Raw genomic sequence first — 72,089 nt, 5'->3', positions numbered from 1 at the left:
CATTCTCCATAGCATCCTCCGACCATTTACTGTACGTCTTGCAGTGGTTTAACTTGCCAAAATGCAAAACCTCCAATTTGAAAACCCCCCATGACAATCCACTAACTCATCCCATCAAGCCAATGTTATATTCAATTTGCTAGACCATCTTGAACTAATGGGTCCTTGTCAAAGGCCTTATTGAGTTTCAGATAGACAACATCCACTGCCCTGCTCTCATTAATCCGCTCTCTGTCTGTAATGAGCTCATGTGATTGTCAAACTGCTTGCCCTAAGACATTCACTGTAGGTCTTCTGCTGGGTCTGTTGAAGATATTCCACAGTTCAGATGAGAAAAAATTTTGACATGACACTAGTAAGAGCTCAGCAATCAATGTCCAAACCAGTGTGGGATTTGGCGGGAATTGATTTTTATAGGAGAGCTGGTTTTAAGCAAATGCAATCTTTCCTTTATTAGATCCTTCAACTGTGAGTGCAGTGGAATCTCTAGATATTTACCTCAGCTTCTCCCCACATCCTGATTGTTACACACAAGTGTGCATACATACAAAATTATACTTTTTGGATATTTGCAGTAATTTATATTTTTTATTGTTTTTAATACTTTTCACTGACTTGGTAAAGCAGCCAATCTAATTGAAGATCCAACTTTCACTGACATATTCTCTTCCTCTCACCTCCTATCGGGCAGAAATTACAAAAGTCTGAAAGCATGTACTACAAACTTCAAGGACAGCTTCTTTCTCACTGTTGTGAAACTATTGGATGGTCTCCTAGTATCATAAAATGAGCTCTTGATCTTGTAATGTACCTGGGCTTGCTCCTTACAAGAACATTCTTTCTTTTTATTTATTTAAAGATTTGGCCCGGAATAGGCCATTCTGGCCCTTCAAGCCATGCTGCCCCATTAACCCTCGACAAAGCTGATAATTTTAACATAATCACAGGACTATTAACAGGGACCAATTAACATGGTTTTGGACTGTGGGAGGAAACTGGAGCAGCCGGGGAAAGCCTATGCATTCTACGTGGAAGAAGTACAGACCCCTAACAGACAGCATTAGAACTGAGATGAGGAGGAATTTCTTTAGCCAGATGGTGGTGAATCTGTGGAATTTATTACCACAGATGGCTGTTGAGGCCGAGTCATCGGGTTTATTTAAAGCTGAGTTTGATTGGTCTTTGAGTAGTGAGGGCATTAAAGGTTACAGGGAAAAGGCAAGAGAATAAGATTGAGAGGGATAATAAATCAGCCAAGATGGAATGGCAGAGCAGTCGATATAGGTCGAATGGCCTAATTCTCCTATGTCTTATGATCTCATTGTGTTATGATCATCACCAGCTTTAGGATTTCCTGAGCAGCCCAATTAACATTGTGACTACTGAAACTGAGTTTCAGGTTGCTGGTTAAAGTACCTTCCTCACCTTCAGAAATGAGAAGGGAACCCATTCCTTCTATACTGATATGAACAAGGCTGCTGTATTTCGTGATTGTGACAAAGATAATATACCTTCGAAACCTGTGCGAAAAACTAAAGGAATGCATGTCATAGGCAAGGGGATGGGCTGGTGTTTAATTAGTTTGTCAACAAGGTTTACTCACTTCTGCGCTGAACTCAGTCTGTGGCCTGCAATTAATGTGCTGCAGTGATGACTCACTTTGTGGCTATGGACTAACTTCAGCAAATTTCATGAACTTGTCCAAAAGTATTTTAAAGGTGAATTTATTCCCACCCCCTAGTACTTCTTCTGGCAGCCTTTTCACATACACACTGCTCTGTGTGGAAAACACTGCCCCTCCAGGCCCTCAAAGACTTTCCACCCTCACCGTCAGTCTTGGCTCTCTAGTTTTCGACTCCCCAAAGTTGGGATAAAGACTGTGATTATCCAGCATATCTTTGCCCCTCTTAATTTTTAAACCTCAGCTGTGTTCACTTCAGGGAAAACTGTCCCAGCCTATCCAAAACCCAGACCGTCCAGTTTCAGAAGCATCTTTGTGAATGCTTTCTGTACCTTCTCTAATTAATCACATTCTTCCTCTGGAACTGCACAGAGTAGTCGAGATGAGGTCTTGTCAATGTCCTTTATAGTTGTAACATGCCATCCCAGCTCTACTTAATGCCCCATCCAATGAAGGCAACTGGTCATATTCCTTGTTCAGCAGTTTGTCCACCTGTGTTGCCACATTCAGGGACCTGTGTAGTTGCAAACCTGGTTCTCTGCTGTGTACGTTTTGTCCTTGTTCCACTTCCCAAAATTCATTACTTCACACTGCCTGAGTTCCATACATCAGTCATTCCATTAGCCACTTTCCAAGTTCAATATTCAAAGTAAACTAATTATGAAATTATGTGTACCATAAACAAACTACATATAATTTTTTCTTGACTGCTATTTTATATGAGCCTTCTGCTATGTTTCACCGTTGTTACTGTATTTTTCGTCCTTGTCCAGGAATATCGCTGTTACATTTGGCAGTATCCATATATGGTTGAATGACAATTAAACTTGAAATTCAACTTGAATAGATGGCTCTGGTGAGAAGAGAGGGAGATGGATCAAATGCAGGCAGACGGGTTGGGCTCATGTGGGGGAATCTGGCTAGCACAGAGTAATGGGGCTGAACACCAGTTCTCTTTCGAGATCCCTTCAGCCTATTCTGTATCCAACCAACTAGCTTACCATGTGATCTCACAATACAAATCTGTCTGCTATGTGAGATGTTTTCAAAGGCCTTGCTAAACTCCATGTGCTACATGCTACTGCTCCTGCCCTCATCAGTCCGTTTCTTCATCCCTTCAAAAAAAAACCTTGTCAATTTCTTGAGAGTAGATTTCCCATGCACAAAATCACGTTGACTATCCACAACCAGATCATGCCTTTGCAAATTCAGGTAGACCCTGTCTCAGAGAACTACCTCTGGTAATTTATCCACTACCGATCTTGTGCTCACCTGCCTGGAATAGGACTGGATCAGTAATCTATTGACTCAGAATTGTTGAAACACACTGAGACATCACTGGGCAGTGATAATGATGACTCCAATCAAATAAAAATCATTACTTGTGAAGAGCCGTGATCTTGTGATGAGGGACGATGCGGTAGCATTTTTCAGACAATGTGGAATTCAATTACACCAATTGAGGGTGTGGTAGATTCCTTAGAACACACTGACAGCTTTAAATAAAACATCTCTTTTTATTATTATTGCTTTCTTTATCATTTGCTTTTTCTGTGCTGCTTCAGATCCGGAGGAACAATGGTTTTGTTCTCCTTTATATTTGTATAGAGGAAATGACATGAAGCAATCTTGAATCTGCTTGTGTAAATTTGAATTTTACCTGTCCATTTTCAGAAGAATTTCTCCCTCAGTTTTGGGTGCTTTATGGGCAGAAAACAAAGTAAGAGGAGTTGTGGGAAGAGCGATCACAATCGATTGTCACAATGACCAAAGTACCGTTCACACACAAAGTATTTGTGCCGCATGTGGGGTCGCCAATGCACATCATTAGTGAATACAAATGGGACAAATGAGCAGTATGGAAGAATAACAATCAGAGATAACACATCCCAGGGAATATTTACTGTTACTATGGAGAATCTTGTCTCTCAAGATACAGGAGTTTACAGATGTGGAATTGCAACATCTGGCAATCATCCAGTGTTTGACGTGTATCTACAAGTATCTGACGGTAGGTTTCTCCTTGATTACCTTTATGTGTCCAGTGAAATGTCTGATCCATATTTGCTCGAGGAAGTGTCAGAGAAGCATGGATATCCTGAGGCTCCTCAGCAGTGCAGAGCCCTGTGGGGAGTGGGCAAGGTTTGGGAACCCCACATGTTGTCCGTCCCACTGACTGGCCAACAATTTCCAGTGGAAAGGCTCAGTACATTTTCCTGCCTCTGAACTGTATGAAATGCCACCCTGATTTCCGGTTCTCTGGCCCCGAGCATCTTATTTTCACTATGCATGTACATTCCCTACATACCTCTATCCTCCACCAGAAAGGCTTCAAAGGTCTCTGCTGCTTTCTGGACACCAGAGCCAACCAGTTCCCCTCCATCACCACTCTCCTCCATCTTGCGGAACTTATCGTCACTCTCAATAATTTCTCCTTTGGCTCCTCCCACTTCCTTCAAACAATAGCTATGGGTACTTGCATGGGTCGCAGCTATGCCTGCCTTTTTGTTGGCTGCATGGATCAATCTACGTTCCAAGTCTATACTGGTGTCTCTCCCTCACGTTTCCAATGCTACGTTGATGACTGCATTGGTGCTGCTTCCTGCACCCATGCCGATCTAATTGACTACATCAACTTTGACTCCAAATTTCCAGGTCCTTTTCCAGCACCTCCCTTCCCTTCCTCAAATTGTCTGTCTCTATCTCAGGAGACAGTTTATCTCTGAAGATTGCTACAAACCCCAATGACTCTTGCAGCTACTTGGACTATACCTCTTCCCACCCTGTTACTTGTAAAAATACCAAACCCCTTCCCTCAATTTCTCTTTCTGTACTGCATCTGCTCTCACGATGAGGCTTTTCACTCCAGGAGGATAGAGATGTCCTCCTTCTTGAAAGAAAGGGGCTTCCCTTTCTCCACTATCAACACTGCCCTCAACTACATCTCTTCAATTTCACACACGTCTGCCCTCACCCTATCTTCCCACCACCCCATCAGTGTTAGGGTTCCTCCTGTTGTCTCCTACCACCCCGTTAAGCTGCAACTCCATCACATATTTCTCTGAAACTTCTGCCATCTCCAATGGGATCCCGTCACCAGGCACATCTTTCCTTTCCCCTCACTTTCTGCTTTCTACAGGGATCACTTCCTGCACAACACCCATGTCCATTCACACCTCCCCACAGACTCCCTCCTGACATTTATCCTTGCAAGCGGACAACTGCTACATCTGCCCCTACATCTCCTCCCTCACTACCATTTAGGGTCCAAAACAGTCCTTCCAGGCGAGGCGACACTTCACCTGTGAGTCTGTTGGGGTCATCTATTGTATCCGGTACTCCCGGTGTGGCCTCTTGTATATCAGTGAGACCCAAAGTAGAATGGAAGACAACTTTGCCGAGCATATACACTCCATCCACCAGAAAAAGCGGGACCTTGCAGTGTCCACCCATTTTAGTTCCACTTCCCAATCCCATCCCAACCTGTCAGTCTCTGGCTTCTTCTATTGCTGTGATGAGGCCACACTCAGGTTGTAGGAGCAACACTTTTTGTTCCGTTTGTGTAGCCTCCAGCCTGATGGCATGAACATTGATTTCTCGAATTTCCAGTAATGTTCCTCCCCCCCCCTTTCTCTATTGCCCATTCCCATTTCCCTCTCTCACATTATCTTCTTGCCTGCCCATCACTTCCCTCGGGGTGCTCCTCCCCCTTTTTCTTTCTCAATGGCCTTCTGTCCTTCCCTATTCGATTCTGCTTTCTCCAGCCCTGTATCTCTTTCACCAATCAACTTCCCAACTCCTTCCTTTACCTCTCCCCTCCCTGTCACTTTATGCTTCCCCCTACTGGTTTTACCTATCACCCTGCGTTTCTCCCTCCCCTCCTCCCACCCTCAGACTCTGAGTCCTCATCTTCCTGTTCTGCTGAAAAACCTTGGCCCAAAATGTCGACTGTACTCTTTTCTGTAGGTGCTCCCTGGCCTGCTGAGTTCCTCCAGTAATTTCTGTGTGTTACAGGGAGTCGCCACAATCATTGTAGCTAAAGAGCTTGTCTCACAAGTTTCCATTAAACTATCACCTTCAAACAACGCTTGCATTATTTTTTTTCAAACACCAGTGGTGACTGTCTCCTTGTAGCTGTGAGAGATTGTACCCTGATTTTCACGCTGACACATCACATCCTCACTGTCATTGCTGCTGTTCTGATCTGGACTCCTGCTGTGTTTTGGAATAGTGGCAGACGCGGGGTTCAGGCATCTGGGATTGATGTGGAGTTCAGATGCCCACATATTGATTTCAATATGTTGACTGATTCTTTCCCACAGAACCAGTGTCTGTTCCTGTGCTTCGATATCTGTCTTCTGCAAATATCGTGTGTGTTGGGGGCTCCGTGTCAGTGTCCTGTGAGTCTGTCCAGGGATCCCTTCCCATTCAGTACACATGGCATGAAAATATCTCATCTGTGGATTCAAAAGTCTCTGAAAACAGTCAACTGGATCTACGTTGTCAATCCTTCAAACACCAACACTATCAATATTACTGCACTGCCTCCAATACTCATGGAGCAAAGTCTAGTGAAATAGTGAACGTGTCCATCGACAACAGAGGAGACAACTGCAGCTTTGTGATTCAGTTCACTGGCACTGGTAAGTGGTGGAGGGTGCGAATCATTAGGGAGATTGATTGAGTATCATGTACCGTCTTCAAGATTCAAGATTGCTTAATATCATTTCCAATATGCAAATATAAGGAGAACAAACTAATTGTTACTCTAGATCTAATGCACCCATAAAAAATAACAATAAGGTACAGAACACAATCGTTAATAAACATGATACATATAAATACATAAAATTGTTTATATACATTGGTTGTATGTAAGTAAATTGCTGCTAGGCACAATAGTGTATCTACCTGAGGTGCCTGACATGAAATGATAAAGTAGTGGTGGTGGGGGTTGTGGAGGGGTGGGTTAGTGGGTGGGAGTGTTCATCTGTTATGTTCTTTAAGCTGCATTGTGACAAATCTTGCAGGGAACGGCATGCCCTGTTCGGTAGCTGAGAAGTGAGTCCCTCACCAGAGAGTTTCCTGCCTGCAGCCTGCTCTTGCTGTGCATGGTGGCTTTGCGTCTAAATTGCTGACATTTCTAGTTGCTGACTGAGATTTTCTCATCTTTGAGAACCAGCAAATACCCAAACTCACACCTTCTGGATTTATAAACAGTTTCCAGTAGTTTGTTTCGTGGCAAATAGAGAGAATTATACAGGCTAAAGAAGCAATGGAAGTCACATGCAATAGGTGTAAGGACTGAACTCAAGAAACCAAGCAGGCTGTTTGGTGTCTCAAGACTACTCCACTATTCAATATCATCTTGGCTGATCTGTACTAGGCTTTCTTAGCTCTTCTGCATCATTTTCCTACAGTTCGCCATTTCCTGATCTTTATCAAAAAATATCTACGGTACTTTCTGTTTAAAGATCCCCACTGATCCAGCCTCCACCACCATCCAGGTGTAGGATTCTAAGGATTGTGAATTTAAATCCAATTTTAAATTACCTGATCCTTATCTTGTTACAGTGCCTCTTCATTTGAGATATTCTAATAATAGAAATTGGTTTTCTTACAGAAGGCAGAGGGTTGCAATAGATATTCTGCCAGGAGATGGTGACCACTGGTATTACACAATTACCTCACAACTCTTGATCTCAATCCTCTGATTAATGAAGGCCTGTCCTTTACAGGGACGTCCATATTGTGAGTATTTCTGGGCCTTTTATCTAAAATAAGATGTGTTGGCATTGGAGATAGTTCAAAGGAGGTTCACAAGAACGATTCCGGGAATGAAAAGATTATCATATGAATAGCAATTGAAGGCTCAGGACCTGTACTCACTGGAATTTAGAAGAATGAGGGGAGATCTGATTGAAGCTGATCGAATGGTGAAAGGCCTTTATACAGTGGATGTGAAGAGGATGTTTGCATTGGTGGGAAAGTCAAAACCCAGAGGGCACAGAGTCAAAAGAGAGTGATGTCCATTTGGAACAGAGATGAGGAGGAAACTCTTTAGCCAGAGGGAGGTGAGACAGGAATTTGTTGCCACAGGTGGTGGTGAAGGTCAGATCACCAGATACCTTTATGGCTGTGGTTGATAAGTTCTTGATTAGTCAGGACATGAAAGGTAATGGGGAGAAGGCAGGAAAACGAGGTTGAAAGGGAAATGGATCAGCTGTGCTGAAATGGTGGAGTAGACTCAATGGGACTAGCTCATGCTGGTTAGTGTGGATGAATTGAGCTGAAGGGCTAGTTCCCATACTGTATAACTCTATGATGTTCAATGACATTTGTCATCCCACTATTAAAACAGGAACAGAAGAGATTCTGTAGATGCTGGAGAACAAGAACAACATATACAAAATGCTGGAAGAACTCATCAGGCCAGGCAGCATCTATGCAAAGAAGTATACAGTCAATTTTTCATGCAAAGATCCTTCATCAGAAAGGTCTTGGTCTGAAATGTCGACTGTTTATTCTTTCCATAGATGCAGCCTGAACTGCTGAGTTCCTCCAGCATCTTGCATTATACAAGTTGTTTTTTCATTGAGAACAGAAGCATTATCCTGTTGTATCAACAACTGTACTTGGTCCAATATCTCCACATACACTCAGTGCAGAGATGTGTATGTCTTTCCGGTGGGTGTTGTGGCCCCAACAACAGATCTCCCAGAGCTGGCAGATGTCAATTGCCTGGCTGGAACTTCCACTTCTGTCTGCTTAGGATTATGGTTTGCAAACCCTCCAACTCAAGCCTCGTAATTTCCCCAGCAACAGGTGTTCAAATATGCACAAGAAACAGAAATTACTCACCTCCCTGTAACCAATCAGCCTTTTACTCAAACCATGAGTTTCCACCTGCCAATCATGTACTCTTGCTTGACTGCACTGGGTAAACATGCGAGACTGAATTTTCTTTCCTTGCCTCAACAGGACGTGAATATTCATGTGAAACATTTACAACAGTATCAACTGCAAGGTAAGTCACTTGATCCAGTCCTGCTTAAATGTACAATGTTCTCATTGCTGGTGCTATGATTGCCTCCCCCCCCGCCATATGAGAGATAATTCAGGGGAAATTTATAATTTCATTTACTTGTACTGAATGCCTGTGAGAATATTGTTTTCATTTTCACAACCAGTAGTACAACCAACGCTCGACAACATGTTTTAATCCCAGGAGTTCAAGATAAACTAATCTCTCCAAATATTCTGCAATAACTTTTGACATGAAAGTTGATATATGTTTTTACCTTGTAAGTAGATTATTGAAATGGATAATGGAAAAACACATTAAATTACATCTGCCATGAATTTGCCCACTCACCCAACCTATCCAAGTCACTCTGCATCCTCTTAGCATCCTCCTCACAGCTAACACTGCCACCCAGCTTCGTGTCATCTGCAAACTTGGAGATGCTGCATTTAATTCCCTCATCCAAGTCATTAATATATATTGTAAACAACTGGGGTTCCAGCACTGAGCCTTGCGGTACGCCACTAGTCACCCCCTGCCATTCTGAAAAGGTCCCGTTTATTCCCACTCTTTGCTTCCTGTCTGCTAACCAATTCTCCATCCACATCAATACCTTACCCCCAATACCGTGTGCTTTAAGTTTGCACACTAATCTCCTGTGTGGGACCTTGTCAAAAGCCTTTTGAAAATCCAAATATACCACATCCACTGGTTCTCCCCTATCCACTCTACTAGTTACATCCTCAAAAAATTCTATGAGATTCGTCAGACATGATTTTCCTTTCACAAATCCATGCTGACTTTGTCCGATCATTTCACCACTTTCCAAATGTGCTGTTATCACATCTTTGATAACTGACTCCAGCAGTTTCCCCACCACCGACGTTAGGCTAACCGTTCTATAATTCCCCGGTTTCTCTCTCCCTCCTTTTTTAAAAAGTGGGGTTACATTAGCCACCCTCCAACTCTCAGGAACTAGTCCAGAATCTAACGAGTTTTGAAAAATTATCACTAATGCATCCACTATTTCTTGGGCTACTTCCTTAAGCACTATAGGATGCAGACCATCTGGCCCTGGGGATTTATCTGCCTACAATCCCTTCAATTTACCTAACACCACTTCCCTAGTAACATGTATTTCGCTCAGTTCCTCCATCTCACTGGACCCTCTGTCCCCTACTATTTCTGGAAGATTATTTATGTCCTCCTTAGTGAAGACAGAACCGAAGTAATTATTCAATTGGTCTGCCATGTCCTTGCTCCCCATAATCAATTCACCTGTTTCTGTCTGTAGGGAACCTACATTTGTCTTTACCAGTCTTTTCCTTTTTACATATCTATAAAAGCTTTTACAGTCCGTTTTTATGTTCCCTGCCAGTTTTCTCTCATAATCTTTTTTCCCCTTCCTAATTAAGCCCTTTGTCCTCCTCTGCTGAACTCTGAATTTCTCCCAGTCCTCAGGTGAGCCACTTTCTCTGGCTAATTTGTATGCTTCTTCTTTGGAATTGATACTATCCCTAATTTCTCTTGTCAGCCATGGGTGCACTACCTTCCTTGATTTATTCTTTTGCCAAACTGGGATGAACAATTGTTGTAGTTCATCCATGCAACCTTTAAATGCTTGCCATTGCATATCCACCGTCAATCCTTTAAGTGTCATTTGCCAGTCTAACTTAGCTAATTCACGTCTCATACCTTCAAAGTTACCCCTCTTTAAGTTCAGAACCTTTGTTCTGTTGTGGTCATTCTGTTCATTCTGTTGTGGTTATTAATCTATAGATTTACTGAGTATGCCCACAAGAAATTGAATCTCAGAGTTGTATATGATGACAGATATGTATTTTGGTAATAAATCCACTTTGAACTTTAAGCTTCAGGGTTCAGATAATGCTGTTGTGTAACAGGTTCATCTGGTCCCAGAGTCGTACAACACAGACAAAGACCATGTGGATTTCCATTGCACATCCATCTACAGTATACTGCAAATGCCTTAGGCACCTTCGATTCTTATTTAGTTTCAGGTGGTATCATCTCCAGAGTCCTGATCACAACACCGAGGCTGTCTGTGATTGCTTGGAGAAGCAGAAGCCAAGGTCTGAAAAAGAAATGTGGCAAGTTCTCCAAGACACTTGGAACAACCTAGCAGATGATTTTCTTATAAAACTGCATGACAGGGTACCCGAAAGAATTGAAGTAGTTTTAAAGGCAAAGTGTGGTGACACCCAACTTTGATTTGATTTAGTTTATTGCTGCTTAATGCACATTATAATATTTTTAAATATTTAAATATTTTTCATTTCATTACTTTTGAAAGCATCGTCACTTTACAGAATTCTTTTAAATGCACCTGTATTTTGCACAGTAATGTATCTAAACCCTATCTTCCAGAACAAGGTCCAAAGCCTACCATGGAGATGTGACTTGAGATCTCATTCAGACACTCCACAAACATTGACTGTGACACTTTTTCCACCACTCTCTGGGTGAAAACAATCGCTTCAAATCTAAATCCATGTCATCTAGTTTCATTCACCTCTGAGAATGGAGAAGTTTGCTGTCACCTTTCCAACCTGTACATCTCATGTCCCTGGTGAAAAGGATTTTGAAGAATTACAGAGGATCTTGATGAGCTGAGTTTTTGGGCTGAGGAATAGCAAATGGAGTTTAATTCAGAATTGTGCAAAGTCTTGCATTTTCAAAAGACAAATCAAGTAAGTCTTTCGAAGTGATTGGTTGGGCCCTGGGAAGTGTTAAAGAACAATGGGATCTTGGAATTCAGGTACATGGTTCCTTGAAAGTGGAGTCACTATAGTGAAGAAGGTTTCTGGTATTAGTCAGAGTAGAGAATCTGGTACTCTGTTACAAAAGGGAATTGTTATTCAACTGGATGTAGTGCAGAAAAGATTTCAAAGCTCGAAGTAAATTTATTATCAAGGTAAATTTATTATACAACCCTGAGATTCATTTTCTAGCGGATCTACTGTAATTCCAACAACCATAATAGTATCAGTGAATGACTGCATTGCAAGATGTTGCCATTGCCTCGAGAAAATATGGTTTTATTCCAACTGATGATGTTTTTCTCCCTTTCATTCAGTCAACATTATTTACTCCTCCAGCTCTGCTTATTTACCTCACCCCACTCCACTAATGTTACAGAGGAAACAGGAGGTAAATATTTCAAACACAAAGCCATCTCGTTTCTGTATCTCATCAGTTCTGTTACTCTTCCCCTTTACGCAGTTTCATGATATGGAAGGTTGGTTGTTGGCTGCTCTTCGCTTTCCTGATCTGCACTATTTCGGTCACGTGGTTCACAAGGGAAACCAAGGTAGGCTTATGGAAAACAATAGAATTTGCACTCAAATATATTGATCATTTGAGGATGGTCAATCCAAAGCTATTTGCAGATGATATTGACAAGATGTTGACATACTATGTGTGCAGAATGCTTGATGTGAATATATTGGAGTCCAAGCTCCAGATACAACTCTAAATCAGAGTTCCCAGTGTTGATGAGTCTGATGATTTGACCATTTCCTTTTGCAGAGACGCGATGAATCAGATCCTCCCAGACTGGTCTATAAGGTAAAGTGAAGGCTTCTGGATCACACAGATTCTGCTGGAATTTCACACCAAGATGAAATAGTCATACTTTTTCAGAATATAGACAAATTTAACATCTGTGAATTAACCTCTCTTGTCATTCATTAACAACTTCATGAAGGTGAAAAAATAATGTTACCATACGTAAGGACTTTGACTTTTTTTAGCATTCCATTTCCAACATGTCACCTTCACAGATCTCAACTGTATGGCACCTTTTCACAATGTTTTCTTTTCATTGTGCAAGCAACGATTTTTAACCCTGTCATGGCTGTGAACTGCTTAAGACCAGTTTACTCTATTAAATGCTGTTCTATGGACTCAAATGCCTGAGGTTGTTGTTGTATGTTTCAATAATTAATAAACAATCAGCTAATATTCTTATTAACAAATTGTTGATGCTAATAACTAATTTATCCTCTTGGCTTAGTTGAGAATGAAAATTCAAACATGGTGAACAGATCACATTCAGGTTCCTGGATTTTCTTGATGGAATCAAGACCATAGGGCCATAAACACAGGAGCAGGGTAAGGCCATTTGGCCCGTAAAGTTTGCTTCGGCATTCTATCATAGCTGATATATTATCCCAGTAAACTCTATTCTCCTGCCTTCTCCCTGTAAGCTTTAATGCCCTCACTAATGAATATACCCAATGACTTGGTCTCCACAGCCATCTGTAATAATGAATTCCACAGATTCACCACCTCTGATGAAGGATATTCCTCCTTATTTCTGTTCTGAAGGGATGTCCGTCCATTCTGAGACTGCCCTTTTGTCCTTGGCTCCCCTACTAGTGGAAGCTGTATTTAGTATTTCAGTTCTATATGAGTCATCTTGTGTGTTTGTGTGTGTGTGAAAATAATAAATTATGGGTTACATGTGAGCTAGAATGAAGATATATTTAATTTACATGATACATACATGCCTCACTTGAAGTGAAGAATGAAGTGAAGAATATTCCCCGACTCCCGTATTTCCTTTTGAATTAGTTTGATGTTTTGAAGTTACAAAACATACATTGGCGATGACGTATCTTTAAAATGAATGTTAGGTAGCTGTCAACCTGTTGAAACGCAGAGAAATATTTGAACTAAAAAAAAACACTGCAAGTTAAAAAAATCGTAGCCCAGCACATAGAAAGATGGTCAAGTTTAATTAAAAAACAGCACAGCACATGTTCTTCTGAAGGGAGAACACGATCAAGTATTAAAAAAGTCAGATATCAGAAGAATTCATCCATTCATAAAGAGTGAGTACTGGGCGATAATCATCATTTAAAACAGCAGACACAGATGGCTACATCAGAAAGATTGGCTTGTCTGATTCCATAGCAGATAATTGGAATGTGTATCGTCGTTGTTAGGTCGCATCTGGAATTTCCATTTGGCGGAAAATTTCCCTCCACGCCGCTCAGACATATTGGGAAATCATGTACGTGGCAGGGGAATATGTATACTGAACTAATTCAACACTAGCTTGAAGAAAATGTAATAGACATCAAGAAATGAGTGCAAATTTTTCCAAGTACTTTGCCTTTAAAGGCATATAGTTTGCTTCAAAGTTTGACTGCTCCAAACAAACCAGCAGAAATTAGCTTTGCTAATATTCTCAAGAACATTTAGAAACAATGCCACTGTTTGTTGCAGAAAGCTTTAGGTTTCATAAGCAAAATCTAAAAGAAGGGGAGCCCACTTCAGTGTTCATGGCTGAATTGAAGAGATTGCCTGACCATTGTCACCTCAACAATAGGCTTAAAGATGTACTGAGAGATTATTTATTTTGTGGAATCTTTCAAGAAAGCATTCACAAATGATTCCTAACTGTAGCACAACTTACATTCAAGAGAGCAGGTAAAATTGCTGTTTCAATGGAAACCACACACAGAGATACAATTAAATTGCAATCAGGAATGAAAGTGAGTGTAGACAAATTACATTGTCCAAACATAAACTGGCCTGGCTGAACAAATTGTGTTACCATTGTGTCAGGGGCTCATGTTCACCAAACAAATTGTCATAGTCCGGTCCGTAAAGTCCGTGTTCCGCTTCACGGTCCGGTCCATGGTTCCTCGTTCCAGGGTTTCTGATATTCCCCAGTTTCTGTTTGGGTCACATGTTTCTCGTTTTGGGGCTGAGACATAAATACTTCTACAAACCAGGAATTCCCTGCTGGACTGTCCTGCTCCCCTCCCTGTTGTTTCCCCCTTGCCTGACTCTCTGCCTGGATACCTTGCCTGACTCTCTGCCTGCTCACTTCAAGACCAAGACCCCAAACCTCAACACCAGCACCCCAAGCCTGTCTCCAAGCCTCAAGACCAAGACTCCAAGCCTGTCTCCAAGCCTCAAGACCAAGACCCCAAGCCTGTCTCCAAGCCTCAAGACCCAAAGCCTGTCTCCAAGCCTCAAGACCAAGACCCCTAGCCTGTCTCCAAGCCTCCAGCCTCAAGACCCCTAGCCTGTCTCCAAGCCTCAAGCCTCAAGACCCCAACCTCCAGTCCTGCAGTCATGTCATGTCCATGCCTGGTTCTGGGGCCTGAGTCCGAGACAAAACCCAGGTTTTGGGTCCTTGTCCAGTCTCTGGCTTGGGATCCAAGCCCTAGTCTGCGTTCTTGTCCCTGCTCCTTGTCTGTATCCTGTCACGTCCCTACTCTAGTCAAGTCCTGTTCCTTGTACTTCAGTGTCTGTTTCTTGTATTTGGGTCCATTCCCAGCACCCCATTGTGACACAAATACAGGTTTAAAGCTGAAACTTGCAGAAAGTGCAACAAAGTAGGACACATACAAAGAACTTGCCAGCCAGACAAAAATAAATGCATGGTACTAGGAAGCAAAAAAGCTAAAAAGTCAACTTGCAGTTTCGAAAAAGCACTAAGGGTGGCTAATGTAACCCCACTTTTTAAAAAAAAAGGGAGAGAAAAACCAGGGAATTATAGACCAGTTAGGCTAACGTCGGTGGTGGGGAAACTGCTGGAGTCAGTTATCAAAGATGTGATAACAGCACATTTGGAAAGTGGTGAAATCATCGGACAAAGTCAGCATGGATTTGTGAAAGGAAAATCATGTCTGACGAATCTCAGAATTTTTTGAGGATGTAACTAGTAGAGTGGATAGGGGAGAACCAGTGGATGTGGTATATTTGGATTTTCAAAAGGCTTTTGACAAGGTCCCACACAGATTAGTGTGCAAACTTAAAGCACATGGTATTGGGGGTAAGGTATTGATGTGGATAGAGAATTGGTTAGCAGACAGGAAGCAAAGAGTGGGAATAAACGGGACCTTTTCAGAATGGCAGGCGGTGACTAGTGGGGTACTGCAAGGCTCAGTGCTGGGACCCCAGTTGTTTACAATATATATTAATGACTTGGATGAGGGAATTAAATGCAGCATCTCCAAGTTTGCGGATGACACGAAGCTGAGCGGCAGTGTTAGCTGTGAGGAGGGGAGGATGCTAAGAGGATGCAGGGTGACTTGGATAGGTTGGGTGAGTGGGCAAATTCATGGCAGATTCAATTTAATGTGGATAAATGTGAAGTTATCCACTTTGGTGGCAAAAATAGGAAAACAGATTATTATCTGAATGGTGGCCGATTAGGAAAAGGGGAGGTGCAACGAGACCTGGGTGTCATTATACACCAGTCATTGAAAGTGGGCATGCAGGTACAGCAGGCGGTGAAAAAGGCGAATGGTATGCTGGCATTTATAGGGAGAGGATGGAGCAGGGAGGTACAACTGCAGTTGTACAAGGCCTTGGTGAGACCACACCTGGAGTATTGTGTGCAGTTTTGGTCCCCTAATCTGAGGAAAGACATCCTTGCCATAGAGGGAGTACAAAGAAGGTTCACCAGATTGATCCCTGGGATGGCAGGACTTTCATATGAAGAAAGACTGGATGAACTGGGCTTGTACTCGTTGGAATTTAGAAGATTGAGGGGGGATCTGATTGAAACGTATAAAATCCTAAAGGGATTGGACAGGCTAGATGCAAGAAGATTGTTCCCGATGCTGGGGAAGTCCAGAACGAGGGGTCACAGTTTGAGGATAAAGGGGAAGCCTTTTAGGACTGAGATTAGGAAAAACTTCTTCACACAGAGAGTGGTGAATCTGTGGAATTCTCTGCCACAGGAAACAGTTGAGGCCAGTTCATTGGCTATATTTAAGAGGGAGTTAGATATGGCCCTTGTGGCTACGGGGGTCAGGGGGTATGGAGGGAAGTCTGGGGCGGGGTTCTGAGTTGGATGATCAGCCATGATCATAATAAATGGCAGTGCAGGCTCGAAGGGCCGAATGGCCTACTCCTGCACCTATTTTCTATGTTTCAAATCTGCATGCTGTAGATGAAAAATCTGATTATGATGAGAGTGACACAGGACTGTGTAGCCTTGAGCTTTACTGTATGAAAATTAACAACAAACAAGCAATGTGGCTTACACCAGGAGTAAACGACAAATTAGTAAAATGGAATTAGGCACTAGTTCAGCTGTTTCAGTCATCCCACAAAATGAGTTTAAACAGCATTTGAAAGATACCAAAGTGAAGCCTGCAAATATTCAACTGAGAACTTATACTGGTAAAAGGATAACTCCTGTGGGAATGACATGCAGAACTGTGAGCCACATTGAGCTTGTATGTGGTAAAAACAGAAGGACCAGCATTGTGGGGACTTCATTTGCTGAGACAACTGCTACTCGATTGGAGATCCATCCACCAATTGCATGCCACATCCCTTGCAATGAAGCCGACTGAAACCAAATTAAGAAAGGTACTAGATAATGCCACAACTGCCTCTTTGACATACATCATAAACCATTGCCTAACTGAGAACAAACATGTGTTGGTTCCAACTTCTATACCTCTGATTGGAAAGCATATTCCTGTAAGGAAGGGCCACGCTGCTCAGAGGAAGAGTGAAAATGATGAAAGCACTAGTTGGACTACAACAGTTTTTATAGGCAACATGTCTGAGAAAGCTTCTGATAAGTTAATCAGTCAGATACTTGTGAAATGTGGCTTGGTTTTAAGCTGGAGGAGAGTTTAAGGATCTTCAGGAAAGTTGCAAGCATTTGGCTTTTGTGCCTGTAAAGAACTGAAACCTACTCTGTGTGTTTTATGGTTGTTGCAGGAATGTCAAGTAGGAGAAAAAATTGCTTGTAAAAGTAGATGCAAAGACCAAAGACCAAAGACCAGATCGATGAAAGGAAGGCCAAAAAGAAATAGAGTCAAAGGAGAGACAAAAACAGAGGATTTGCCACAGGTTGTGGATGAGGAAACCTAGAGGGCAGATCAGGTTGTAAACATAGAAACATAGAAACATAGAAAATAGGTGCAGGAGTAGGCCATTCGGCCCTTCGATCCTGCACCGCCATTTATTATGCTCATGGCTGATCATCCAACTCAGAACCCCGCCCCAGACTTCCCTCCATACCCCCTGACCCCCGTAGCCACAAGGGCCATATCTAACTCCCTCTTAAATATAGCCAATGAACTGGCCTCAACTGTTTCCTGTGGCAGAGAATTCCACAGATTCACCACTCTCTGTGTGAAGAAGTTTTTCCTAATCTCGGTCCTAAAACGCTTCCCCTCTATCCTCAAACTGTGGCCCCTCGTTCTGGACTTCTCCAACATCGGGAACAATCTTCCTGCATCTAGCCTGTCCAATCCCTTTAGGATCTTATACGTTTCAATCAGATCCCCCCTCAATCTTCTAAATTCCAACGAGTACAAGCCCAGTTCATCCAGTCTTTCTTCATATGAAAGTCCTGCCATCCCAGGAATCAATCTGGTGAACCTTCTTTGTACTCCCTCTATGGCAAGGATGTCTTTCCTCAGATTAGGGGACCAAAACTGCACACAATACTCCAGGTGGGGTCTCACCAAGGCCTTGTACAACTGCAGTAGTACCTCCCTGCTCCTGTACTTGAATCCTCTCGCTATAAATGCCAGCATACCATTCGCCTTTTTCACCGCCTGCTGTACCTGCATGCCCACTTTCAATGACTGGTGTATAATGACACCCAGGTCTCGTTGCACCTCCCCTTTTCCTAATCGGCCACCATTCAGATAATAATCTGTTTTCCTATTTTTGCCACCAAAGTGGATAACTTCACATTTATCCACATTAAATTGAATCTGCCATGAATTTGCCCACTCACCCAACCTGTCCAAGTCACCCTGCATCCTCTTAGCATCCTCCTCACAGCTAACACTGCCCCCCAGCTTCGTGTCATCCGCAAACTTGGAGATGCTGCATTTAATTCCCTCATCCAAGTCATTAATATATATTGTAAACAACTGGGGTCCCAGCACTGAGCCTTGCAGTACCCCACTAGTCACCGCCTGCCATTCTGAAAGGGTCCCGTTTATTCCCACTCTTTGCTTCCTGTCTGCTAACCAACTCTCCACCCACACCAATACCTTACCCCCAATACCATGTGCTTTAAGTTTGCACACTAATCTCCTGTGTGGGACCTTGTCAAAAGCCTCCTGAAAATCCAAATATACCACATCCACAGGTTCTCCCCTTTCCACTCTACTAGTTACATCCTCAAAAAATTCTATGAGATTCGTCAGACATGATTTTCCTTTCACAAATCCATGCTGACTTTGTCCGATCATTTCACCACTTTCCAAATGTGCTGTTATCACATCCTTGATAACTGACTCCAGCAGTTTCCCCACCACCGACGTTAGGCTAACCGGTCTATGATTCCCCGGTTTCTCTCTCCCTCCTTTTTTAAAAAGTGGAGTTACATTAGCCACCCTCCAATCCTCAGGAACTAGTCCAGAATCTAACTAGTTTTGAAAAATTATCACTAATGCATCCACTATTTCTTGGGCTACTTCCTTAAGCACTCTGGGATGCAGACCATCTGGCCCTGGGGATTTATCTGCCTTCAATCCCTTCAATTTACCTAACACCACTTCCCTACTAACATGTATTTCGCTCAGTTCCTCCATCTCACTGGACCCTCTGTCCCCTACTATTTCTGGAAGATTATTCATGTCCTCCTTAGTGAAGACAGAACCAAAGTAATTATTCAGTTGGTCTGCCATGTCCTTGCTCCCCATAATCAATTCACCTGTTTCTGTCTGCAGGGGACCTACATTTGTCTTTACCAGTCTTTTCCTTTTTACATATCTATAAAAGCTTTTACAGTCCGTTTTTATGTTCCCTGCCAGTTTTCTCTCATAATCTTTTTTCCCCTTCCTAATTAAACCCTTTGTCCTCCTCTGCTGAACTCTGAATTTCTCCCAGTCCTCAGGTGAGCCACTTTCTCTGGCTAATTTGTATGCTTCTTCTTTGGAATTGATACTATTCCTAATTTCTCTTGTCAGCCATGGGTGCACTACCTTCCTTGATTTATTCTTTTGCCAAACTGGGATGAACAATTGTTGTAGTTCATCCATGCAACCTTTAAATGCTTGCCATTGCATATCCACCGTCAATCCTTTAAGTGTCATTTGCCAGTCTATCTTAGCTAATTCACGTCTCATACCTTCAAAGTTACCCCTCTTTAAGTTCAGAACCTTTGTTTCTGAATTAACTATGTCACTCTCCATCTTAATGAAGAATTCCACCATATTATGGTCACTCTTACCCAAGGGGCCTCTCACGACAAGATTGCTAATTAACCCTTCCTCATTGCTCAAAACCCAGTCCAGAATAGCCTGCTCTCTAGTTGGTTCCTCAACATGTTGGTTCAAAAGACCATCCCGCATACATTCCAAGAAATCCTCTTCCTCAGCACCTTTACCAATTTGGTTCACCCAATCTACATGTAGATTGAAGTCACCCATTATAACTGCTGTTCCTTTATTGCACACATTTCTAATTTCCTGTTTAATACCATCTCCGACCTCACTACTACTGTTAGGTGGCCTGTACACAACTCCCACCAGTGTCATCTGTCCCTTAGTGTTACGCAGCTCTACCCATATCGATTCCTCATCTTCCCGGCTTATGTCCTTCCTTTCTATTGCGTTAATCTCTTCTTTAACCAGCAACGCCACCCCACCTCCCCTTCCTTCATGTCTATCCCTCCTGAATATTGAATATCCCTGAACGTTGAGCTCCCATCCCTGGTCACCCTGGAGCCATGTCTCTGTGATCCCAACTATATCATAATCATTAATAACAATCTGCACTTTCAATTCATCCACTTTATTACGAATGCTCCTTGCATTGACACACAAAGCCTTCAGGCGCTCTTTTACAACTCTCTTAGCCCTTATACAATTATGCTGAAAAGTGGCCCTTTTTAATGCTTGCCCTGGATTTGTCGGCCTGCCACTTTTACTTTTCTCCATAGTACTTTTTGCTTCTACCCTCACCTTACACCCCTCTGTCTCTCTGCACTGGTTCCCATCCCCCTGTTGTGAACTAACCTCCTCACGCCTAGCCTCTTTAATTTGATTCCCACCCCCCAACCATTCTAGTTTAAAGTCACCTCAGTAGCCCCCGCTAATCTCCCTGCCAGGATATTGGTCCCCCTAGGATTCAAGTGCAACCCGTCCTTTTGTAAAGGGAGCAATAGAAGGATTAATAAGAGAATACTCCAGTGAACTAAATGCATGAACTAGAAGAAGAAATGGGAAAGAGAAGAAAGATGTCCATCGCAGTCAGAACCACTTCCTGCAGTCTCAGGGTCAACAGCTCTTACAACCCACTGTGGAGGAGGCCCCAGAACCTAAGATGGTTTCACAGCTACAAGTCTCATCTGTTAAGCAGAGTGATCCTCTGTTTCAGGAAGGATGATATGCCACGAGTATGAAATCCTTCATATAGTATACTGTATATATAGAGAGATGCATTTTCTATTCAGATGGAATTTATACTTAAGTTGCAAGGAGTGTTGTGTATTTAATATTTCAGTAGTATTCGAGTAATATTGTAAATATTGTTTGATTAAGTATTCTTGTTTGTTTAAGTAATTAAATATGGTTCATAAGTAAATGAAATGAATTGATATGTCATGACACCAACATGGTGAAAGTGTGGAATTCTCTGCCACAGGAAACAGTTGAGGCCAGTTCATTGGCTATATTTAAGAGGGAGTTAGATATGGCCCTTGTGGCTACGGGGGTCAGGGGGTGTGGAGGGAAGGCTGGGGCGGGGTTCTGAGTTGGATGATCAGCCATGATCATAATAAATGGCAGTGCAGTCTCGAAGGGCCGAATGGCCTACTCCTGCACCTATTTTCTATGTTTCTACGTGATACATGTGCACCTCACTTAAAGTAGAAACACAGTCTAAGATTCTCATTTCCCAGCTCTGTTGTTTGCTTTGAATTCGTTCACTGTTTTGAAGCTGCAAATCATAACAGGAACTTTTCATTAAATCCAGTTTCAGGTCAGGGATTTCTCATCAGATCTGAGTTAAAAATGGAAGAGTGTTAGTTTAAAGAATTGATCTGGTAGGAGGAGTAATGTTAAGATAAAAGAGGATACAGTTATACTTTATACTTTATTGTCGCCAAACAATTGATACTAGAATGTACAATCATCACAGCGATATTTGATTCTGCAGTTCCCGCTCCCTGGATTACAAATATGAAATATTAAACATATTAAAAATAGTAAAAAAAAGTATTAAAATTAAATTATAAATCATAAATAGAAAATAGAAAAATGGAAAGTAAGGGAGTGCAAAAAAAACTGAGAGGCAGGTCCAGATATTTGGAGGGTATGGCCCAGATCCGGGTCAGGATCCGTTCGGCAGTCTTATCACAGTTGGAAAGAAGCTGTTCCCAACTCTGGCCGTATGGGTCTTCAAGCTCCTGAGCCTTCTCCCGGAGGGAAGAGGTACGAAAAGTGTGTTGGCTGGGTGGGTCGTGTCCTTGATCATCCTGGCAGCACTGCTCCGACAGCGTGTGGTGTAAAGTGACTCCAAGGACGGAAGATTGGTTTGTGTGATGTGCTGCGCCGTGTTCACGATCTTCTGCAGCTTCTTTCGGTCTTGGACAGGACAACTGGACAGGACAAGCTCATTCCCAAGTTATAATCACTTGACTTAATGTCACTTGTACACACAAATGAACCTCTGTAATGTTACTTAATTCAAATTTCCAATGTACATTACCGTGCAAAATTCTTAGGCATCCCAAGATAGCATAGCCTTCACCGAGTCCTGATCTCAACATTATCCAGGTTACCTGGGATTACCTGGAAAGTCAGAAGCAAACGAGACAGCCCAAGTCTGCAGAACAGTGGCAAGTTCTCCAAGTTGCTTGGAAAAAGCAGCTGATTTTCTTATAAAACTGCACAACTGTGTGCCTAAGGGAATGGATGCCGTTCTAAAGGCAAAGAGTGGTCACACCAAATATCGATTTTATTTAGCTTTTTTCTGTTTACTGCACTTTATAGTAAATATCTGATATTCGGTAACTTGACATTTCATTATTTTTGGAAGCCTCTTCGCTTTATAAAATATTTTTACATATGCCTACAACTTCTGCACAGTACTGTATATACATATGTTTGCACCTGACATGTAGATTGTCAGTGTTGTGGGTGGTACAGAAGGTTGTCATAAGTTACAAACAGACAACGACAGGATGCAATGCTGGGTGGAGAAGTGGTAGATAGAGTTTAACACTGAAAAATATGTTGTGATACACTTTGGGTAATTGAACTTTAAGCCAGATTACAAGGTTCATGGCAGGATTCTTAACAGTGAGGAGTTACAGAGGGACATTGGGATCAAATGTGTAGATCCTTTAAAGTTGTTGAGCAAGTTGAAACGGTGTTAAAGATGGTGAATGAGGTGCTTGACTTCACCGGTTGAGGGGATCAAGTTCAAGAGCCGTAAAGTAATGTCGCAGCTCTCGAAAACTCTGGTTTGATCACTCTTGGAGCGTTGTGGAGAATAGATTGAGTGGATAGCCAGCACCCCCTCCTCATGGTGACAATGACCAATATCAGAGGAGATCCATTTAAGGTGAGTGGAAGAATGTTTAGCAGAGATGTAAGAAGTAAGTTTTTTGTTATACAGAGAGTGGTGGGTCCCTGGAACGCACTGCAGGCATGGGGGTAGAGGCTGATACAATAGGGACATTTAGAGACTCCTAGATGGGCTTACACATGTATGTACGAAACAGAGTCTCATGGGCTATGCATTTGGGAAGTATTTGATTGATCATGGAGTATAGATCAGCACAATACTGTGGGCCGAACTGTTTTATGTTCTATGTTATAACAAAACTGGTTTACTTTCTCTCCACTTTTCAAAATTACTGTTTTTCCTCAGTTTTATTTGCAGTTGATCCTTTCGTTACAATACCATGAAGGTATGGGTAACACATTGAGTGATATTTCTGTGTTTTCTGATTTATCGGCAATATTTACTTTCTGGCCTCTGTAAACACAGACCCATTCGTTACTCAGGGGTAGTCTGTATGGAGATTGGTTAATACTGATTTGATCAATTGATAGGCAAAGCCCAGCCCAGCACACCAACGAGCATATCTACAGCGATGTATTGCCATGAGAAAGCAGAATCCATCATCAAGGACGTCCATCATACAAACATGTTCTCTTCTCACTGGCAAGGACACAGAGAAGCCTTAGGCCCAAAGCCCACAGATTCAGGAACACTTCAGCTAACAGGCTCCTGAACCAGAGTGGTTTACTTTGGTCACTTAACAGCAAAGATCACTGAACACAGCCTATAGACTCACTTTCAAGGACTCTACAATTTTATGTTCTCAGTATTAATTAATTTCTTATTTATTGTGTTTGCACAGATTGGCTTCCTTTGCATGTTTGTCGTTTATCAGTTTTTGTGTGTAGTTTTTCATTGATTCTATTGTTTTTCTTTGTTCTCCAATGAAAGGTTGCAAGAAAATGAATCTCTGGGTAGTATATAGTGATTTATATGTATTTTGAAAATAAATTTGCTTTGGATTTTTTGAGCTGTGATAAAGTGCGTGATTACTTACCCATCAGAACACATTTTGTAGAAATGGAGTGAGAAAGAGACTCAAGCATAAAGCTCTCCAGTCATTGCACAAATGTACCAAAGGACCAGCAGTAGAAATAAAAGCTGGGTGCTGATTAAAATGAGTCAGTTGCTGATTATTGGAGTTTGCATTGGTCATCAGGGTGTGAATCTGCAAATAGATGGTGTAAGTTTTCTCAGAACTAACACGTGACTGTAACCCATTAATGTACATACATAGAATAGAACATCCTGAAAATCGAACAAAGGGTGAACTTCATTATTGTAATTATAACCAGAGTAGTTTTTTTGCTGAAATATATGCACTTCAATAATAAACTCAATTTGAGTTTTGAACTTTAAAATGCCTCACTGACAAGGAGCAATACAGCACAATATCCGTCACCTCCGATGCAAGGATGTGAAGCAAAAACACCAAATAACACCAATAACACCAGAGTCTGTTTGGAGCTCATGACCTCCTCAGGATAGGGTTAGCTAATGAGGGTTGATTATCTGCAGGTAATTCCACATGCAGTGGTCCCACTTGTAAACCTGGACCTGTTAAACCTGAGCTCGTTAATAGTCTGAATGAAGGAACTTGTTTATTTTTTTTCTGCTGCAAAACAACACAGTTTACATCAGAAGACAGAGAAAACAAAGCTGATTTTGATTCTGAAATGGACACTTCCCTGTCCCAGGCTGTCTCAAGCAGTTCTCAAAGGATATTGTTAGAACTTCTGTGTTGTTTACTTCTCTTACAAAACAGAATTTAGGGAAGAACTAATAAATGCCTTCTGTAAACAAGCTTCTCCTTCCCAATGGGAATCATCAAATATTCCTGTTTAGGACTGCTATAGTTAATTTCATGACATACGGTATGCCGGTGATGTTAAACCTGATTCTGATTCTGATTCTGTGTTTATTCTCCAATATGTGTGACATGTGGGAATTCTAATCCCTTGGACTGAAGCTCTCCTCAGACTTCATCTGCCCCAGGGGATCGCACAGCATGAATCTGGATAGATCACAGTTCAACTAACATAGAAAGAAGTGCAGAAGGTAAGATAGGGATGTCTTCTTCTTGGACAAATGTGACCTGTACATTAACTGTGCCCCATGAATCTATGAGAAAAAGAAACTACAGGAGCTGTCTACATATGCAGACTATTTCCTTTCAAAATGGAGTTGATTTGGTTTAAGAGATCCGACGTGGATTTTACCCGCTGTGAATGGGTAATTCCATTCAGTGGGTTTTCCCCTCATATTGGACTGAAGCAAAGTGAAATCCCATCAGGGCTCTTGAAATTGCACCGACAACTGGAATAGAATTCAGAAGGGTAAGCTTTTAAGGTTCCTTCGAAGATCGGCCATGGCCTTTAGAGAGGAGAGAGAATGAAGTGAGGTACTGTCTGCTGAGTTTGCATGAAAAACCCTTCCACGTCACACCTATTTCCTATTTTTATTCTTTCTCAGCAGCAAGTTCTATAAAACACGTCTGATTGAATTATCATCAAGGCAGATCCAGAATGATGCACAAATCTTGGAGTCCATAATTCCCCAAACTTTGGAATCGAGGGAGACGGTAAAGTAGGTGGTAAAGAGAGCTTATGGCATTGGGCCAGCATTAATCACTCAAGAATTTATGTTACAAATGTATAAAAATACAGTTAGAACACACTTGGGGATTGCAGAAGAGGTTCACCAGTTTGTTGCCTGTATAAGAAGACCATAAAACCAAAAGACATATATATCCAGAGAGCCGTGCCTGTCATGGCTCAGCACTGCCCTCTACCTGGTCGGAAGGCACACCACATGCCAGTCAACATTTCACCCCTCCCAACTAATCAATGCACACTTAACCATTGGCCACCTTAATTGGATTAACCCATCTAGTACCAAGCCGTTGGCCCCCCAGTGAATCACCTGGGCTGGACCCTCCAGCCCCCTGACCTATAAAGGGTGCTACATGTGCTTGGCCAGCTCTCTTTTTTGCCATCCTCGAGGGACCACCCTGCTTCACTCCAGGCTGAAGACTACAGAACAGCGCTGGAGACACGTGGTGAGCTGTGCATTGAATAGGGTTTTGGGAGCGTACTGCCAACCCAACTTTTCCCATGCTTGACTATCCTAAGCGTGTTTGTGCGAATATTTTAGCCACTTGTGTTGTCCTCAAGCTCTTCTCCCCTTGTAAATAAACTCCTTATTGTTAAAACTGTGTGTCCAGAATCCTTGCCTTTGAGACCCAAAGAATCTGTCTCATTTCCATCACAACAACATAGGAGAAGAATTAGGCTATCCTTCCCATTGGGTCTATTCCACCATTTCATCATTCAAAAGTTCAAAGTGCAATGTACATTTATTTTCAACTCTTAAAATCCATCTCTTTATAGGTAGCCACAAAACAAAGAAGCCCAAAGTAGCCCATCAATAAAAGATCAAAAATCTCCTGATGTGCAGAGACAGAGAGAAATGTGCAAACAATAAAAGTAAGCAAATAGTATTTAGAATGAAAGTACGTCCTCAGACTCGAAGCCTGGAGCAGCCTGAGCAGGCTATAGAATCAGCCTGAATTTAGAGCACGGCATGGTAAATGTCGTGGAGCCTGTAAACACGAAGCCCACAACTTCCTACTCACAATCACAAAAACACTCAACATGTGCTCTTTCTCTTTCCACCATGAGCACTTCTCCCAATGACTCAACACACCTGACTTTTTTAATCAAGCAAAATATAAAAGTTCTGGAGGAACCCAGGGAGACAGGTGTGTTCTACATAGGCAGAGTGGTCAGCATTTCAGATTAATCCTCTGCTTCAGGACAAATCCAAATCTTTATTTTTGCTTCAAGTTAAAATATCTGCTATTGCTTGTGGCTGAGAAGTTCAGATATAGGAGCATAATTAGGCCATTTGGCTCATTGAGCCTGCTCCACCAATTCATCATGGAAACTCCAGTTTTGCTCTTAGCCTCAATCTCCTGCTTTTCTCCCCATATCTCTTCATGCTCTGACCAATGAAGAAGCTATCAATCTTTGCCTTAATTATACATGAAGACTCACCCTCCACAGCTGCATGTGGCAAATATTCCAGAGGTTCACCGATCTCCAACTTTGAAATTCATCCTCATCTCCATTCTGAATTGACACACCCCTATTCTGAGGCTATGTTGTCTAGTCTTAGGCTCTCCCACCAAAGGAAGCATCCTTTCCACATCCACTCTATCAAGGCCTCTCAGCATGTGATAGGTTTCAATTAGGTCTCCACTCATTCTTCTGAATTCTATTGAATACAGCCTAGAGCCATCAAATGCTCTTCATATGAAATGCCATTCAATCCTGGAATCATTTTCGTGAAATTCCTTTGAACCCTCTCCAGTTTCAGCACATCCTTTTCAAGATGAGGAGCTGCTCGTAATACTCCAAATGAGGCCTCACCAGTATTTTATGAAGTCTCAACATTACATCCTTGCTTTTATATTCTAACATCATATTTGCCTTCCTTACCACAGACTCAACCTGCAAAATAACCTTGAGGGAATCCTGCACAAGAACTCTCAAGTCCCTTTGTGCCTCAGTTTTTGGTATCTTCTCTCCATTTAGAAAGTAGTTCATCCTTTCATTTCTTCTACTAAAGTGTATGACCAAACACTTCCCGACACTGTATTCCATCAGCCATTTCTTTGCCCATTCTCAGATACTTAAAGAAGGTGTATGATGTGCTAAACTTCACTAGTTGATGTGATTGAGTTCAAGAGCCACAAGGAAATATTGCAGCTCTGGTTCGATCACACGTGGAGTATTGTGGAGTATAAAGCATTGGTTGAGTGGATAGGCAGCACACCGATCTCATCATGACAAAGACCAGTACCAGAGGACACGCATTTAAGGTGAGTGGAGGAAAGTTTAGGGGAGATGTAAGAGGTAGGTTTTTTTTTCCACACAGTGAGTGGCAGCTCTCTGGAATTCACTGTAGGCTTGATGATAGAGGCTGATACAACAGGGACATTTAAGAAGCTCTGAGAGAGCTACACACATATATGTATTAAAATAGAGTGTTAAGTGCAATGTAGGAGGGAAGGATTAGCTTGATCATGGAATACAATTTAGCACTACTCTGGGGGCCAAAGGGCCTGTACTGTGCTGTACTGTTCTATGTTCTCTGTTCCTACAAATAACATAATGAGTTTTCGTTCTCATCTCTTTTCAGAATTACTCCTTTTTAGTTTTATATGCAGTTGATGCCCTTCATTAGAATACCATGGAGGTATGGATACCACATTGTATGATATTTGTCTGTTTTCTAATTTATGGGCAATATTGACTTACAGGCTTCTATAAAAAACAGAGCCATTCATGACTCAGAGACGGTCCGTGTGGAAATTGGTCAAGACTGATCAGATCATAGGTAAAGCCCTCCCATACAATGAGCACACCGACAAAGGAGGGTTTCCACAAGAAAGCAGGATCCATCATCCAGGATCCTCATCATCCAGACATGCTCTCTTCTCACTGCTCCCTTTGGAACGTCCCAAACCATCAGCTTCAGGAACAGCTCAGCCATCAGGCCCCTGAACCAGGTATTGATAACTTCACTCAGCTCAACAGTGAAGTGCTCGCTGAACACAACCTATGGACTGACTTTCAATGTCTCCACAACTCATGTCTCAGTCTTATATTTACAATCAATAATTTTTTTGTATTTGCATAGTTTGCCTTCCATTGCAGATTATATTTTGTCAGCTCTTGTGTGTAGTTTTTACTGATTCTATTGTACTTCTTTGTTCTACTGTGAATGCCTGTAAGAAAATGGAACTGAGGATAGAATATGGCAACACATACAAACTTTGCTACTAAAGTTACTATGAAGATTTTCAAGTTTGACAAGGTTACTGACTTTTCATAACACATTTTGTCGAAATGGAGTGAGAAAGAGACACAGCATGAACATTTCCAGTCACTGTACAAAGGCCTTAAAGGAGAACAAGCAATGGAAATAAAAGTTGGGTGCTGAATAAAATGAGAGAGCTGCAAATTATTGCAGCTTACATTGGTCATCAGGGTGTGAATCTGCAACTAGAAGGTGTAACTTTTCTCAGTACTGATCTGTGACTGTAACCCATGAATGTACAATAAACGGTCTTGAAAATGAGAGAAGGTGAACTGCATTATCGTCATTATAATCAGGATAGTTTATGCTGACATGTATGTACCTTCATAATAAATTGAATTTGAATTTTGAACTTTGAAAAGCCTCATCGGCAGGTAGGAATATGGCATAATAACCTTTGCCTGCTGTGTGACGATGTGACACAATAACACCGGAATCTGATGAAGCTCTTGCCCTCTTCAGCTCAGGGTTATCTGATGGGTGTTGATTGCCTGGGGATAATTCCAGAAGCAGTGGTCCCACTTGTGGACCTGGACCTGTTAAACTGGAGTTCATTAATGCTCTGAGGCAAGGAACTTACTTAGTTTTTCTACGGCAAAACAACACATTTCACATCAGAAGACAGTGAAAATAAACTGATCCTGATTCTGAAAGGGACCCTTTCCTTTTCCGAGGACATCCCAAAGTAATGCTCAATGAGTAAGTTTAGAACTTCTGTGCTCAGAAGACAGTATTCAGGGTGGATCCAATGGATGCTTCAAGTCAACTAGTTGTTGCATCCTCTTCCTGCATTGCTTCATCAGTTAAGACCATAGACCAGAAGACAATAAAACAGAACAGAATTAGGCCACTCAGCCCGTTGAATCTGACCTATACCTTATAAAGCCTCAATTCTTGGATAACTTCCCAAGAACTGACTGGTAAACATTTTATGATCCCACCATTGTATTTACGGGGCTGCACAGGATTGGGATTAGGTTTCAACACAATGGTTAAGTGGCCTTTTCACTTCGCTGAATTGTTATTGTTGTTCAATGATCTAGATGCTGAAACAAAATAGTTTTGTTGAAGATGTTTAGTTTCTCTGCACTTGTTCACATCAGCATGTTGCACCATAGTTGTTGAGATGTTTTCCAAGAAGTGATAGGGCAACACAGGAGGAGACCAGAACATCTGTCATCTATAGAGAAGTACCAACAGCTGTTTGTACTTCTCCATATTCTGTTTGCTATGGCAAGTAAAGAAGACAGACATTCTAACCACATCCTTCACTGAGGGTGAACACTACACAACTGACAGCAGTAACTGATACAATAGAGTCAGCTCTCATATTATACAAGGTATCATTTACAAATAGGCAATGTGTGCTGAGGCGAGGCTGTTGTAGTTATAAAGAAGGCACGACAGCAGCTGTACATAATTAGGAGATCCAAGGGATATGGTATGTCAACAAATACAATCAAAAATATCTATAGTTGTACCGTGGAGAGCATTCTGACAGGTTGCATCACTGTCTTGTATGGAGGGGCTACTGCACAGGACCAGAAGAAGCAGCAGAAGGTTGTAAGTCTAGTCAGCTCTATCTTGGGTACTAGTCTTCAAAGTACCCAGGACATCTTCAGAGAGCAGTGTCATGGAAAGGCAGCATCCATTATTAAGGATCTCCAGCACCCAGGGCATGCCCTTTTCTCACTGTCACCATCAGGTAGGAGATACAGAAGCCTGAAGAGACACACTCAGCGATTCAGGAACAGTTTCTTCCCCTCTGCCATCTGATTCCTAAATTGACATTGAATCTTTGGACACTACCTCACTTTTTTTAAATATACAGTATTTCTGATTTTGCACGCTTTTTAAAAAAATTATTAAATATATGTATACTGTAATTGATTTACTTGTTTATTTATTATTATTATTTTCTCTGCTAGATTATGTATTGCATTGAACTGCTGCTGCTAAGTTAACAAGTGCCAATGTTAATAAACCTGATTCTGATTTGGCAAAATAGCAGTCAATAGGATGAGCTTCAACATAAAAGGCAGACAAGATTGAACAGGGTGGATACACCGTTAAATTTGAATATGTGCAGTATACAGAATAAGGTAGAGGAACTTGTCACAAAGTTATGGATTGGCTTGTATGATGTTGTAGGCATCACTGAGTCATGGCTGAAAGAAGATTATAGCTTGGAGCACATTGTATCGAAAGAACAGACAAGAAGGCAACAAGGGTGGCATTGCTCTGTTTATTAAAATGAAATCAAATCATCAGAAAGAGGTGACATTGGGTTGGAAGATATTGATGTTGACATTGCCCCTGATGGTAGTTGTATACAGACCACCAAACTGTAGTAAGGATGTGGCCTACAAATTACAATAAAGATAGAAAATGCATGCTGAAAGGACAATGTTACAATACTCATGGGGGATTTCAATATTCAGGTAGATTTGGAAAATGAGATTGGTGCTAGTTTCCAAAAGGGGGAATTTCTAGAATGGCTAAAAGATGACTTTTTAGTGCAGTTTGTGACTGAGCCCACAAGGGGATCAGCTATTCTGGATTGGGTGTTGTGCAATGAACCGGAATTGATTAGAGAGCTGAAGGCAAAATAACCCTTAGGGCAATGTGATCATAATATAATCAAATTCAGCATGAAGTTTGAGAAGGAGAAGCTGAAGTCAGATGTATCAGTATTACAGCGGAGTAAAGGGAATTACAGAGGCAGGATTTGACATGGATTTTGCCTATTGTTAATGGTTAATTCCATTGAGCAGTTTGTCCTCTCATATATAACTGAAGCAAAGTGAAATCCCATCAGAGCTCTTGAAATTGCACAAACAGATGGAATAGAATTCAGAAGAGTGGAGCTTTAAAGTTTCTTCAAAGAGCAGACACAGTCTTCAGAGAGGAGAGTGAATTAAGCCAAGTACTGTGTGCTAAGTTTGCATGAAAAGCTCTTTCTACATCACTCCTATTTCCTAGTTTGTTGCTTCTTCAGCAGCAAGTTCGCAAAACAGATTTGATTGAATTATCATCATGGCAGATACTGAATATGGAAATATTGGAGGGGTGTATAAGAGTTCACAGGTTTGGTGAATGTATTAGAAGACCATTAAACCAAAAGGCATAGGAGAAGAATTAGGCCAATCTTCCCCTTGGGTCTATTCCACCATTTCATCATGTTTGATTTATTTTTACTCTCAATCTCATTATCCTGACTTCTCCCCGTAGCCTTTGACGTCCTTACTAATCAAGAAACTATCAATCTCCACTCGAAATACACCTGGTGTCTTGGCCTCTGCAGCCATCTGTGGCAGTGAATTCCACAGATTCATCACTCTCAATTTCAACTTTGTTCTAAAGGAACATCCTGTACTCTGAGGCTGTACCCTCTGGTCTTAGACTCCTTTTCTACAGGCAACATCCCTTCCATATCCATTCTATCTAGGCCTTTCAATATTCAATAGTTCAATGTACATTTATCATCATTGTATGCATACATTATACAATCCTGAGGTTAGCTTCCTTACAGGCAGCCACAAATCAAAGAAACCCAAAATAACCCACAAATAAAAGAAGACCTCCAAACACCCAATGTACAGCGAGAGAAAAGAACAAATCAAAAACAAAAGGAAGCAAATAGCATTTAGAAGAAAAGACTGGAGCAGTGGGGAGGGTCACTCCCTCAGCCTCAAATCAGCACATGGAACCCGTAGACACGAAGCCCAGATCGTAACTTCAACTCACAATCACGACAACCTTCAACATGGGCTTTTTCCTTTTCCACCATTTAGTTTTCAACATCAGCAGTTTCCCCAATAACTCAATGCACCTAACATATTTAATCAAGTAAAAAAATAAAACTTCTGGAGAAATGTGGGGAGAGAGGTGGGATCCCCAGAGGCAACATTTTTAGATTAATGCTCTGCTTCAGGACATCTGCAGCAGTTTGTTTTTGCTGAAGGTTAGACCAACTGCTGTTTCTTGTATCTACCATTTTAACTCTTCTCAACATTTCATTCAGTTTTTGGGAATTGCTTAAATGTTTCTGTCTTGCTAAATATAGCTAAAAGCTTTTCAGATTGTCACATACCATACCCCTGTTGTGGTTCTCTTATTGAACCTCCTGCTGCCATCTTCCTCATTTTTATTTCACTGTTACTTCTTGCTGAGGACAGACAGGTCCTGGCTGGGTCTCTGTGAATAAAGCAATGTGGACTTCAATTCCCCTGATTGGTTTCCTACCTGGTGAGTGACAGCAAGCACTGGCCATTTGCGTTGGTTTGGAGGTCGTCCACCATTTGCAGAACAGAACTTGATGCGTGCAGACACTACAGATGACTGAATCTGGAGTTCAGAGCAAACTTCCGGAGGAAGTCAATGAGCCAAGCAGCATCTGTTAGGGGGAAGAGAACTGTCGACAGTTTAGGCTGAGTCTCTGCATCAAGTCTGAGTGGAGAGGAAGATAGTGTAAATAGGAGAGGGGGAGATGTGAATCTGGGTCTACTAGGTGGTCAGGGACTGAGGAGGGGTGAAGCATGACAGGCAAATGGAATGGGGAGGAAAAGGGGTGGATTTTGAAGATGGCTGAGAGGTGGAAGCAGATAAAGGGAAAAAGGGAGTAGTGTGTAGCCAAGTGGGGGGAGAATATATCCAGCTACTGAAATCTCCTGGAGGCTGTTCAGTGGGAATATCAGGTCTACCATCGCTGGAATCTGATTTCACTCTGCAGGGAACACGCTGACATTGTCTTGATATCAGTGTCTTTCCTGGGCCATTTCACTGGGGCAATTAAGTAAAGAATACAACTAGATCTGGAGTCAAAGATAAGCCAGGGTGGGTAGGGATGAGAGATTTCTGTCCCTAAAGGCTTTTCTGATCCAGATGGGATTTTGAAAATCTGGTAGTTGATTATTACCATCATTGATATGTGGTTATAAATTCTAGAAATAATTAATAAATAGGATTTAAACACATAATATATCCTTATGGAAATTGAAATCATGCTTGGAGTTCTTGACACTGAAGTGGTAATGACCACTGTTACACCACCTTCCAACTACACATAGAAATACCTTACAGATGCAAAATATAAGATTTCCATCAGAAATTAGAGCAGCATCCTAAATGAAACGGCTGTTATATTTGTGTACGTTCGGCTGCACTTCATACCGGAATTATTGGTTGCTCATCATGGTTCACATTCTGGACGTGACCTGGACCTGTTTTTACACTCGTGTTCCAAGATATTTGTTTGCATGAAGTTGTTCCTTTCCCTCAAATCTGAAAATGCCTCCCTCAGTTTCAGGTGCATTGTGTGAGGAGAAAGATGTAAGAGGGGTTGTGGGAAGAGCGATCACAATCGATTATCACTGATGCAACGTACCGCTCACACACAAAGTATTGGTACCATGGATAGAGTCAACAATGTTCAGTTTTAGTGGAAACAAATGGGCAGCACGGACGGAGTAGCCGAGCGTCAATCACAGATAACCCGGAATGGGGAGTATTTGCTGTTACTATGGAGGATCTTCACACGGGAGATACAGGATGGTACGGCTGTAGAATTACAGCAACAGGTGTTGATACGAGATTTTATGCTTATAGAATTGCTGCTCCATGGATGTTTTTTTTTTTGTTTTTTGCACTATTCTCTACCAACTCTAGAGACAGTGTGAAAATTCCAGGAGATCTGCATTATCTGAGATACTCAAACAACCGCTTACAATCATTTCATGCGTAAAGTTACTTTGATCACACTTCTTCCACATTCTGATGTTTGACCTGAACAACAACTGAATCTCTGGACCATGTCTGCATGCTTTTATGGACTGTGTTGAATTGAATTGACTATATTTCTTACATCCTTCACATACATGAGGAGTAAATATTATTACACTACATCTCTGTCTGAACCTGCAAAGTGCAATTTATAGTCATTTGTAATAAATAGTATGTACAACAGGACAGTCAATGTAGCATAGACATACAATTGTATCAGCGTGAATTAATCTGTCTGATGGCCTGATGGAAGAAGCTGTCCCAGAACAGTTTGTGGTTAGGGTGACTTGGGTCCCTAATGATCCTACAGGCCTTTTTTATGCACCTATCACTGTAAATATCCTGGATATTGGGAAGTTCACATCCACAGATGTGCTGGGCTGTCCGCACCACTCTCTGCAGAGTCCTGTGATTGAGGGAGGTACAGTTCCCATACCAGGTAGTGATGCAGCCAGTCAGAATGCTCTCAATTGTGTCCCTGTAGAAAGTCCTGAGGATTTGGGGACCCATGCCAAACTTCTTCAACCATCAGAGGTGAAAGAGGTGCTGTTGTGCTTTTTACGCCACACAACCAGTATGTACAGACCACTTGAGATCCTTGGTGATGTGTATGCCAAGGAACTTGATGCTGTTTACCTTCTCAACCTCAGATCCATTGATGTCAATAGTGGTTAGCCTGTGTCCATTCCTCCTGTCATCCACAACCAGCTCCTTTGTTTTTGCGACATCGAGGCAGAGGTTGTTTTCTTGACACCACAGTGTCAGGGTGATGACTTCCCTGTAGGCTGTCTTGTTATTATTTGAGATAAGGCCAATCAATATAGTATCATCTGCAAATACAATTAGCAGATTAGAGCTGTAGGTGACAACACAGTCATGAGTATACAGAGAGTAAAGGAGGACGCTTAGGACACAGCCCTGAGGGGCTCCTGTGTTGAGGGTCAGAGGGGCAGAGATGAGGGAACCCCCCTTTTACCACCTGCCGGCGAACTGACAGGAAGTCCAGGATCCAGCTGCACAAGGCAGGGTGAAGGCTGAGGTCTCTGAGTATCTTGTCAAGCCTGGAGGGAATTATGGTGTTGAATGCTGAACTGTGGTCCAAGAACAGTATTCTCACATCAGCATCCCTCTTCTCCAGGTGTGTAAGTACGCTGCCACATGATTGGCTAATTAGATATTTGCATTTACAAACAGGTGAACAGGTGTACCTAATAAAGTGGTAGAGGAGTTTTTGATTTCATATGTTCATTTAGTGTCTGATTGTTGAATTCCTTTCCACAGAACCTGTGTCTTCTCCTGTGCTTCGATATCTGTCAACAGCAAATGTTTCACGTCTCAGGGACTCAGTGTCAGTTTCCTGTGAGTCCTTGCAGGGATCCTTTCCCATTCAGCACACATGGTCTGAAATAACCTCATCTGGGTATCCAACGGTATCAGGCACCAATGAAGTGGCTCGACGTTGTCAATCCTTCAATGCAAGTACCATCAATATTACTGCAGTGCCTGGAATTGGCACTGAACCACTACTCACAAGATTTCCTTTTTTCAATTTTTTGCTCCATCCTCTGTGAACTTTAGAGACTGTAATGTGTACAAATCCCAGGAGATCATCAGTTTCTGAGATACTCAAACTACTCCATCTGGCACCTACAACCATTCCACAATAAAGTCACTTAGAACACATTTCTTCCCATTCTGATGTTTGTTCTGAAGAACAACTGAACGTCTTGACCATGGTTTTTTCTCTTCCTCTCATTCCTTTTCCTTCCTCAGTTAACTTTTTGTCATCAACCCTTTACTTGATGACTCATCATGGATAACATTTTAACTCAAGCAAGAGAAAAAGCTTCTGGAGGAACTTAGGGAGTCAGATAGCATCTGCAGATTGAATTGAATTGAATTCACTTTACTTCTTACATCCATCACATAAGGAGTAAAAATCTTTACGTTACATCTCCATCTGAATGTACAATGTGCAAATTACAGTAATTTGTAATAAAGAGTATGAACAGTAAGATATACAACAGAACAGTCAATATAGCTTAGAAATACAATTGTGTCAGTGTGAATTAATCAGTCTGATGGTCTGGTGGAAGAAGCTGTCCCGGAGCCTGTTGGTCCTGGCTTTTATGCTGCGATACTGTTTCCCGGATCGTAGCAGCTGGAACAGTTTGTGGTCGGGGTAACTTGGTTTGCCAATAATCCTTCGGGTCCTTTTTACGCACCTGTCACTTTTAATGTCCGGCAGAATGGTCAACATTGCAGATTAAGCTGCTGCATCATGACTCCTCCAGCAATTTATTTTTGCTGCAGATTATAACATCTGCTGTCGCTGGCGTCTAACAATTCGACTTTTCTCATTATTTCTATCTGTTATTGGGAATTGTCTTTAATTTTGACAAATATAATTAAGAGCTTTTGATATTCTGGCCTTTTACCTCATCCCACCTTCCTATCACTTCCCCCTGGGTCCCCTTCTCCTTCCCTTTCTCCTATGTTCCACGGTCCTCTCCTACGAGATTCCTTCCTCTCCAGCCCTTTACCTTACCCACCCACTTGGCTTCACCAATCACTTTCCAGCTAGCCTGCATCCCCTCACCCCATCCTTTCATTCTGGTGTCTTCCCCTTTCCTTTTCAGACCTGATAAAGGATTCCGGCCCAAAATATCGACTGTATGTTCATTTACATAGATGCTTCCTGACTTACTGAGTTCCTCCAGAATTTTGTGTGTGTTGCTTTTCATATGTTCACATATCAGCCTAAGTTAGCTCACTGTGGTTTCGCGATTGGACTTCCTGCCCTCTTCTTCCTTAATTTTATTCAACAGCAATTTCACTCTGTGAACAGACAAGTGCTGACAGGGTCTCAGTGAATAAAACAATGTGGATTTTGATTCTTCTGATTAGTTTCCTACCCGGTGAGTGACAACCAGCATGGGGTATTTTTATAATCAGTTTTGGTTTGCATTGTTTCCAGAACAGAGCTTGAATACGTGTAGACACTAAAGATGTCAGAAACTGGAGTTCAGAGAAATCTCCTGGAGGAACTCAGCAGGCCAAGCAGCATCTGTCTGGGGGAAGGGAATTGTTGGTGGTTTGGGTTGAGACTCTGCATTGAACCTGAGTGGAGAGGGAAGATGGTGTAAATAGGAGAGAGGACATTGTGAAATAGGATCAGTTACTTGGACTGCACCCCATGGTTCTGAAGGAGCTAACTGAAGAGATTGTAGAGGCATGAGTAATAATCTTTCAAGTATGGTTCCAGAGGAATGGAAAACTACAAATGTCACTCATTTCTTTAAGAAGGGAGGGAGACAAAAGGCAGGATGTTATAGGACAATTAGTCCGACTTCAGTGTTTGCTAAGATGTTAGAATCTGTTATTAAGGATGAGGTTTCAGAGTACTTGGAGGTATATGGTAAGATAGGCTGAAGTCAGCATAATCTGCTTAAGGAGAAATCTACCCTGCCAAATTTGTTAGAACTCCTTAAAGAATTAACAGGCTGCATAGAGGAACGAGACTTTGTCCATCAGTGGATGTTGTTTACTTGGATTTTCAAAAGCCTTTTGACAAAGTGCTGCACTAGTCAAAGTCAAAGTAAATTTATTATCAAAGTACATGCATGTCAGCATATACTACAGTGAGATTCATTTTCTTTCAGGCGTTTAGAGAAAAATAAAGCAATGTGATAGAATTTGTGTAAACCTACATAAATGAAGTCAGACAAACAACCAAGGTGCAAAAGAAGACAAATAGTGCAGATAAAAATACACATATTTTAATACATTATTTTTATACTGAGAGTATGAGCTGCAGAATCCTTGAAAGTGAGACTGATTCCATGTGTTGTGGAATCAGTTCATAGTTCAAGTGAGTGAAGTTATCCACATCGGTTCAGGAGTATGATGATGAAAGGGTAATTACTGTTCCTGAAAATTGGGGAGTAGACGCTGAAGGGTCTGAGCCCGAAACGTGGACAGTACCTGTTTCTATAGGTGCTGCCTGGCCTGCTAAGTTTCTCTGGCATTTGTGTGTTACTATAAGATCAATCTAATCCATCCCTTCTAAAGCTCTCCTATAATCCATAAGCCTATCTAAGAGTCTTTTAAGTGTATCTGCCTCTACCATCACTCCTGGCAAGGTTTTTCATGCTCCCACCACTCTGTGTAAAGAACATGCCTCGGACACCCTCTCAATCCTTTCCTCCAATCACCTTGAAATTATTCCCCCACACATTGGCCATTTCTGCCCTGAGATATTCTCTGGATCTCCGCTTGATCTCTGCCTCTGATCATCTTATACATCTCTATCATGTTGTCTCTCACCCTCATTCGCTTCAATTCTGAATTCTCTTCAGATCCTCAAGAATTTTGCTTTCAATTTCAGTTTACTTTTGGTTAGAGAGAGATGGATTGTGGAGATGGAGAGATGGGGTAAGAGGAGTTGTAGGAAAGGTGATCATAAATGATTGCCCCTATGCAACAGTAAATCAGTCACACACAATGTATTGGTGCCATGGAATATTGGTCACCAATATTCAGTTTCAGTAGAAACCAATGGGCTACAGGGTCGGGAAGGAAATATTGCATGTATATTCTGTTTTATTTTTAAAAATTAGCTTTATATTCATCAAATTTACATCAAAACTTCGAAGCATACAGTGAAATCCATCTTCTTGTGTCAAATGAATTAGTGAAGACTGTGCTGGGATTAGGCTGGGTTAAATCGGTGGGTTACTGGGCAGTGTGGCTCATTGGGCCTAAAGAGCCTGTTCTGTGCTGAATCTCCAAATAAATAAATACTGAGAACACGAGTTATGGAGTCCTTGAAAGTGAGCCCTTAGGTTTCTGTGTCATGATCAGTTCAGTGTTGAGTGAGTGAAGTTATCCATGCTGATTCAGGTGCCTGATCTTGAAACTATAGTCTGTCAGTTACTGAAACTTGATACCTTAATATGTGAATCCTCTGTCATATTAATCAAAGAAACTGACATCATCTCAATCAAAGGTGAAAGATATACAACTATAATAAGCTCAAAATTGGTGTGTAGGTTGCAGTTTTATTCCAGGTTGAAACTCGCTGCATAAGAGTGACCTGCTGCAGTTTTCAATGTAATGCTGGCCTTTTGCCTTACTTATTCTCTTTCTCATCCACTGTGTGAAAAAAACTTGTGCTATACCACATCGTTATCTGATTACAAAGAATCTTCTAATATTTTGCGTTTTGTTATCATGAGTGATGATCTTTACATCTGCAAACAGCTCCCTTCATGTAGCAGCTCCGAGGCGAATTGTACATCGACGGGTTACAGTTACATGTCAACTCTGAGAAAAGTAGCAACTTCTATTTGCAGATTCACACCCCGTTGACCATTGCAAGCTGCAACAAGGCAATCACTCATTTTGTTCAACACCCAACTTTTAATTCCATTGTTCATTCGTCTTTAATACCCCTGAATATTGACTGGAAATATACCCAATTTCAATTAACTTTTATTTTATTCTGATCAAATGATTGCATAATTGTCAGAAAAGAAACTTCAATTTATTATTGAAGGACATACTGTATATGTCACCATATACTATTTCATTTACTTTCAGGCATTCACCGTAAATACAAAGAAACACAATAGAATCAGTGGAAACTACACACAAAGACAAATAACCAATGAGTAAAAAAAAATGGAAATACTAAAAGAAAAACAAAATAATAATCATAGTAATAGGTAAATAAGTTCTAAATAATATTTGAGAACATGAATTGTAGAATCCTTGAAAGTGAGTCCATAGGTTGAGAAATCAGTTCAGTGATAGGTGAAATTATCCACTCTGGTTCAGAAGCCCCATGATTAAGGGGTAATATCTGTTCCTGAACCTGCTGGTGTGGGACATGAGGCTCCTGTACCTGCTTCCTGACGGCAACAGGAAGAAGAGAGCATGGCCTAGTTGATGATAGATGCTGTTTTTAGTGTGACAATGTGCTCCACAGTGAGGAGGGGTTTATCTGTGATCAACTGGACTTTATCCACTACCTTTTATAGGTTTATCCATTCAAGGACATTGGTGTTTTCATACCATGCCATGATGCAACCAGTAAGAATATGCTCCACTGTGGATCTATAGAACTTTGTCAAAGTTTTAGATGACAGTTTGATCTTTGCAAATTTTTAAGTAAATAATGCGCTGTCAGCTTTCTTTGTGCTGGACCCAGGACAGATCCTCTAAAATGATAATGCCAAGGAATTTAAAGTTACTGACTCTTTCCACCTTTGATTTCCTGCTGAATACTGGCTCGTGGACTTCTGGATACCTCATACTGTGGTCAATAATCAGCACTTTGGTTTTGATGATGTTAAATGAGAGATAGTTGTTGTGACACTATACAACCAGATTTTCAAACGTCCTCCTGTATACTGATTGAACACACACAAGTGTTGAAGGAACTCAACAGATCAGGCAGCATCTCTGTAAAGGAATTAGCACTGAACGTTTTGGGCCATTGAACCCAGTTTCAGGTCAGGGACCCCTCCTCAGATCTGGATAAATAATGGAACACTGTCAGTTTAGAAAGCAGATCTGCTCAGAGGAATGAGGTGTAAGACAAAGACAATACAGTTCAGTCCCAGGTGATGAAGCCCTGATTTATGGACACTTCTGCATATGAAAACAGATCTCTACATAGTGATGTAAATTATTTGAAATATAAAATGCAAAATAATTAATTGCATAAGTATTCACCCCCTTCAAGTCAGTACTTCGTAGATGCACTTTTGGCAACAATTACTGCCCTGAGTCTGTGTTCGGACTTCCGTATTCTTTACTTGTCTTATTCTGTAAAAATAGAATATAGTTAAGTATCAATGGATGCCTCACGTAAACTAACTGTTGCAACCTTTCCCTGCATTGCCCTATCACTTCAGATCATAAGACGATGACACATAGTGGCAGAAGGCCATTCAGCCCATTGAGACTGTATCACCATTCTATAATGGCTCATTTATTGTTCACCTCAACCCTATTCTCCCAGTACCTTTTGACACCCTTACTAAACAAAAACCTATCAACCTCTGCTTTAAATATGTCCAAGGGCTTAGCCTCCTCAGCCATCTGTGATAATAAATTCCACAGAATCAGTACCTTTTGGTCAGGGACCCTTCTACCAGAGGAAACATCCTCTCCACATAGACACCAACCCAGGTCTAGGCCCTTCACTATTCAAGAGGTTTCATTGAGAACCCTTCCCCAATTCTTCTAAACTCCAGCGAGTACAGACCCCAAGACATCAAGCACTCCTCACATATTTACCCTCTCATGCCTGGTATTGTTCTCGGGAACCTCCTCTGGATCCGCTCCAAATACAGCACATCCTTTCAAAGATAAGGGGCCAAAAACTGTTCACCATCTTCCACATGCAGTCTGACCAATACCTCATGAAGCTGCTCTTTTTGTATGACTTCTCAACAACCGAATGGAAAATGTTTTACAATCCCACCATTGTATTTAGAGGTATGCACAGGATTGGGATCCAGTTTAAACACGATGGTTAAATGACCTTTTCACTTTTCTTCACCAAATTGTTATTGTTGTTCAGTGATCTAGCTGCTGAAACAAAAATACTTTGCTGAAGATGTTTTGTATCTCTGCACTTGTTCTCATCAGGATATTGACCCACAGTTAAAAACATAGAAAACCTACAGCACAATACAGGCCCTTTGGCCCACAAAGATGTGCCTAACATGTTCATACCTTAGAAATTACCAAGGGTTACCCATGGCCCTCTGATTTTCTAAGCTCCATGTACTTATCCAGGAGTCTCTTAAAAGACCCTATCTATCCACCTCCACCGCCATTGCTGACAGCCCATTCCATGCACTCACCACTCTCTGCATTAAAAACGTACACCTGACATCTCCTCTGTACCTACTTCCAAGTACCTTAAAACTATGCCCTCTCATGCTAGCCACTTCAGCCCTAGGAAAAGACCTCTGACTATCCACACAATTAATGTCTCTCACCATCTTATACACCTCTATCTATACATCTCATCCTCCGTTGCTCCAAGGAGAAAAGGCCGAGTTCACTCAACCTATTCTCATAAGGCATGCTCCCCAATCCAGGCAACATCCTTGTAAATCTCCTCTACACCCTTTCTATGGTTTCCACATCCTTCCTGTAGTGAGGCGACCAGAACTGAGCAGAGTACTCCAAGTGGGGTCTGACCAGGGTCCTATATAGCTGCAACATTACCTCTTGGCTCCTAACTCAATCCCACGATTGATGAAGGCCAATGCACCGCATGCTTTCTTAACCACAGAGTCAACCTGCGCAGCAGCTTTGAGTGTCATATGGACTTGGACCCCAAGATCCCTCTGATCCTCCACACTGCCAAGAGTCTAACCATTAATACTGTATACTGCCATCATATTTGACCTACCAAAATGAACCACCTCACACTTATCTGGGTTGAACTCCATCTGCACTTCTCAGCCCAGTTTTGCATCCTATCAATGTCCCGCTGTAACCTCTGACAGCCCTCCACACTATCCACAACACGCCCAAACTTTGTGTCATCAAATTTACTAACCCATCCCTCCACTTCCTCATCCAGGTTATTTATGAAAATGACCTTTGAGAAGTTTTCCAAGAAGTGATGGTGCAATGCAGGAAGAGGCCAGAACAATCTGTCAATGTGTAGCATCTGCTGTTACTTCTCTATATTCTGTTTGGTAAGACAAGTAAAGAAGACAGAAGTTCTAACCACATCATTCGCTGAGGGTGAACATTAGACTGATGACAGCAGTGACTGATGCAATAGAGCCAGCACTCATACTATACAATGTACAGAATTTAAGCAGATATACATTCATGGCTAATATACTGCACTGCTTTCCCCTAAAGCAAATGTAACAAACCCAAAATTACAACAGCTCTCCATCTATACTGAATTATTTTATGATTTATCTCTTGATATACAATGTGAAATTAAGTGTTTATAAACAATTGCAAAGTCAGCAACAAAAATTCAGGAAAATATAAATGAGCTACATTCTTGAATCACCTCAACCCTCATACTACAATGAGGTCAAAAGCAACACACACAAAATACTGGAGGGACTCAGCAGGTCAGTCAGAATCTATGGAGGTGAATAGACAGTCAAGGTTTCAGTCGGAGGCCCTTCTTTTACCAGTTCTCACCAGCCTGGTTCTTCTCCCTAGGCCCCTCCTCCTTTTTCTCCTATGGTCCACTTTCCTCTCACGTCAGATTCCTTCTTTTACTGCCTTTACACCTGTTCCTATCCAGCTGGCATCACTGATCACCTTCCAGATAGCCTTCCGCCCCTCACCCATCTTTTGATTCAGGCAACTTCTCACTTTCTTCTCAGACCTGACTAAGAGCCTGAGCCTGAAATGTCGACTATCTATTCATTTCCACAGATGCTGCCTGACTTGCTGAGTTCCCTCCAGCATTTTCTGTGTGTTGGTTTGGATTTCCAGCATCTGCAGATTTTCCAGTGTTTACAATGAAATCAAGGTTGAACAATTAACATTGTTCAGATAAAATTCAAGATGGCACCGAGAAGTCGTGACTCTGTGTAGAGCTCCAATGGTAATCATCAAACATTCCCATTTAGGACTGCTACATTTAATTTCACAACATACATTATGTCAGTGATATTAAGACTGATTTTGATTATGATTCTGTATTACTTCTACAATATGTGTGACATGTGAGAATTGTTATTCCTTGCACTGAAGCTCTCCTCAGACTTCATCTGTCCCAGATAATTGCACAGCATGAATGTGGATAGATCACACTTCGACTAACATAGGAAGATCTAACCTGGTGAACAGAGATACTGTGATGCTAGAGACTGAGAATCTCAGCAAAGATATGCAGGGTTAGGGGAAAGGGAGACCATGGAGTTGAGCTAGGTAAGACAGAAATGTCTTCTCCTTGGACAAGTGTGTCCAGCCCATTAACTGTGCCCTGTGATTCTATGAGAAATAGAAACTACAGGGGTTGTCTACTTAACACAGATCATTTCCTGTCAAAATTGAGTTGATTTGGTTTAAGAACAGATCTGATATGGATTTTACTCCATTGTGACTGTGTAATTCCATTCACTTGGTTTCCTCTCACATCTAACCAGAGTAAAGTGAAAATCCATCAGAGTTCTTGAAATTGCACTGACAGATGGAATAGAATTCAGAAAAGGTGTGCTTTAAAGTTTCCTTCAAAGAGCAGACACGGTTTTCAGAGAGGAGAGGGAATGAAGTGAAGTACTGTATGCTGAGTTTGCGTGAAAAGCCTCTTCTACATCACACCTATTTCCTACTTTGCTCCCTCCTCAGCAGCAAGCTCCCCAAAACATTGAATTATCAGAATCAAAATCAGAACCCGAATCAGAATCACTTTTATTATCACTGGCATGTGTCATGAAATTTGTTAACTTAGCAGCAGCAGTTCAATGTAATATATAATATAGAAGAAGAGAAAAAAATAAATTACAGTATACATATACTGAATGGATTAAAATCATGCACAAACAGAAATAATATACATTAAAAAAGTGAGGTAGTCTTTATGCATAAAATACCTATTTAGGAATTGGATGACAGAGGGGAAAAGGCTGTTCCTGAATTGCTGAGTGTGTGCCTTCAGGCTTCTGTATCTCCCTACTGATGGTAACAATGAGAAAAGGGTTTGCCCTGAGTGCTGGGGGTACCAAGGCAAGATCCGGAATGACGGACAAAGCTTGGAGTGTAAGTCCATAACTCCCTGAAATTTGGAACAGAGGGAGATGTGTTTCCGCTAATGGCAATGAGCCAGCAATGTGCATATGAAAATTCAGGTTGCAAATGTATAAAAATATGATTAGGACACACTTCAGGTCAGTGTGTAGTTGTGTTTGCAGCATAGCAAGAAAGATGTGGAAACATTGGAGGGATTGCAGAAGAGGTTCAGCAGATTGCTGCCTGTATCAGAAGACCATAGGACCAAAAGGCAGAGAGAAGAATTAGGCCATTCTTCCCTTTGAGTCTATTCCACCATTCCATTGTGCCTGATTTATTTTCTCTCTCAACCCTATTCTGCTGCCTTCTCCCCATAATCTTTCATGCCCTTACTATTCAAGAATTTATCAATCTCCACTTTAAATATACCCAGTGAATTGGCCTCCACGGTCATCTGTGACAGTGAATATAACAGATTCACCACCATCCAGCTAAAACAATTTTCCCTCATCTCTGTTCTAAAGGAATGTGCTTGTACTCAGAGGCACTGCCCTCTGATCCTAGAACTCACAGGGAACATCCTCTCCACATCCACTCTGTCTTGTCCTTTCAATATTCAATAGGTTTGAATATGATTCCCCCTCTCCCCCTCATTCTTCTAATCTCCAGTGAGTACACGCCTAGAGCCATCAAACTTTCTCCTCACACTCACAACACTCTACATGGGCTCTTTCTCTTTCCATCGTTAACTTTTCACCATGAACACTGTTCCCAATGACGCACCACAGCTAACACTATAAATCATGCAAAAAATAAATTGAACTTCAGGAGTCAGGTGGTCAACATTTCAGCTTAATTCCCTGCTTCAGGACACCTACAGTCGTTTATTTTGACTTCAGATTAAAACGTTTCCTGTTGCTTGTCTCTAATATTTTAACACTTCTCATCACTTCATTCACTCTTTGAGAATAGTTTAAGTGTTCCTGTTCTGCTAAATATAACTAAAAGCTTTTCAGATTGTCATGTACCACACACCAATTGTGTTACTGTAGTTTTTTTGATCAAACTTCCGACTGACTTCTTCCTTATTTTATTTCAGTCATTTCTCTCTGAGGACAGACAGGTCCTGCTTGTGTCTCCGTGAATAAAATGCTGTGGACGTTGATCCTTCTGACTGGTTTCCTACCTGGTGAGTTACAGACAGCACTGGACAACTGCATAATCAGTGTTGGATTGGGGGTCGTACAACGTTTCCACAAGAATGCTTGATACCCGTAGACACTAAAGCTGTCGGAAACTGGAGCTCAGAGTTCACTCATGGAGAAACTCAATGGGTCAAGCAGCTTCTGTCAGGGGCAGAGGAAATGTCAATGGTTCGGGTCGAGACCCTGCCTCATGTGTGAGTAGAGCGGGAGAGGGTTAAATAGGAGAGGGGGAAGTGTGAAACTGGGTCCTCAAGTTAGTCGGGGCTGAGGAATAGTGAAGCACAACAGGCAAATGGAATGGGGTGGAAAAGGGATGGTGTTTGGAGGTGGGTGAGAGGTGGAAGCAGATAAGGAGAAAAGAAGAATTGTGTAGAGCCAGGTTTGGGGAGAATATGTCCAGCTGGAGAAATCTACTGCAACCTGTTAAGCGAGAACATCAGATCTACCATTGCTGGGATCTGTTCTCTCTCTGCAGGGATCACTGCGACATTTGACGTTATTGTCTTGAAATCAGAGTCCTTCCTGGGCCACTTCAGTGGTGCAGTTAGCATAGAACGTTACTAGATCTGGAGTCAAAGGTAAACCAGGGTGGTAGGGATAAGAAATTTCTCTCCCTAAAAGTCTTTCCAATCTAGATGGGATCTTTACAATCTGACAGTTCATCATTATTATTATTGATACTTGTTTTTTAAATACCAGAAATAATAAATTGGATTTTCATACTCAAAGTATCTCAACAGTTATTGAAATCTCACCTGAGTTTCTAGACACAGAAGCACTAATGACCACTGTTGCGCCACCTTCTAACTACACATAGAAATACTTGATAGGTACAATATTTACAAATTGCTTCAGAACCTTGTCTGAACACACACAGGCGCACACACACACACACACACACACACACACACACACACACACACACACACACACACACAAAATTGGGAGCATCTTATGAAATAGCTGGAAGCTCTGTGGACATTTCAAAGGCTGACATATTCTGAAGCAACTGAAAGTTGAACACTTTCATGGCCTCAAAAGCTGTGTATGGTATTGAATTCCATAGAGTCAACACCCTCTGGCTACACTACGGCTCTCCCCCAGCAGTGCACTGGAAGATCAGCCCTGGGTTTCTGCTCAGGATTCTGGAGTGGGAAGTGAACCCACAATGTACCGACACAGGGAAGAGAGATCACTGACACGGCTGACACAGTAACAGCACTGACTGCACTTCACACAAAAATCATTGGCTGTGTTGTCATGGACCACATGCTGTACATGACCTGCACCTGCTTTTACCGTCATGTTGAAAAATAATTGTTGTATTAAATTGTTCCTTTCCCTCACATCTGACAATGCCTCCCTCAGTTTCAGGTGCATTGTGGGCAGAGAAATCTGTAAGAGGAGTTGTGGGAAGAGCGATCACAATCGATTGTCACTATGAAGAAAAGTACCGCTCACACACAAAGTATTGGTGCCATGGATGGACTCTCTATTGTTCAGTTTTAGTGCAAACAAATGAGCAGCACAGACGGAGTGGACGAGTGTCAATCACAGATAACCCGGAACGGAGAATATTTACTGTTACTATGGAAGATCTTCACTCTGGAGATTCAGGATGGTACGGCTGTGGAATTACAACACCAGGTCTCGATACAAGATTTAATTTAGAACTAACAGTAAATGATGGTAGGTTTCTCAGTGATTGATTTGTGCCTTCCATAAAATAAAAGTCTCATGATATTTGCCAGACACTGTCCATCCCTCACTATCTCTGCATTAATATCAGTACCAAATGTCTCCCTCTATACGGCAGGTCACTGAACCCAGTTACAATTTCATTCTCTCCTGAAAGCCTCCAAACATGTGACAGATATCTCACAAGTTGCTGCCTTTAAACCTCCTGAACATAACAGAGTGGCCACTGAGTGGATGTTCATGGTCTCTTGCTTCTGTGGCTCATCCACTTCGAGCTTTGACGTGTTGTACCTTCAGATGCTCTTCAGCACACCGCTGTCATAACCCACGGTTATTTGAATTCCCGTCACCTTTCTGTCAGCATGAACATGTCTGGCCATTCTCCTCTGACCTCTTTCATTAATAAAGCACTTTTGTTCACAGAATTGCTGCTCTCTGGATGTTTTTTCATGTTGTTCGTACCATTCTCACTAAACTCTAGAGACAGTTGTGTGTGAAAATCCCAGGAGGATAGTAGTGCCTTAGATATTTACTACCCCGTCTGGCACCAGCAATAATTGCATGCTCAAAGGTACTTAGATCACAATACTTCCGCATTCTGACTTTGGCCTAACATTGACTGAAACTCTTGAATATTTCTGCATGCTTTGATGAGTTGAGTTGCTGATCGTCTGATTGACTGATTAGATATTTGTATTAATGATCAGGTTAATATTTGTACGTAATAAAGTGACAGAAGAGTGTCTGATTTTCAGATGTTCATTCAGTGTCTGAATGTTTAATTCTTTCCCACAGAACTCGTGTCTGTTCCTGTGATTCGATATCTGTCACCAGCAAATGTCTCACGTCTCGGGGGCTCAGTGTCACTTTCCTGTGAGTCCTTCCAGGGATCCCATCCCATTCAATACAGATGGTATGAACAAACCTCATCTGGGTATCCGAAGATCTCAGATACCAATGAACTGACTCTGCATTGTCAATCCTTCAAGCACACACACCAGCAATATTACTGCAGTGCCTCAAATCGGCTTGGAGCGAGATCCAGTGCAATGGTTAATGCGACAGTCTTCAACAACAGAGATATCTGCAGTTACGTGACAGAAATCAATGGCAGCGGTAAGTTCTAATTTCAAGGGAGGATACATTTAAATATTTCTTTTTATTACTCTGTTACTGCTGCTCTTATACCTCTAGTGAGGGTAAGGAATTTCTTTGCATTTGTAGAAGCTGCACATTGCAGCATCCATGGGGTAGAACTAAAGTGCAGTGAACAGTTAAGTCTGTCACTTGCTCCTGGAAGATATGGAGCATCTCAAACATAGTTGGACTTGCGCATCTCGACAAATTGAGAGCATTCCATTAATACTTCTGGCTTTACATTGAAAAGTCCAGACTGGTATCGACTTCTGATTCTCATAAAAGCAAAAGGAAGGACTTATAATATTGCAAATATTAGTGGGAATGACAGAAATTTGGCAATGGCAGGGGCAGAGATGAGTGTTGTTGCTATTACTAAGCAAAACGTGCTTGAGAAGCTGAGGGATCTGAAAGTAGATGAGTCATTTGGACCAGATGTACTACATCCCAAGTTTCTGAAAGAGTTATTTAAAGAAATCATGAAGGCATTAGTGGTGATCTTTCAAGAATAATTAGACTGGAATGTTCAAAGGATTGGAAAATTGGAAGTATCACCACACTCTTTAAGAAAGGAGGGAGGCGAAAGGAAGGAAATTGTCAACCAGTTAGCCTGACTTTAGTGGTTGTGAAGATGTGGGAGTCTATTATTAAGAACAGGATTTTGGGGTACTTGGAGGTATATGATCAAAAGTGGTTTCCTTATGGGGAAATCATCCTGAAAAATCAGCCTCAGAATGCAAGGGCATCCCTTTATTTTATTTATTTACCGATAGAGTACAGAATAGGCCCTTCCAGCCCTTTGGGTCACAACACCGATCGAACTCTCGACAAACCCAATTAACTGTAACATAATCACAGGGCAACCTGCAAAGAGCAGTTATCCTAATGAGTATGTCTTTGGACTGTGGGAGGAAACAGGACCACTCGGGGAGACCCCATACATTCCACATGGAGGATGTGCAGACTCCGTACATTAGAACAGAGATGAGGAGGAATTTCTGTAGCCAGAGGGTGTTGAATCTGTGGAATTCAATACCATACATGGCTTTTGAGGCCAAGACATTGAGTATATTTAAAGCGTACTTAATAGTTTCTTGTTTAGGAAAGGCATCAAAAGATTATGGGGAGAAATGCCAAGGATGGAATTGAGTGGGATAATAAGTCAGCCTTGATGGAATAGTGGAGCAGACTGTATAGGCCAAATGGCCTAATTCTCCTCCTATGTCTAATGGTCTCATTGTCTTTGGTCGTCTCTAGCTTTTGAATGTCTGAGCATCCCAGGTAAATTACTAACCGCTGAAATTGGGTTTTTGTATGTTAAATAAAAAACCTCACTCGCTTTGAGACATGAGAAGGAAATCCATTCCTTCTATGAACAAGGCTGCTGCATTTCATGATTACAACAAGGATAATAAACCTTCAATTCCCTTTTAATCACTAAAGGAATGTCAGTCCAAGGCGAGGGATGGGCTGGTGTTCAGCTTGCTGCACAGAAGGTTTACGTGTCTTTACGCTGAACTGAGGCTGTGGTTGGCAATTAATGGCCTCATGAATTGACTACAGTGATGACTGGCTTCTTGGCTGTGGCCTCAGTTTTGTGAATTTCAGTTCCAAATGTTATTTGCTTACTTTGATTTGCTCTTTTTTCTGTATATTGGGATGTTCTATTTTTTTGTGATTGCCTGGAAGGAGGTGAATCTCAAGGTTGTATATAGTATAGATTCTTTGATAATAAGTATACTTTGAACTTTGATTGTTGAGATTGAAGTGCAATCTGATAGGCTGTGATCCCATGAGCTGTCACATCTATGCAATGAAATAGAATTCTGAATTTATCCTTTTAAAAGCATGTTCCAGTTTAGAGAGGATGCTGCAGAGTCAGGGAGTTATAGGTTATGGACGCAGGAGTTTCACCCCAAATCATCTGTGCTGACCACAGTGTCTTCCTGAGCTTCTCCCATTTCACTGCATTTGTCTCGTATCCTTCTAAAACTTGCCTATATATGAACTTGTCCAAATGTATTTTAAATAGTGTATTTGTAACCATCTCTAGTACTTCCTCTGACAGCCTTTTCCATGCACACACGGCTGTGTGTGTAAAACACGGCTGCTCCGGGCTCTCTAAGAATTTTCCCTCACTCCTTAAGCCGAGGGTCTCTAGTTTTCAACTCCCCCACCCTGGGATAAAGACTGTGATTATCCACCATACCTTTGCCCACAAAACAAAGTAACACAATAGAATCCATGTAAAACCACACACAACAAAGACTGACAAAAAATCAATGTGCAAGCGATGATGAATCGTGCAAATAATAAAACTATGTAAACAAATAATACATAGAACATGAGAGGCAGAGTCTCTGAAAGTGAGTCCACAGCTGCGGAGTCAGTTCAGTGCTGAGGCGAGTGAAACCAATCCAGGAGCCTGATAGCTGCAGGACAACAACTGTTGACGAACCCTGTGGTGTGGGCCCCAAGGCTCCTGCACCTTCCACCTGATAGTTGGACCGAGAAGAGAGGGAGACGGGTCAAATGCAAGCAGACAATACAGGCGCAGGTGGGGAGGGGGCAGCTTGCTGGCACAGAATAATGGGGCTGAACACCGGCTCATTTTCAAGATCCTCGTGTAAACTTACACAACTCTTGCCACTGTCTACCACACTGCTGTCTCACCCATAACTTATTAATCATGCCACCTACAGTTTCATTCCAGATTATTAATATTGATGACAATAAGAGTGGTTAACAAATAACAGCAACGATCCTGATGGCACATTGCTGGTGATAAAGTCTGATGTTGTCAGAAAACCAACACTCCACTACCACAGTCTGTATCCTTCCACCAAGCCTATTCAATATCCATCCAGGTAGCTTACCATGTGATCTCACATTACAGATCAGTCTGCTATGCAAGGTATGGTCATAAACCTTGCTAAACAAAAATTGCTAATCTCTAAGGTCCTGTCCTTTCATCGTCTCTCAAAAAAAACTCAGTCAAATAGTTTTGGGGGAGGATTTCCAATGCACAAGATCATGTTGACTATCCCAAATCAGATCTTGCCTTTGCAAATTCAGGTCGATCCTGCCTCCAGTAAGTTACCCCCCACTGATCTTGGGCTCACCTGCCAGGAGTGGGACTGGATCAGTAATCTATTGACTCAGAAATATGGAAACACACTGAGACATTAGTGGGCAGTGACAATGATGACTCCAATCAAATAAAAATTGCTACTTGTGAAGAGCTGGGAGCACGTGAGGAGGGACGATGTTATTGTCTTCTCTGTCTGTGAGGAATTTATTTATATCAATTGACACTGTGGCAGATTCCTTGTAACACAGTGTCAGTTGTAAATAAAACATCTTTAGCTATTTTAATTGTATTCATTATCTTTTGTGTTTTTTTCTGCTGCATTTAGATCCAGCATAACAACGATTTAATTCCAGTTTACACGTTTGTACAGGAAATGACATTAAATAATCTTGAAACTTGAGCCTGCTTGTGTAAATTTGATTTTACCTGTCCATTTTCTGAAGATTTTCTCCCTCAGTTTCAGGTGCTTTATGGACAGAAGATGAAGGAAGAGGAGTTGTGGGAAGAGCGGTCACAATCGATTGTCACTATGCAGCAATGTACCGTTCACACACAAAGTATTTGTGCCGCATGTGGGGTCGCCAATGCACATCGTTAGTGAATACAAATGGGACAAATGAGCAGTATGGAAGAATGACAATCAGAGATAACACATCCCTAGGAATATTTACTGTTACTATGGAGAATCTTGTCTCTAATGATACAGGACCTTACAGATGTGGAATTACAACCTTTGGCAATGATCCAGTGTTTGATGTGCATCTCCAAGTATCTGATGGTAGGTTTCTCATTGATTGATTTGTTGTCTCCACCGAAATGTCTGATTCAGTTTTTCTCTGGGAAGAGTCAGGGCAGCAGGAATATCCGGAGGCTCCACAGCAGTGCAGAACCCTGTGGCGAGTGTGCAAAGATGGGGAGACCTCGCTCATAATACTCTCATCCACTGTGAGTTCTGATCCACTGTTGGGATACTGGTTTCCAGTGGAAGGCTCAGTATATTTTCCTGCTTCTGAACTCTATGAGACGTCACCCTGTTAAAGGAGGAGGTGTTTGCTTTCCTGAGGCAAATCAGTGTGAATATATCCCCAAGGCCTGCTAACGTGTTATCTCGGACCTCACGGGAGGCAAGTACAGAAATTACTGGGGCGCTGGCAAACATAATTAAAATATATTTAGCAACAATGATGCTTAGCGCAGGGATTGGTGCTGGGTCTGTTGTTGTTTGCATCTGTATCAGTGATCCGGATGATAATATGGTAAAATGAATCAGCAAATTTGCAGATGACACCAAGATTGTGTGTGTATTGCACAGTCAGGGGGGCAATCATGGCTTGCAGAGAGATCTACAATAGATTGAAAAATAGGCTGATAAATGACAACATCCTTCCTATAGTGTTGCAACCAGAAATACATATTATGTTCCTAATGTGACCTAATCAGTGTTTTATGAAGCTACAAGATGCCCAGTCAGCTTCACCCTCCAACATGTAGAGTAAAGAAGGCAAAGGTGCTGAATGCTTTCATTACCATTATGTCCACTTGTGTTGCCACTTTCAGGGAGCAATGGACTTGTTTCCCAAGAACTCTCGGTATATCAATTCTAAAGGGATCCATCTGTTAAATTCCAGGTGATGTTAAACTCCCTGAATGTATGAACATCATTTGAAGGCTCTGGGCCTGTGCGTGCTGGAGTTTAGAAGAATGAGGGTGGATTTTATTGAAAGCTATCGAGCATTGCAAACCCCAGTGGATGTGAAGAGAGGTTCCCTACAGTGTGGGCATCTAGGACCAGAAAGCACAGACTCAGAATGGAAAGATGTCCCTTTAAAAGAGACATGAGGAGGAACTTCTTCAGCCAGAGGGAGATGAAGCCTTTACTAATGAGAAGGATAAGATGGCGGCGCGACAGCAGCACGCACAACCACTTCGATGGTGATGTCTGTTATCTGTTAAGTAGGGGACCGTGCACAATTCTGATTTGATTGAGACGGACATGAGAGTACAGAGGAACATCTGGAAAACTTCTGAATTGCCCGCTTCTAACCTATCCAAGTCACCCTGCATCCTCTTAGCATGCTCCTCACAGCTAACACTGCCGCCCAGCCTCGTGTCATCCGCAAACTTGGAGATGCTGCATTTAATTCCCTTGTCTAAGTCATTTATATATATTGTAAACAACTGGGGTCCCAGCACTGAGTCTTGCGGTACCCCACTAGTCACTGCTTGCCATTCTGAAAAGGTCCCATTTATTCCCACTCTTTGCTTCCTGTCTGCCAACCAATTTTCTATCCACATCAATAGCATACCACCAATACCGTATGCTTTAAGTTTGCACACTAATCTCCTGTGAGGGACCTTGTCAAAAGCCTTTTGAAAATCCAAATATACCACATCCACTGGTTATCCTCTACCCACTCTACTAGTTACATCCTCAAAAAATTCTGAGATTCGTCAGACATGATTTTCCTTTCACAAATCCATGCTGACTCTGTCCGATGATTTCACCGCTTTCCAAGTGTGCTGTTATCACACCTTTGATAACTGACTCTAGCATTTTCCCCACCACCGATGTCAGGCTTACCATTCTATAATTCCCCAGTTTCTCTCTCACTCCTTTCTTAAAAAGTGGGGTTACATGCCACCCTCCAATCCTCAGGAACTAATCCAGCATCTAAAGAGTCATGGAGCATACAGATCCATTCTTTGTAGAAGCCGGCATTTTGGACTTCCAGAAAGTGGTCCACATCAGAGGTGATTGATACGTTCGTGGCCTAAAGTAGAAGGAGATGAGTTATTAACTTTAAACTTTCTGCATAATGCATTATCACTCAAAGAGTTGAACTGCACGTGCATGTAACGAGAGCTGTATAACTCATCTCTTTCTGACTTCACAAAATGAAGTCACCATTCATTTTGTATGTATCTGACAATTTCCTGCTTTCAACCTATGGAGAGTTTTCCAGAACATCCACAAATGCTGCTATTCCAGAGTCAAACTGTTTGGTCTCACTTTAGACTGTTTCCCCACTGCTGAGAGAGACTGAAGCCCTGAATTTCATACTGACACATACTCTGTGTCACCACTGTTGATCTGATGAGGAGTCCTGCTGTTTTTGGAGGTACTGACAGACATGTACGTTCTGGCAGCTGTGAGGATGACGAGACACAGTGGAGTAGATGAGCTGCTGAGATTCCAAACTGGTGGCTCCTGGTTGAGATACAGAACTGCTGAAATCTTTGTGTTTGATTTTCAGATGTTCACTAATTCTGTTCCACAGAACCTGTGTCTCTTCCTTTGCTTCGATTTTCACCACAAACAAATGGCTCAAATTGTGGGGACTCCGTGTCAGTGTCCTGTGAGTCTGTCCATGGATCCCTTCCCATTCAGTACTCATGGTATGAAAAGACGCCATCTGAGGATTCAAAGATCTCTGACACAAATAAACTTGATCTACATTGCCAATCCATAAAATACAAAAATTATCTGTATTATTGCAAAGCCTCAAATATTAATGGAGAGAAGTCCAGTGAAGTGGTCAGTGTGTCCATGTCCAACAGTGTCAGCAGCTGCAGAAATATGATTGAAGTCAACAGCATGGGTAAGTGCTGGAGGGTTTGATTCTTTATGATGGTCAATGGAGTACAACTGAATGACTGATGTGTGCTGGATATTGTGTTGTTGGAACTTCACACAGGAGCATTAAGTGTATGTTGTCACCACGTTTCAGAGAATGAGAAGCTTTTCGGCACAGCCGTTTAAATGTGAGTCTCTCAGCACAGGGTCTCCTGTCTCTGATCTGACTCTCGCTGGCTGGGTGTGAATGTATCTCATCTGGTAATATTTCTGGCCATTCATTAAGATAGTCCTTCCAAGATAAATCACTTCAAAGTTGAAAGAAAATTAAGTTTTTGTCACCATATACTACCCCGAGATCCATTTTCTTGCAGGCATTCACAGTAGATACAAATGAATACAACAGACTCAATGTAAAACTACACACAATCAAAAATGTCAAACAATCAATGTGCAAAATAAGACAAATTGTGCAAATACAAAAGAAACAAATAATAGATAAATAATTAACAAGAGAATACCTGCAGATGCTGGAAAGCAAAGCACTACACACAAATTGCTGGAGGTACTCAGAAGGCCAGGGAACACCTATTGAAAAGAGTCATCAGTCATCGTTTCGGGCTGAGACCCTTCATCAGGACTGGAAAGGAAAGGAGATTAGAAGTCAACGTAAGAAAGTCGGTGGGAGGAGATGGAGAAGTACAAGGTGAAATTGAGAGAGTGGGAGGGTTGAAGTAAAGAGCTGGAAAGTCAATTGGTGAAAGCGATAAAGGGCTGGAGGAGGGGAAATCTGATAGGGGACAGAAGGCCATGGAAAGCAGGGAAAGTGGAGGCTCGCCAGGGGGAGGTCATGGGCAGGTTAGGAGAATGGTGAGAGAGGGAAAGGGGAAAGGTGAAGGAGATAAACAAATAAATACTGAGAAGATGAACTGTAGAATCCTTGAAAGTGAGTCCATCGGTTGCAGAATCAGTTCAGTGTTGGTGAGTGAATTTATCCATGATGTTTCAGGAGCCTACAGGTTGCAGATAATAATTGGTCCTGAACCTGGTAATATGGGATCTAAGCCCCCTGCAACTCCTTCGTACTGACAGCAGCAAGAAGACAGCATAGCTTGGATGGTAGGGGTTCTTGCTGCTTTGACACGCTCTTGTACGCAGGACTCACCGCCTCGATTTGGCCCATACCCGATCTTTCCTTTCTGGCCTGAAGCTTAAATCGATCAGACATTGACTCGAGCCTCAGTCTTGGGCCACCAGCATTGTCAGCAGATTTGGTTCAATGAAAGATGTTCTTGTTAAGGAAGAAGGCAAGCAAAGGATCAGCAGACTGATTTCTGGAATGCCACAAGTGACACAAGATCAGAGAGCAAATGTAATTGGTTTTTATTTGATGGAGTTCAGTAGGCTGAGAGGTGATCACATAGAAATGAGCAATATTTTAGCAGGGTGATACAGATGCAGGTAGGATGCTTCAAATGCCAGGGAATACAGGATAGTCTAATGAGACTTACCTCCAAGAGAACCACAAATTTGTCGTTAGATTTGGAGGTTTGCATGCCTCAATGACGCAGAGAGCTACGTTGGCTGGAGTGAGGGCTTTATGCTTTGGCAGTTCATCGGGTCACCCATGCCGAACAGGTCAGAGGGTAGGGGCCAGACTTAGAGTGGTCCCCCAATCCTCCACGTTCGGGGGGTTCACTCAGGACTGACAAGCCTGATTGGTTCAACAAAATTGTCATGGAAACAGAAATGAAAAATTCCTCTCCATCAGAGTTTGACGGTATTGCTCAGTCTCTACCTGGGACTTGCATGACTGACAGCAGTGAAAACCGAGAGGAACCAACTGACACAATGAAGGAAGCCCCGAACACTGCCAGAGATAGGACACCTTCATTGCTGCCCTAAACACCAGTGGTGTAACGGACAGTAAGTAAGTAAGCTTGGAATCTTAGAAATTATCTGAAGGGTGAGACATTTAAGACTGGGATTAGGAAAGATTTCTTCTCCCAGAATGTGGTGAACCAGTATTCAAGAAAGATTGAGTTATTTTTCTCAGAGGTAGAGACATCAAGAGATGTGAGAAACAAAAGACCTTGCTTTTTCATTGAGAAAACCTCCTGCATTATCCTGTTGGATTATCTCCCTGTATCCAAACTGCCAGTAAATGTAATTGGCTGCACAGGAGCACAGCAATTAACTGTAACACTATTACAGCACCAGCGATCGGCGATCAGGGTCCAATTGCCACCACTGTTTGCAAGTTGTTTGTATGTTCTCCCAGTGACTGCGAGGATTTCCTCTGGGGCCGCAGTTTCCTCCCACGTTCCAGAAATGCACAGGTTAGGATGAGTAAGTCCTATGGAAGCCATTTTGGTGCGAGAAGCATGGAACCCTTGCAGGCTGCCCCCAGCACAAACTCTGTTGGTAACTGTTGTAAACGATACATTTCACTGTATGATCAGATGTACATGCGACAAATAAAGCTCATCTTTAATCTTTAAATGTGCATCAGGTAATAGATCACCTTTGGTCCACCATGTTCAAGTACCTATTGGTCTAATAACTGTGCTCTCTTGTTCTTGCAAGTACAAAGCAGCTGAAATTTTATTTTATTTTCTTTTAACAGGGAGAATTGATTTCTGTGAAAATACTGTGACAGAATTGATGACAACCGCACAAAGGTAAGAAACTACTCCAGCCCAAATGTAAAGTATAAGGTTTTCGCTGCGGGTGGTTTCACTGCTACTGCTTCCAAGTAGAGCCAGTTGGGAGAGAAATCTGTTTCTCTTCAACTAGTGTTTATCATATTTGACATGATTAACTTCAACAAACTCATATCTTGGAAACTGAGCATTCCTGATTTTCTTGAACATGCGTCAAGCCTGAGATCAAAGAAAAATTTCTCTTCCCCAATTATTTAAAAATTTAAGCATAGCAGTTGAAGCTCATGTATAGAATCATAATGTCTTTGATATATATTAGAACAACAGGCCCTTCAGCCTGACTCGTCCAAGCCAACCAGGATGTTCATCTAAGTTCAGCACATTTAATTTTATTTATTCCATATCCTTCTCTGCCAGGGGCTCCCAACCTGGGATCAAGTCCAGTCCAGTCCAGTCAAGTTTATTGTCATTTAACTATATACATGTATACTGTCCAGTGAGGCAATGTTTCTCCAAACCAAGATGCAAAGCACTGCAGTATACATAATGCATAATAGTTTATGAAAGTGAGAATGAAATCTACAGATTAATTACACATAAATAAACAAACTGAAGTTGATGAATTAAGGTCCATGGCATAAAAAAGTTTGTGAAGCCCTGTTCTAAGCCTTTCCTATCCACACATCTGTCAAAATGTCTCTTAACCTTTGTTAATGTATCCATTTCTATGGATTGCTATGGCAGCTCGATGGCAGGAGGGAGAAGAATTTGTATGAAGGGTGCATGGAGTCCTTCATAATGCTGTTTGCTTTACGGATGCAGCGTGATGTGTAAATGTCGGTAATGGTGGGAAGAGAGATCCCGATGATCTACCCAGCTGACCTCACTATCCGCTGAAGGGTCTTGCGATCCAAGATGGTGCAATTTCCGAACCAGGCAGTGATGCAGCTGTTCAGGATGTTCTCAATACAACCTCTGTAGACTGTGGTGAGGACGGGAGGTGAGAGATGGACTTTTCTCATCCTTCGCAGAAAGTAGAGACGCTGCTGGGCTTTCTTTGCTCTGGAGCTGGTGTTGAGGGACCAGGTGAGATTCACCGCCATGTGAACACTAAGAAATTTGGTGCTGTTACCGATCTCTACGGAGGAGTCATTCATGTTCAGCAGAGAGTGGTCGCTCCGTGTCCTCCTGAAGCCTGAAGTCAACAACAAACTCTTTTGTTTTGTTCACATTCAGGGACAGGTTGTTGGCTCTGCACCAGTCTGTTAGCCGCTGCACCTCCTCTCTGTAAGCTGACTCATAATTCTCGCTGATGAGACCCACCACGGCCGTGTCATTGGCAAATTTGGTGATTTGGTTCGAGTTGTGTGTTGCAGCACAGTTGTGGGTCAGCAGAGTGAACAGCAGTGGACTGAGCACACAGCCCTGGGGGGCCCCCGTGCTCAGTGTGATGGTGTTGGAGGTGCTGCTTCCAATCCGGACTGAGATCTCCCAGTCAGGAAGTCTAGGATCCAGTTGCAGAGGGAGGTGTTCAGGCCCAGTAGGCTCAGCTTTCCAATCAGTTTCTGAGGAATGATTGTGTTGAATGCTGAACTGAAGTCTATGAACAGCATTCGAACGTAAGTGTCTTTTTTGTCCAGGTGGAGGGTGATGGCAATGGGATCGTCTGTTGAACGGTTGGGACGGTACGTGAACTGCAGGGGGTCCAGTGAGGGGGGCAGCAGGGTCTTGATGTGCTCCATGACGAGCCTCTCGAAACACTTCATGATGATGGTTGTGAGTGTGACGGGATGGTAGTTGTTGAGGCAGGACACTGAAGACTTCTTCGGCACGGGGACGATGGTGGCGGCCTTGAAGCACGTAGGAACGACGGTGCTGCTCGGAGATGTTGAAGATGTCAGTGAGAATCTCAGCTAGCTGGTCTTCACATACTCTAAGCACTTTGCCAGGAATATTGTCTGGTCCAGCAGCCTTCCATGGGTTGACCCTGCACAGGGTTCTCCTCACATCAGCCAAGGTAAGACACAGCACCTGGTTGTTCGGAGGAGGAGTGGTCTTCCTCACTGCCATGTCATTTTTCACCTCAAAACGAGCATAGAAGTTATTCAACGCATCTGGGAGGGAGGCATCACCAGCACGGGCAGGTGGTGTTGTCTTGTAGTTGGTGATGTTCTGAATGCCTTTCCACAGGTGCCATGTGCCGCCCCTATCCTGGAAGTGGCTGTGGATTCGCTGGGCGTGTGCACGCTTTGCTTTTTTGATGGCCCGGGACAGTTTGGCCCTTGCTGTTGTTAGGGCTGCCCTGTCGCCTGCTCTGAAGGTGGAGTCACAGGTCCTCAGCAGCGCACGCACCTCTGTGGTCATCCATGGCTTCTGGTTAGCGCGTGTAGTGATGGTCTTGGCCACAGTGACGTCATTGACGCACTTGCTGAGTCACTGATGCCGTGTACTCCTCTAAGCTGGTAGAGTCGCCGTCAGTTGCAGCCTCCCTGAACATGTGCCAGTCAGTGTGCTCAAAGCATTCTTGAAGAGCAGAGATGGCTCCTGCTGGCCAGGTTTTCACCTGCTTCTGAACAGGTCTGGCGCGCCTGATGTGCTGTCTGTACGCTGGGATTAGCATAACAGAGACGTGGTCTGAGTAGCTGAGGTGGGGTCGGGAATGTTTGTGTAAACAAGGTCCAACACATTCTCCCCTCTCGTTGCAAAGTCCATGTTCTGATGGAATCTGGGGAGCACTGACTTAAGGTTCACATGGTTAAAATATCTGGTGACAATAAACAGTCCATCATGGTGTGCGTTCCATCATTTTGATAGGCTCAGGAATTCCATATTACTTGTATTACTTAAGCGGATGCCTGATTAGCGCTAATCGCGGGGTCCAATTTGAGAGCGTTCAGTCTTGCAGTTGCCGCTCAGCCATTGACATTCTGTTGGAATTCCTATGAATAAACTTTGGTCTCCGTCTCCACATTGGAGTCTGGATTTCCTGTGCAATTGGGTTCCAACATTGCCAGCGTACATCGTGACACTGTCACCTCTTCAAATGCTCATTCATATTGGTGAGATCTGATTTCCCATGCAGACTATTCCTCATCAGTCCTTGCTTATCCAATTGCTAGTCGACTCTATTTCTCAGAATCCTCTCTTGTAAGGTTCCGACCAGTGATGTTGGTCTCACTGACATGCAGCTTCCTGGCGTGCCTTTGTACCCCTTCTTTACATAAAGCCACAATATTTGCCATTAATCCTCCACACTTCTGTTCCCTCACTTATGGCTGGGTGATGCAGATATCTCTGCCAAGGCCTTAGTAATTTCTCCCTAGCTCCTCATAATATCCTGGGCTACACTTGCTCAGGCCCTATGAGATTATCTGAAAATTATATTCTTCAAGACTGCCAGCAACTCTTCTTTTGTAATGATATGTTCCAATAGAACACTATTCATTTCCCTTAATTCCTATCTTCCATGACCTGCTCCACAGTAAATACAGACAAGAAATATTAATTTAAGACCTCACCAGTCTCCTGTAGCTCCACATATGGATGATCACATTAATCGTTATGGGAACTTAATCTCTTCCTTGTTGCTCTTCTCCTTTTAATAGACGTGTAAGACTCTCAGAATTCTTTTACCTTATCTGCTTATGTTATCTCACATACTCTATTTGCTTTCCTGATCTCTTTTAATTGTATACCTATATCTCTTACATTCCTCAAGGGATTCACTGCCGATGCCTTGTTTTTCCTGACCAGAATCTCAATATCCCTTGTCAGCCAGGATTTCCTAATCCTGCCAGACTTGCACTTCATTCTTACAGGAAAGTGGCATCCCTGAACCTTCCTGATCTGCAGCTCATCAGAATGGAAATAGCGTCATGTTTACATCACACTGCTGTGCTATGTCTGTGATGAGGAAATTAGAACATGTTCCTCCATTTGTCATGACTCAGAGGGTGCTCCCTGTAGCATTTACTCTGACAGTTCCACGGCTAACTCTATCCCATGACATAAGTTGAGCAGTACTGGCCAAGAACGTGCAAAGCTTCTTTACCACTGGTTCCACAGCAGCGAAAGTCACAGCAAGGCAAAGTTCCTGCTCAATTACTGGCTGAGGACATCACATTTCAAGTTATTTCTCTATGTGCTGGTTATGTAACAGCAGGAGACATCTCCATCTACAATGTGTGCTTGGAGGAGCTCATGTGATGTCAAACTGTTTGCCCTGATACATTCACTGCAGGCTTTCTACTGGGTCTGTTGAAGATGTTCCACAGTCCAGAGGGGAAAAGATTTTGACGTGACACCAGTGAGAACTCAACAATCAATGTCCAAACCAGTATGGAATTAGGAGGGAGTTGACTTTTGTAGGAGAGCTGGTTTTAAGCAGAGGCAGTGTTTCCTTTATTAGATCCTTCAATTGTGAGTGCAGAGGGATCTGTAGATATTACCTCAGCTTCTCCCCACATCCTGATTGTTATACACATTCATACATACATAATTATACTTTATGGATATTTGTAATAATTTATATTTTTAATTGATTTTAATACACTTCACTGACATGGTAAAGCAGCCAATCTAATTGAAGACCCAATTACCGATAAGACCATAGGATAAAGGAGCACAAGTAGGCCATTTGGCCCACCGAGTCTGCTCCGCCATTCAATCATGGGCTGATCCAATTCGTCCAGTCATCCCCGCTCGCCTGCCTTCTCCCCATACCCTTCATTACCCATAGCTCTTGATTACCCTAGCTAAACAAGAACCTATCTATCTCTGCCTTAAATACACAAAATGACTTGGTCTCCACAGCTGCTCATGGCAAAAAATTCCACAGATTTACGACACTCTGACTAAAGTAACTTCTCTGCATTTCTGTTCTAAATGGACATCCTTCAATCCTGAAGTCATGCCCTCTTGGCCTAGACTCCCCTCCCATGGGAAATAACTTTGCCATTTCGAATCCATTCAGGCCTTTTAACATACAGAATGTTTCTATGAGATCCCCCCTTATTTTCCTGAACTCCAGGGAATTCAGCCCAAGAGCTGCCAAACCTTTCCCATATAGTAACTTTTTCATTCCTGGAATCATTCTCTTATAATCCCTCAACATCACATCCCTGCTCTTGTATTCTATACCTCTAGAAATGAATGCCAATATTGCATTCGCCTTTATCACCACTGACTCAACCTGGAGGTTAACCTTTAGAGTATCCTGCAGAAGGACTCCCAAGTCCCTTTGCATCTCTGCAATTTGAATTATCTCCCCATCTAAATAATAGTCTGCCCATTTATTTCTTCCACAAAAGTGCATGACCATACACTTTCCAACATTGTATTTCATTTGCCACTTCTTTGCCCATTCCCCTAAACTATCTAAGGCTCTTTGCAGGCTCTCTGTTTCCTCAACACTACCCGCTCCTCCACCTATTTTTGTATCATCAGCAAATTTAGCTACAAATCCATTAATCCCATAGACCAAATCATTGATGTACATTGTAAAAAGCAGCAGTCCCAACACCAAACCCTGTGCAACTCCACTGGTAACTGGCAGCCAGCCAGAATAGGATCCCTTTATTACCACTCTCTGTTTCTACCGATCAGCCAATACTCCACCCATGCTAGTAACTTCCCTGTAATTCCTTGGGCTCTTAACTTGCTAAATAGCCACATGTGTGGAACCTTGTCAAAGGCCTTCGGAAGATCCAAGTGCACCACATCCACTGCATCTCTTTTGCCTACCCTGCTAGTAATTTCTTCAAAAAATTGCAGTAGGTTAGTCAGGCAGGATTTTCCTTTCAGGAAACTCTGCTAGCTTTGGCCTATCTTGCAATATGCCTCCAGGTACTCTGTAATTTCATCCCTAACAATCAATTCCAAAAACTTCTCAACCACTGATGTCAGGATAACAGGCCTACAGTTTCCTTTCTGCTGCCTCCCACCCTTCCTAAATAGCGGAATAACATTTGCAATTTTCCAGTCATCTGGTACAATGCCAGAAATATTTATTCTTGAAAGATTACTGCTAATGCCTCCACAATCTCTCCAGCTACTTCCTTCAGAACCCAAGGGTACATTCCATTAGGTCCAGGAGATTTATCCACATTCAAACCATTAAGCTTCTTGAGCACCTTCTCAGTCATAATTTTCACTGCACATACTTCACTTCCCTGACACTCTTGAAAATCAGGTATACTGCAGAGGTCTTCCACTGTGAAAACTGTTGCAAAATATGCCATCTCTGTGTCTATCATTACAATATCTCCAACGGCATTTTCCTATTGGCCCTATATCTACCCTCGACTCCCTTTTACCCTTTATATACTTAAAAAAGCCTTTAGTATCTTTTTTGATATTAGTTACCAGCTTATTCTCATAATTCATCTTTTCCTTCCTAATGACCTTCTTAGTTTCCTTCTGTAAGTCTTTCAAATCTTCCCAATTCTCTATCTTCCCACTAGCTCTGGCTTCCTTGTATGCCCTCTCTTTTGCTTTTACTTTGGCTCTGACTTCACTTGTCAGCCATGGTAGTATCATCCTTCCATTTGAAAATTTCTTCTTATTTGGAATATATCTGCCTTGCACTTCCCTCATTTTTCGCAGAAACTCCAATCATTGCTGCTCTGCTGTCCTTCCTGCTAGTGTCCCTTTCCAGTCAACTTTGGCCAGTTCCCCTCTCATGCCATTGTAATTTCCTTTATTCCACTGAAATACCAACACATTTGAATTTAGTTTCTTCTTCTCAAATTTCAAAGTGAATGATCATATTGTGATCACTGTTCCCTAAGGGTTCCTTAACCTTTAGCTCTCTTTATCACCTCCGGATCATTGCACAACACCCAATCCAGCACAACCTATCCCCAAGTGGGCTCAATAACAAGCTGTTTTAAAAAACTATGCCTTAGACATTCTACAAATCCTCTCTCTTGAGGTCAAGTACTGACCTGGCTTTCCCCAGACGTTTTCATGTAAAAATCCCTGAAGGTTATCATGATATTGCCCTTATGACATGCCTTTTTTATCTCCTGCTGAAGTTTGTAATCCACATCCCAGCTGCAGTTTGAAGGTCTGTACACAACTGCCATTAGGGTCCTTTTACCCTTGACATTTCTTAACTCAACTCATAGAGACCCTACACCTTCCAATCCTCTGTCATCCCTTTCTAATGATTTAATATTATTTCTTATACACAGGGCCACACCACCCCTTCTGCCTATCAACCTATCTTTCCAATACACAGTAGATCCTTGGACATTCAGCTCTCAATAGCAGCCATCTTTTAGCCACTGACGTACTCTCTTCCTCTCCCCTGATATTGGGCAGAAATTACAAGAGTCTGAAAGCATGTACCACAAGCTTCAAGGACAGCTTCTTTCTCACTGTTACAAAACTATTGGATGCTCTCGTAGTATGATAAAATGGGTGTTTGATCTTATAATCTAACTGGGCTTGCAGCTTATTGTCTACTGCATGGCACTTTCTCTGTAACTGTAACACTTTATTCTGCATTCTCTTACTGTTTCCCCTTGTACTACCTTAATGCAATGTTATAATCTGTCACTTACTCCATTCAAATGTGGAGCATTTCAAACATAGTTGAACTTGCACATCCAAGTTTCAAACTGTCCGAGCCTGTCCATAACCCAAACCCTCCAGTCCTAGCAGCATCTTTGTGAATGCTTTCTGTACCTTCTCTAATTTAATCACACTCTTCCTATGGAACTACACAGAGTATTCAAGTTGAGATCGTGACAATGTCCTTTATAGCTCTAACATGCCATCGCAACTGTATTAATGCCCCATCATATGAAGGCAAGCTGGTCATATTCCTTGTTCAGCACTTTGTCTGCCTGTGTTGCCACTTTCAGGTATCTGTCTTACCATTTTCAGGTATCGGTGTAGTTGCACACCTAGTTCTCTACTGCGTAAGGTTTGCCCTTGTTCAATTTCCCAAAATTCATCATTTCACACTGCCTGAGTTCAATTCCATCAGTCATCCCACTAGCCACTTTCCAAGTTCAAAATTCAATGTAAACTTATTATCAAAGTATGTACACCATAAACGACCTAGAGATTCATCTTCTTTCACACATGCACAAAACAAAGAAACACAATAGAATCCATGACAAACCACACACAACAAAGTCCGACAAATGTCCAATGTGCAAAAGAGGCTTTAAGTAAAACATCTTTTATTATTATTATTGCTTTCTTTATTTTTTTTTGTTTTTGTGCTGCTTCAGATCGAGAGGAACAATGATTTTGTTCTCCTTTACATTTGTATACAAGAAATGACATTAAACAATCTTGAATCTACTTGTGTAAATTTAATTTTACCTGTAAATTTTCTGAAGAATTTCTCCCTCAGTTTTGTGTGGTTTATGGGCAGAAGATAAATAAGAGGAGTTGTGGGGAAGAGTGGTCACAATCGATTGTCACTATGCACCAATATACCGTTCACACACAAAGTATTTGTGCCACATGTAGAACCGCCAGAGCACATTGTTAGTGAATACAAATGGGCAAAGTGAACAATATGGAAGAATAATAATCAGTGATGACACGAGAGGAGAAGTTGGTATTCTGCTAAAAAAAAATGTTATTGAACTAGATGTAATGCAGAAAAGATTTCAAAGCTCAAAATAAATTTATTATACAACCCTGAGATTCATTTTCTAGCGGGCATACTCAGTAATTCCAACAATCATAATAGTATCAATGAATGACTGCAATCCAAGATGTTGCCACTGCCTCGAGAAAATGTGGTTTTGTTCCAGATGATGATCAGGTTTTTCTCCTTTCTCCTACTCATCGTTCTGTCAACACTAGTTTACTCTTCTAATTAAACTCGTCTGCCTGTGCTTATCTACCGAGCTCCACTCCACTAAGGTTACAGAGGAAACAGAAGGTAAATGTTTCAAACACAGAGCCATCTCGTTTTGTCTCATCAGTTCTGTATCTCTTCCCCTTTGCTCAGTTTCATGATATGGAAGGTTGGTCGTTGGCTGCTCTTCACACTGCTGCTGATCTGCACTATTTCAGTCTCATGGTTCACAAGGGAAACTAAGGTAGGTTTCTGGACGTCAATGGAATTTGCTTTCAAATATACTGATCATTTGAGGGAAGATATTTAAACACATTGACTATTTCTTATCCAATGGTCAATCCAAAGCTATCTGCAGATGATATTGACAAGATGTTGACAACTGTATGTGTGCAGAATGTTTGATGTGAATATATTGGAGTCCAAGCTCCAGATACGACTCTAAAGCAGAGTTCCCAGTGTCAATGAGTCTGATGATTTGACCGTTGCCTTTTACAGAAACCTGATGAATCAGATCCTCCCAGAGTGGTCTATAAGGTAAAGTGAAGGCTTTGGGATCACACAGATTGTGTTGAAATCTCGCAACAGGATCAAGTATTCATACTTCTTCAGAATTTCTGCAAATTTAACATTTATGGAGAATTAACCTCTCGTCAGTCATTTACCATGTCAGATGGCAGCTCATTCCACACTCCCACCACTCTCTGAGAGAAGAAGTTCCCCCTAAACCTTTCCCCTTTCACTCTAAAGCCATGTCCTCTCATATTTATCTCTCCTAATCTAAGTGGAAAGAGCCTACTCACATCTACTCTGTCTACACCCCTCATAATTTTGTAAACCTCTATCAAATTTCCCCTCATTCTTCTATGCTCCAAAGAATAAAGTCCTAACCTGTTCAATCTTTCCCTGTAACTCGACTCCTGAAGACCCGGCAACATTCTCGTAAATCTTTTCTGCACTCTTTCAATCTTACTGATATCCTTCCTATAGTTAGGTGACCAGAACTGTACACAATACTCCAAATTTGGCCTCACCTATGTCTTATGCAACCTCACCATAACATTCCAACTCCTATACTCAATACTTTAATTTATGAATGCCAGGATGCCAAAAGCCTTCTTTACAACCCTGTCTACCTGTGATACCACTTTCAGGGAATTATGCATCTGAACTCCTAGACCCCTTTGTTCCTCTACACTCCTCAGTGCCCTACCATTTACTGTGTATGTCCTACTTTGATTTGTCCTTCCAAAATGGAACACTTCACACTTGGCTGCATTAAATTCTATCTAACATTTTCTGGCCCATTTTTCTCATTGGTCTTTGATCTTCTAGGGGACCAATTTTGTCCCTTACTATCCTTTTACTCTTAATATACTTGTAGAAACCCTTCGGGTTTACCTTCACATTATCTGCCAAAGCAACCTCATGTCTTCTTTTTGCCTTCCTGATTTCCTTCTTTCGTATTTTCTTACATTTTCTATACTCTTCAAGTAACTCATTTGTTCCTTGTTGCCTATACCTGCTATACACTTCTTTATTTTTCTTAATCAGATCATCAATATCCCTTGAAAACCAAGGTTCCACAAGGATGTTAGTCCCCCTCCTGTTCAGGTGCAAACCGTCCCATTGGAACAGATCCCACCCTCCCTGGAACAAAGCCCAATTGTCCAGAAACATGAAGCCCTCCCTCCTGCACCATCTCCTCAGCCACGTATTTAGCTGCATTATCTTCCTATTTCTAGCCTCACTAGCATGTGGCATGGGTAGCAATCCTGAGATTGCAACCCTGGAGGTCCTGTCCTTCAACTTTGCACCTTACTCTCTAAACTCTCTTTGCAGGACCTCCTCCTCCTTCCTATCCACGTCATTAGTCCCTACATGGACCACGACATCTGGCTGCTCACCCTCCCTCCTGAGAAGGCCGAGAACTCGATCTGAGATATCGCAGACCCTGGTACCAGGGAGGCAACAGACCATCCGTGATCTCGATCTCTTCCACAGAACCTCTTATCTGTCCCCCTAACTATTGAATCCCCTATCACTACTACTCTCCTCTACTCCCTCCTTCCCTTCTGAGCTGAGGGTCCAGATTCGGTGCCGGAGACGTGACCATTACAACTTGTCCCCAGTAGGTCGCCCCCACCAACAGTATCCAAATTGGTATACTTATTGTTGATGGGAACGGCCACTGGGGTGCTCTGCTCTTTCTGTCTATTCCCCTTCCCTCTACTGACAGTCACCCAACTACCTGCCTCCTGACTTTTAGGGGTGACTGTCTCCCTGAAATTCCTGTCTATTTCTGCCTCAGCCTCAGGAATGATCCGAAGTTCATCCAGCTCCAGCTCCAGTTCCCTAACTCGGTTTGTCAGGAGATGCAGCTGGATGAACCTTTTACAGGTGTAGTCATCAGGGACAATTGTGCTGTCCCTGACTTCCCACATACTGCAAACGGAGCACTCGACTGCCCTAACTGCTGCCTCCATTACCTACTCCTAAGTTAATTAAAGGAACTTACCCGGCCTTACCTCACTGGGAGCAAGCTTGTCCTCAGCCTCTGCTCGCCAAAGCCTCAAAGCTCCACTCCTACCCTGAGCCACTCACACACTGGCCGCTCCTCTTTAGTTGCCCCTCCTTATATTTGTCCCTGCCAATTATCTCAAGTACTCACTCCTCCAATCGACTAATCAACACTCTGATTAATCCTTCAGTTGCCCTCCACGCTCCTTTTCAAGCACACTCACCTCAGCTCCTCAGCTGCTTCCCAGCTCTCAGCGCTCTCCCGAGCCCCTCGTTCCTCCTCGTGCTGCGATGGTCCCGCGATCACACTGTGGATTCATATGCCTGAGGTTGTTGTTGTATGTTTCAATAACTAATAAATAATCTGTTAATATTCTTATTAATAAATTGTTGATATTAATAAGTAATTTATCCTTTTGGTTTAGTTGAGAATGAAATTCAAACGTAGTGAACAGATCACATTTAGGCTCCTGGATTTTCTTAATGGAATCAAGACCATAAGATCATAAAATATGAGCTAGCATGATGATGTATGCAATTCACATGATACATGCACGCCTCGTTTGAAATGAAGAACGAAGTTAGACCCACATTCCCTGACTCCCATATTTTCTTTTGAATTAGATTGATGTTTTGAAGTTACAAAACATAGCATTGGTGACGACGTATCTTTAAAATGAATGTTAGATGGCTGTCAACCTGCTGAAGTGCAGCAAAAGATTTGAAGTAAAAAAACATTGCAAGTAAAAGAAATTGTAGCACAGCACGTGCAGAGGTGGTCCAAATTAATAGAAAAGCAGCACAGCACATGTTCTTCTGAATGGAGAACACAATCAAGTTTTAAAAACATCAGAAATCAGAAGAATTCATCCATTCATAAAGAGTGAGAACCAGATGCTAATTATCATTTAAAACAGCACAAACAGCTGGCTACATCAGAAAGACGGGCTCGTTTGATTCCACACCAGACAATCGGACTGTGTATACTGAGTTAATTCAACAATAGTTTGAAGCAAATATAATAGATACCGAGAAACAAGTGCCAATTTTGCTGAGTACTTTGCCTTTAAAGGCATACAGTTTGCTTTGAAATTTAGACTGCTCCAAACAAACCAGCAGAAATTTAGAACATTTAGAAACAATGTTATTATCAATTACAGAAAGCTTTAGGTTTCATTTGCAGAATCAGAAAGAAGGGGAGTCCACTTCAGCGTTTGTGGCTGTATTGAAGAGATTATCTGAGTATTATCAGCTCAATGTTGGGCTTGATGATGCACTGAAAGATTATTTAGTTTGTGGAATCTTACAAGAAAGCAGTCAAAAATAGCTCTTAACTGAAGCACAACTCACATTCAACAGAACATCTAAAATTGTTGTTTCAAAGGAAACCACAGACAGGGATGCAATTGAATTGTAGTCAAGAATGAAAGTTAGTGTAAACAATTTGCAATATCCGAACACAAACTGGCCAGGCTGAACAAATTGTGTTAGCATTGTGTCAGGGGCTCACATTCACCAAAGAAATGCAGGTTTAAAGGTGAAACTTGCAGAAGTTGCAATAAAGTAGGACTCATACAAAAAGCATGTCGGGGAGACAAAAATAAGAGGACAGTACACCTTGGACGATTGAACTTGAAGGCAGATTGCAAGGTCAATGGCAGAACTCTGAGCAATGTGGAGGTACAGAGGGATATTGGGGTCCAAGTATGTTGATTCCTCGAAGTTGCTGCACG

General features: G+C 42.0%; 1 protein-coding gene, 1 long non-coding RNA gene and 1 pseudogene across 4 annotated transcripts; all 3 read left to right on the top strand.

Moving 5' to 3' along the window:
* The window catches only part of LOC140209405 (uncharacterized), a 110,139-nt pseudogene extending 103,393 nt beyond the window's left edge, over positions 1-6,746 (top strand).
* A 1,912-nt stretch (positions 6,747-8,658) lies between these two features.
* On the top strand, positions 8,659-12,639 carry LOC140210059 (uncharacterized). The gene is made up of 3 exons (XR_011889143.1): positions 8,659-8,708; positions 11,949-12,036; positions 12,255-12,639. It is a non-coding gene; the product is annotated as an uncharacterized lncRNA (long non-coding RNA).
* A 25,049-nt stretch (positions 12,640-37,688) lies between these two features.
* On the top strand, positions 37,689-70,743 carry LOC140210050 (polymeric immunoglobulin receptor-like). Of its 3 annotated transcripts, XM_072278826.1 has the most exons (10): positions 37,689-37,828; positions 44,346-44,517; positions 46,744-46,833; positions 48,218-48,538; positions 49,343-49,663; positions 53,233-53,553; positions 56,054-56,374; positions 58,976-59,030; positions 67,990-68,080; positions 68,335-70,743. In XM_072278826.1, the coding sequence occupies exons 3-10, from the start codon at positions 46,794-46,796 to the stop codon at positions 68,380-68,382; spliced, it is 1,518 nt and encodes a 505-aa protein (XP_072134927.1). In that variant the 5' UTR covers positions 37,689-37,828; positions 44,346-44,517; positions 46,744-46,793; the 3' UTR covers positions 68,383-70,743. The 3 variants fall into 3 exon arrangements, with proteins under 3 accessions (XP_072134927.1, XP_072134928.1, XP_072134926.1); XM_072278827.1 differs by lacking the exon at positions 44,346-44,517 and having other exon boundaries at positions 53,239-53,553; XM_072278825.1 differs by lacking the exon at positions 44,346-44,517 and having other exon boundaries at positions 37,690-37,828.
* The last annotated feature ends 1,346 nt before the right edge of the window (positions 70,744-72,089 follow it).

Source organism: Mobula birostris, chromosome 14 (assembly GCF_030028105.1).
Source record: "Mobula birostris isolate sMobBir1 chromosome 14, sMobBir1.hap1, whole genome shotgun sequence".
NCBI classification, from domain to species: Eukaryota; Metazoa; Chordata; class Chondrichthyes; order Myliobatiformes; family Myliobatidae; genus Mobula; species Mobula birostris.
This window is presented reverse-complemented; position numbering and strand designations above follow the sequence as displayed.

Coding starts and splice junctions, on each gene's coding strand:
- LOC140210050 (XM_072278826.1), top strand. CDS start 46,794: ATGCTGTGGACGTTGATCCTTCTGACTGGTTTCCTACCTG. Junction 46,834..48,217: donor TCTGACTGGTTTCCTACCTG/GTGAGTTACAGA, acceptor TGCCTCCCTCAG/TTTCAGGTGCATTGTGGGCA. Junction 53,554..56,053: donor GCATCTCCAAGTATCTGATG/GTAGGTTTCTCA, acceptor TCTGTTCCACAG/AACCTGTGTCTCTTCCTTTG.